The sequence below is a fragment of the Neovison vison genome, chromosome 4 (genome assembly GCF_020171115.1).
Source record: "Neovison vison isolate M4711 chromosome 4, ASM_NN_V1, whole genome shotgun sequence".
NCBI classification, from domain to species: domain Eukaryota; kingdom Metazoa; phylum Chordata; class Mammalia; order Carnivora; family Mustelidae; genus Neogale; species Neogale vison.
In genome coordinates, this window is record NC_058094.1 from 148,793,429 (window position 1) to 148,865,517 (window position 72,089).

Consider the following 72,089-nt stretch of genomic DNA (forward strand, 5'->3'; position numbering starts at 1 on the left):
TCTCATGTTTTTATTTTTATTTTTTTAAAGAGATTTTCTTTATTTTCTTTGCCAGGGAGAGACAAAGTAAGAAAGGGAATACAAGCAAGGGGAGTGGGAGAGGGAGAAGCAGGCTTCCTAATGAGCAGGGAGCTGGGCTTGATCCCAGGACCCCAGGATAATGACCAGAGACAAAGGCAGCAGCCTAACCAACTAAGCCACCCAGGTGCCCCAGGTGACCTCTAGTTTTAATTTGATCATTTAACATAGTTTAATTTCCCAGAGAACAGTATTTTATAAATATTGATACTTGTCAATTTTCTGCACATATTAAAATGAGTTACGTATTTTTAAAAGACAAATCAAACCATTTCTGACCCCACCATTTACACCAAAAAGAGGGTAGGGCAAAGTCAAAATCCAAATAATAATAGTAATACTTCACAAACTATTTTACTTCTTTATGGAAAATTCTCTTCACACTGTTAGAGAAAAGCAGGTTAAAGTAGAATGGGAAAAAATGAAAAGGCAAAGCAAAAGATGAAATGATAGTGTTTGTGATCTTAATTTAGTATCTCTTAGCATTGAATATCTCCTACCAAAATGTTGGGGGTTTGTCATATAGATAATTGATTCTTAGCCAGAAAATTTTATTGAATTCTTGAACTCAATGTTTTCCCTTTTTTGGTCCTTGCTATCTTAGGCTCCTTAATGATTTATATTCTGCAAAGAAATTTCCAATTAATTTTTCTTACTATGACATTTTTATTGGATTGTATTTGTCGATAACTCCTTTGTGTTTTTGAAAGTAAAGCCAGAAAAGCTCCAGTCAAGGCTATTTATTGAATAGTGATCATTCCTAAGTGTTTAGAAAGGAAATGTTACAGAAACAGAAAGAAGTGACCCTGAGACAGAACTACCGAAATCCATCTGAGCTACAGATTGGCAAATTGCTTAATTTCGGTTTTCCTAATTTACCTGGTAAAACACCAATTAGCTCTCTTTTCAGGGTAGTTGTAAGTCTCATGTACTGACCTACTATTCTGATCTATGTATCCCCTTCTACCAGGATAGAGAGTGAACAATATTGAGACCTGCTTGAAAAGGATAAATTGTTAAGTGGTACATATATTTTAAAAAAGAAAGGTCATTTTTTCTGCTTGCAAATGACATGATTTGGTTTGTAAGACACCAAATTAACTTTTAAAAAGTAGGCTTGCCCATCAGCATGCAGTCAGACATTTAGAATGGACCATACAGTACTAACATAGAAGCTCAATGTTTCTTTCCTACAAAATCTCCTAATTACTCTTAACTTCCTACTTCTTATTCACAAAACCAAAACGTACTAAATGCCAAGAAACCGAGTTATTTTTCTCTCTTGCAGTCTAAAGTAGTTGTCCCTCAACCATCAGTTGTAGTAATGTTCCATGTCACTGTGGAGTAAGATGTGGGATTGTTGTTCGCACACGGTCCCATTTTCCACTAGGCTGGTATATAAAAAGGTAGATTGTTAAGATCTCCAATTCTAAGGGTAAATTCAGCATGAATGACTTTTTCTCTCAGAAAAATGTAGCAAATAAAATTGCATGTGTTTCTTTTGCATATGGAATTTCCCATCAACAAGTACATGTGTAGTGAACGTTTCATTAGCAACTTACTTATTAGGAGGAATTGACCAATAATGAATAGTCTTTATAGTACAGGCACAGTTACATATCAGTGAAAATAAATGCCTCTCAAAATGTGGCCAATGAAATAATACAGAATACCTTGCATTTGTCATTGTGCTATGATTAGAAATGGATTGCAGTATAAAAATTTTCACCAAGAAACTCACTGTCATTGATATGTACTGCTACAGCATTACCAAAGTGTACATTTTCAGATCCGAGGACATGAAAATCAGTGTCCCAGAGAAACTGAAACCTACCCAGATATAGCTGAGAATATGTAATTTTTTTGTATGAAAGGTTTTTGCTTTAGAACACTAATCTGTTAAAACTAAACACATCACACAGCACCTTTCCTTTTGTATCTTGAAAAGTGTACATGAGCAAGAGTGGAAGAAAAAAACAGATTGATTAGAAAAGCCCACAGTCTTTTAGATTCTCTTTGATTATTATATCTGTAACTGCATCAAACACGAACTTGACATTTTGGGTATCTGTAGCACAGGTCATGTGAGAATAAATTTCCTTATCTTCTTTCTTTAAATTCAGGTCTAGAAACTGGTTTTTGATGTAGTTCCCTGCATCTTCAAATGTATTTGGTCCTTATTAAAAAAAAAAGAAAAGAAAGAAATGTTAATTGCATTTTAAAAGCAATAAAATTAGAAATGTCATTAAGTTTTAGGATTTTACTTTGTGTGCTGCTTTTGATATACTCAGTGTTAAAAAAAAGTCAAGAAAGCAATGATCAGTTATCCAGGATTTATGCGACATTAAATTTGTGCTGGGAACTATGCTTGTCTCAGTGGGGGCTTTACTTGATTAAAATACAATAAAAATACTAACATATATACATAAATGAGCAATGAAGTCTATATATATGACAAAGGCCGTGCATGTATCTGTGTGCATGGGGGTGTGTGAGTTTTCATATGAACTAAAAGAATAGAAATTGTAGATGGATGGAACGAGGTGGTGTTTGAGCTGGATCTTGAGGGGTAGCTAGAAGAGAGAAGGAAGTAGTTTGACTGAATGCCAAAAAGTGGGAGTGAGAATGGTCTGTGTCACTAGACTTGAGGGTAAGGTTCAGGATCAAATGTGGACCTTGGAGTGTCGAGTTGGATGGAAAGGACAGATTTTTGCAGAAGAATTACAGCAGATCAAGTAGAATGGATGGTATAGGTCAGATTATGGACTATGTTGCTGACTGAACAGAGGAGTTGAGATGGCATGTGTAGAACTAGAGAGAGCTGCTCCTGACTGATGCTTTAGTAGAGCTAGATGGAGAGTTGATGGGAAAGGGGTGGGGGAGGGGGACAGTTGGGAATGGTTACCATTATAGCCAGACTCACAATGGATCAACTGGGAAAGGAAGAAATAAAATACAAATGCTAAGAAACACAAGGCAGCTAAAAATGACTTGTGTTGATGGTTTTATAACAGAATATACTTTGAGGGAACCTAACATAGGAGAGGGCAGCAGCTTGAAGATTTTCCATGGAGATAAGATTATTGTTCCTCACTTCATTGTAACTAGGAGAAAAATTCCATGAGGGACCGTCTTTAAAACCATGTAGAGTGGCTAAAATCCAAAACATTAACAGAACACCAAATGCTGCCAAAGATGTGGAGCCACAGGAACTCCAAATGGTACAGCCACTTTGGAAGGTAGTTGGGCAGTTTCTTACAAAGCCAAACAGAGTCTTACCATACACTCTAGCACATGTGCTTCTAGATATCTACACAAAAACATACAGGCACATGGAATCTTGAACATGAATATTTATAGCAGCTTTATTCATAATTGTCAAAAATTGGAAGTAACTGAGCTGTCTTTCAATAGATGAAAGAGTGAAAAAACTGGTTTATGGAATGAAATATTATTCAATAGTAAATAGAAATGGACTATCAACCCATGAAAAGACATGGAGGAAATTTAAATGCATATAGCATTTTATAATGAAAAGAGTCTGTCAGAAAATGCCATATATTGTACGATTATATCTCTATGACATTCTGGAAAGAGTACAACTATAGATGGAATAAAATGATCAGAGGTTGCCACAATTTGGAGGGGAGGGGTAAAGCACTGATTTGTAGTGGAACACAGTTGATTTTTATGGCAGTGAGGCTATATGTTACTGTAATGATGGGGACATGACATGAATTTGCAAAGCACACAGGATTGCATGACACAGAGTGCCCTTAATAAACTATGGACTTTAGTTATAATGTATCAATAACTGTTAGTCAATTGTAAGAAATACACCACCTCAATGTAAAATGTTAATGATAAGAGAAATGGGAAGCTGACTAGAGAGGGAATAGAACTCTCATTTTCCATTCATTTGTCCTGAAAACCAAAAACTGCTCTAAGAAATAAGCCTATTAGTTAAAAGAAAACATACAGAGCTTTACTGAGTCTATATGTAGCTTGTATTATTCAAAATGGAATCATGATTATATTAATCACATGATAAATGTGTTAGCATATAATTAATATTTACAAAGCTAGAAGGAAGATAGAAGCACTAGTTTTAGATTAGCATAAATAGCTACTATGACAGACTGCCATGCTTCTAGAAACATCTGGGCTACCCATAAAGCAAAGTAGTAGAATTAGCTTCTATTTGTGTTTTTTAAAATTTATTTTTATTTTTTTAGAAGATTTTATTTATTTGAGAGAGTGAGCATGCACATGAGTGGGGGGAGGGGCAGTGGGAGAGGGAGAAGCAGGCTCCCCACTGAGCTAGGAGCTGACGTGGGGCTCCATTCCAGGACCCAGAGATCATAACCTGAGCCAAAGGCAGACACTTAACCAAATGAGCCACCCAGGCACCCTATTTGTCATTTAAACATAAGTATTTCCATCTTACACATAATTTCATTAACAGAGATGTAACTATATACCAAAAAAAACAAAAAAACAAAAAAAATCGATCTCTGAAGGAAAAAAAAAAAAACAAACTACTGACAGAACCTGATATTTATAGTCATTAACAGGATTAGCACTAAAATTCTAGGTCCTAGGAAAACTGGCAAATGAAAACTGGAAAGAGAAAATGTCACTATTCTTCTGAGATCAGACGAGATCGGGCGCGTTCAGGGTGGTATGGCCGTAGACAAATGTCACTATTCTTAAAAATCATTGAGACCGTCCCTCAGGAAACTTAATTCAGACTTTGAAAAACAACTGCATTTTTAAAGTTTCATTAGGAAGTACGTAAAAAAATGCCAGTTTGGTGGGGGCATCTGGGGACACAGTCAGCTGGGTGTCTGACTCTTGGTTTCAGCTCAGGTCATGATCTCAGAGTCTTGAGACGATGCCTCGTGTCAGGCTTTCCACTCAGTGCAGAGTCCGCTTAAGACTCCGCCTCTCCAGCACTGTACTCTTTCTCTCTCTCTCGAATAAAATAAATCTTAAAAAAAAAATGCCAGTTTGAAATATATTATTTATGATGTTTAAGTTAATATAGTTTGCAGTGTTTAATACATAGAGCAGCAGCGCTGGCTCACCTAATCTCCCATTTATTCCTTAGAGCTTTGCTTTAATGCCAACAGTGTTGAGAGGGTTTCCTATTTCACTGTAAGATTTCTTCCAGTTTGGATCATACACGTGACTCAAGCAATTATCATAAGCCTCAACTTGATAAATGTTACCTTTCAAGATGAAGATAGGAAAATATAGGTGTATATAAGAATTTATATGGAATTAAAGTATCTTACCAGTGTATTCTGGAAAGCAGATACTAAGATGCACTTTGGTTACTTTTTCCTGAAAGAGATCTTTTTTATTGAGAAACAGGACAATGGAGGTGGTTGCAAAGTACTTGTGATTACAGATACTGTTGAACAGGTGAAGGCTTTCATGCATTCTGTTCTGTTAGGTATAAAGGTGAGAATGTGTAGCATTATTATTTGCAAAATATTAACATCGGGCATTAAAAAACAAGACTTGAGGAGTAACATCTATGTTTGGAAGATCTTCCCCTGGTTGGGCAATATGGTAGTAATGTTGAGAAGCACATATGCTTGGGGTTTGTTTGTTTGTTTGTTTGTTTTACCCTGGCTTTATTTTCCTTTGGGACTCACCACTTCCCCGTCTTCCACTAGGACCATGTCGTAGGCACTGAGCGCAGCACAAAATATAATACATGTAACGCCTTCAAAGCAGTGAATCCATTTCTTTCTCTCAGATCTCTGTCCTCCTACATCAAACATTCTTTAAAAAAAATGAAAACAGGATAACAAGTCTTAGAAATACCCACCAAAAGTTACATTAATGTTAACTTTTAGAACTATAAATGAACACTCTTAAATCTTCAAAAGATAATCTTCTGATTTTTATTTATTATAAAATATTTTATTTGGCCAATTTACAGCTCAAGGACTACAGAAAAAGAGTTCGTCTTTTTTTTTTTTTCTTTTTTCTTTTTTGGTATTCATGCAAGCTAGAGAAAAATCACATACTGACTTTGAGGGACTGGGCAATTTTTAGCAATTGATAGTTTTAGTAAGAAATTTACTAGACTCGAGAGATTTTTGGCCAAAGTCTATTAATAGTGTGGACGTGTTGTGTCACTATGTTTTACACCTAAAACTAATAGAACACTGCATATTAATTGTACCAGAACTAAAATTAAAAAAAAGTCTATGAATAGTCTTAAATGAACAGAACCTACAAAAAGATTGGAAGCTAACATAGTTCTGATACTCTGATTCTTGCTTCTTCTCTTAGTTCTTCCTACATTCATTCATTCATTCAATTATGTTTTCATTTTCTGTGTGGGGCTCTGTGTTAGCCCTATCAACAGAAAGATGAAAAGATATGGTCACTACCTTCAAAGAGCCTGCTGTCTTGGAGAGAGAAATCCAATATGTTATAGGATTATATGATAAATAATCTTTTATCTTAAAAGATTATATTTATTTGAGAGAGAGAAACTGAGGGGAGGGGCAGAGGGAGAGGCAATCTCAAGCAGACTCCTTGCCAAGCATAGAGCCCAACAGGGGTTTGATCCCATGACCCTGAGTTCATAACCCCAGCTGAAATCATCTGTCGGACACTTCACTGACTGACCCACCCAGATGTTTGGTACTATATAATAAATAGAGTAATCCACAAGGTAAAATGTGAGCTCAGAGGAATACATAAGTCAGCCTGAGTCATCTTAGAACTGACTCAGAAGAGGTTTTGAAAATGTGTTAGTATATTGTAAAAGTGTTAGTATTTTGATTAAAGTCACCCTCATGGACCTAGGAACTCAGTAAAGAAACTAGGAGTATTCTTAACACCTTCCTTTCCCTTCCCTCACTTTCCTTACCCTCCACATAATACCCATGCAAAATGCAGTTCCCAATTCATGCACTTCTCTCTAAGGCCCCTTCTCTTGTACAAGCCACCGACATTTCTCAGCACAGCCACGGCCCGAGTTCTGTGACTTTCCTTGGGCTTGTCAGCCATCAAATGACCCTTGAGGCTCTGGCAATTTTGGTTCCTGCTTCTTTTCCCACTTTAGTTCATACTACTTTCCTCTTTCATATAATCTGATCATAAGGCTACTCTTCAAGCTCTTAATCCTAACTTTTTGCAGCTTCAGGACTTTGGCACAACGTGTCTCCTTCCCAGGTGACACGACTCCTTTCTTCATGACATGACCCTGCCTCATTCTCACCTCGCAGGTCTTACAGTCAGCGTCTGTCACAGTGTCCACAAGGAAGGTGCCTTGAACCTATGTGAATTGTGTCTCTCCCCATCTCCATTTACTTTCTCTCACATCACTTTCTTTCTGAGAAAGGATTGCTTTATAGGACGGTGTTAATAGGATGGGGTTGGGACGGTGGGGGGGGCAGAAGGTATCAAGTTCATGAGCCAGTCATCAAGAAATGAAGAACATGGCATGTCTGGGGTAAGCACATAATGTATATTTTCAGGAATATGAAAACTTAAGTAAAACCATTGCGATAAATGGCCTAATTATTCATTTATTCAAAGAATATTTGTTGATCATGCCAAGCATTAGAGATTCAACCTCAAGAAGCTTCTAGTCTACGTGGTGGCAGTGTTGGTGATGGGGCTTGTTGTGTGGTGTTTGTGAACAGACTTAGGATAGAGACATGCAAGGAGTGTAGGGATGGGTCATAATTTGAACTAAACTAACTGGAAGCTGCTAATTAAAAGCTTAAGGAGTTGAGGGACTGAGCCAAGTGAATGTCTAGGAAAACGTTTCAGGGAGAGACAGCAGAAGAAACAGCAAGAGCAAAGGATTTGAGTAGGTGGGAGGAAACCTGGCATGTTAGCTCTGAAATAGATTAACTAAATCTTTTGTATTACACGAGAAGATGACATTTATATAGCCATCAGTGGGGGAATTATGGGAGATTTGGGGGCAGAGAATTAACATTGTTTATTTGCTTGTTGTTATGTTAGGTCACTTTGATCAGAGTCCAGAGATAGATTTGATAAGAGACTAGAAGCAGAAAAAGAAATTATGGGGCTTTCATAATAGTTTAACCACAACATGTTAATTACCGAGAAACATCCAGGCTGTACAGAGATTTCAAAGGCATTAACTGTACCTGGGATAATAAATTCCAATTAGTTGACTTGGTGAAGATAATCAAAAGTAGAATACATCGTAGAGTCCATTCTACTACTTTCTATTTGATGTGTGAACCACGTAGAGAACAGACATATAGAACTGAATTCCTCAAATTTGTATGTGTATACACATACATACACACACACACACACACACACACACACACATGCACCCCGATGCAAAATTGAAAAAGGAAATGCTAACAATACTCAAGATAATGTTGAAGAGTTCAGTAGTTAGGTGCTTTGGAAATTTAAATCCAGTATCAACAAACACTATTATAGGTACTGCTAATGCCAAATCCTTTGCAGTTTCAGACTTCTAATATAAATGAAGGAAGAAGACAGAATTTTGCATTTAAGGTTATATTATGTATAATTTTGAACTTAAGGTTATATTATATATAAACCATTTAATTTTTGAAAATGAGTTAAGACTCTTATGGAAACAAAGATAATTAATATGCAGTCAAACCTTTAAATTTTAGTCAAATATTTCGTTGCTCTATAAAAGTAATCTTAGTATTTTATAGTATTTTATTTTTAGTATTTTTTTCAGACTTTGAAAAATCATTTTATCTATAGCTTGGTTGAAATTATAAAATGTAGTCCAAATGGAAATAGTTTAGATTATGACTTTTATTAACTCCATGAGTTCCCACCAATTATAATGTCTTAATCTTAATTTAACACACCCAGTGAAAGTTTATTTGCCAAGCATGTGAGTAAGCTACAACAATCGACTCAAATTTTAAACTATAAACTCATAAGGCAAGTACAATTGTGATTTTTGTTTTTAATAAAGCCACTTGCCCAAGGTGTATTAATTCAAGTAATAATTGTGGAGGCTGTTATGTACCAAGAGGCATGATAGGTGCTGTGGGTATGATCATGAAGCTTTGTTATGAGCTCATCAAGTATAACTTCATTTACTTGGGCCAGAGGTCCTCAGTTAATACCTAGTGTCCACAGTTAGCTTGAAAACTCTTAAACTCTCATCAGTGGGCTGGAATTACCTTTGCTGTAGAGTCTGTCCTTCTTCTAGTTCAGACAGTAGTTCTATGTGTTGTCAAACTGGGCAAAAATGTAAAACTCCCCTTCCCAGGTATTCCATGATTTTAATGGTGATAGTATAGACTGTCAGAATTCTAGGTGTTGTGTATATTCCCCATTTGGTCATAGACAGATATATGATGGATCATTTGTTGGCAAAGGAATGTGATACTGTGATCAAACAAAGATATATTAACTTGTAGATTTTGGTGTGTTGAAGATTGAATATGCATCCTTTGGTTTAAACTCCTGGTAAGCTTTTGAACTAAAACCACCCATTGTATCTCCACCCACTAGATTTGAACATGTAAGTATCTCCTTAATTCTTGTTTCCTCTTTCATCCTAGTCCTCTCTTCAAGGTCTGCTTCCATCGTGGGCATCCCACAATGGAGAACTAACTAATCACAAATGAGGACACAAGTTGCTGGATGAATAGAATGAGTGCTAAGAGAACTCAAAATTCAATTTCCACAGTAGAAATGCTATTGCTATAGGAACCAAACTCCAGGACACCTTGGTTAAGTTTTCTCCATGGGATAGATAGGACTTGGGCTTGTCTAACTAGCTTTTCTTTTTGAGCCTCTTTTCCTCTGCTCTTATGGCTTACTAAGTAAGCTATTTCCATCCATCTGATGATTTCTTTTTTTAATTACTTTTATATTTTCAATTAGATTATATTCAAAATTTATAAATCTGAAGATGTTCTATTAGGAGAATATTCCTTTCTCATATTCCTGGCACAGTGATCAAATTTTTATCTCAAAGAAGATAATCTTATTGTGCTCATGTCAATAGTTTTAAATCAGAAAAAAAAATTGCAGGGAGTCCCTTGCAATGAAAACAATAATAATTATCAAGATATGGGTATTACCAATTTATGAACTCTGAGGGGAATTTAAACTCACCAGGAAAAGGGAAAAACAGAAACTTCATGTGGTTTCCATGTTTTTCTTTTCTACAATGTAATCTCAAACGGCTTTCCCAAGAAAGAGAATGTTTGGAAAATCTTTGAGATGAAATTCAGAGCAAGCCTAGCAATCTCGCTGGCTCTCTCCTGGCTTTCTCTGATCATTCAGCTTCTTCACAGCCTACTGTTGACATTAACATCCTTGCGTAAGGGTATCTATTCTCCTCTTCAGATAAATATATACATTAAGTGAGGGGCACAATGTGTAATATAACCCTTAGCCCACTGTTCTTTTAATTTATCATGCAGCCTTCAGTAAACATGTTTCAATAGGCATAGCTTTCTCCTGAGGAAGGAAAGACAAAGATTTGTTCTCTGAGGGTCTTGTCATATTGATAAAATGGCTTTTCAAAGTCTTAGATAGCATGTTAGTTACCTTCTCATTTTATGACTCACTTAATAAACAGTGATGTGTATCTATGTGCGTGTGCTCAGGTTGAAGTTAGAGACAAAGGCCCAGGGAGCATAGAACATTGCTCTAATGCTATTCGCCATAACAGAATTGAAATGTCCATTAGCAAATCAGACCAACACCTTATTGTATAAGTTCTGCTCTTATACTCAGTCTACTGGATATTATGTTAGCTCTAAGAAGTTACGTGTTGTTTTGCTGCTATTGTAGTAATTTCTTTTCACACATCCCTCTTCACTTTGACCTCTTCCTCTAAATTTTAATTTTGGGTTTATTTTAGAGGTATAAAGTATTAAAACCTAGAAACATTTTAGAGATTTCCAAAGTAGAAGTCTTTTCTAACATATTTCATTGAATCGATGTTCTCTGATCTAAAAAATATATGTAAGAATGTATATGAATATACATGAAAATGAATACATGTATATTCCATCATGACCAATTTGTGAAAAACAAATGGAGAAATCAGAGAAAAACATGCTTTTTCACTAAGTGACATTTGGATTGGTCAGATCTACAGGGACAATTAATGAAGTAAACATATGCGTGATATAGATTGAATACCCTTGATTCCTTGAGTAGTAAAAGTAACCAGCGCATTAATGATATTGAATGAAATGTGCAATTCTCGTTTGGGTGAAGAAGTTTTATTTTACTTATTTGTTTGGTTATATATATTTCCTTATTAAGTCTGATAGTTCAGTTAGAATTGTTTGAAAAAAAAAAAAGTTTTTAAATGCCCAAGTTGTACCAGACAGCTAAAAATCCACAGGCAAGGCTTCAAGTGACAGCTGAACATTGATTATTTGTTAAACTATCCATGGCATTAATAGAGGGCAAGGTATCAGGGTTTTATGGCTTTATAGTCAGCATTTGAGTTATGTAGTCAATTTTAAACAATTGGGAAAGTTGTTGAGTTTTATGGTCTTATGTCAAACAGTCTAGCAGCTGGGTAGACAATCAGACTTACTCCTAAGCTGACTTATACCCCCACAATAAAGGAAACCAATGCACATGATCAATTTAAAATTCAAGAAAATTATAATTTATGTTATATTAGATCTACTCGAACATTGTTGGAAATAGTTATGTTGAATTTACAAAACCTAAAGCTTCACATTACAATAGTTGCTGACTTCTCTTTGACTTCCTCATAGCTTTATGTCTTTATAATTCTCTTGTTTAATTGTGGAACAATTAGGAAGTGACTTTTCTATAATTGTTTGATAAAGCCTTATAAATCTTTAAGTTCTTTGTCCTAAGGAATTATTTTATAACAAATAAAAGAGCTCACACTTGTATTTTCCATTTACTAGTACTTTAACATGTAAGAAGATAATTTCTTTTATGTTTGGCAGTTGGAGTTCTGGTTTGATAAGAACACTAAGGTAATTTCCATTAAATTAGGTGATACAGGAAGATGATATAGTATATTGGCAGAGAGAATTTTTCATTTTGATGTTCCTATTTAAAATTCTAGAGTTCTCTAATTTAATATGCAAATTAAATCTTTAGTTTTAAATAATCATAGGATGATGTATGCTATGTGAATACAAATCAATGCTAATGCAATATATTTTAATATCTTAGGCACTTACTGAAATGAAGTTGGAAGGTATCTTATTTTTGTACTTTCTATTTTGAAATACTACCAAATTTTATACTACAAAATCCTGTGCACTTATAGATAATCCTATTTAGCCCTTCAAAAAAAAAAGTGATTTAACTGTGGGAATTTATTAAGGGATTAATAAATCTCAGTTGCTGTGACTGAACTTAAAAATGTAAGTAAGTGGTTTTAAATAGTTCCTTAAGAAAGAAGAGTTGCCTTTTTTATATTTTGTAGCAAAATTTAAATATTTTCCAAATTCCATTGTTTAAATACTTGTGTTTAGAGAAAATCTCTGCATTTGAGTGAGTAATTAATATTCTCCATTCCTTATAGAAGATGCCTTTTAAATAACAAATCCTCTTGAGCAGGAGGAAAAACAATACCTATTCAAACAAAAGAGCTAAAAACCTATCTTTTTTTTTTTTTTTTAAGATTTTATTCATTTATATGAGAGAGAGAGCACAAGTGGAATATGGGGCAAAGGGAGGGGCAGGCTCCCCACTGAGCAGGGAGCCTGATGTGGGGCTAGATCCTGAGATCCAGGATCATGACCTGAGCCAAAGGCAGATGCTTAACCAACTCAGCCACCCAGGTGCCCCAAGAGTTAAAAACCTGTCTTAAGAATGGCAAAGAGGTCACCGTTGGGTAGCATAGAAAATGTTATGGCAAAAGAAGTCCTAACTTGACTTTACAATCCAGTTCCCAAATACCTTCCATTTCAGCCTTGATGCTGTCAATAGTGAATTAGAAGACCTTTCCTATTCCTTCGTAAGGGCCAGTGAGATATGAAAGTAGCATAGGCAATCCCCTGCCTGTAGGACTCAGTGCCTCACAAACCACAGAAGGACAGAAAAATGATGATGGACCAATGGGGGTTTAGAAGTATAATCTGATGAGACATATTATGAGGTTACATATCTTTAAAATAAGGTTTTATTTTTTTAAAAACTAATGCAAATGCTGTTACGCTCAGAATATAATTTTTTTAAATTTTATTAATATTATTTGGTACTGAGAGAAATAGATGTTCCAGAAAATGAACGCGACTATCTGAGGTTTGGGATGCTCACTGGCAGTCATCATGTCCCTTGGTTTCAGAAGCACAGATACCCAAAGGTACCAGAGCCTGCCAACTCCTAGACAGCTCCCCAACAGACTGTTTTATTCCCTGTTCCCTCTTCTCTCTCAAGGGAATTACGAAGGACCAAAAACATTGGAAGGAACACTTATTCTATGGAAGAAAGAATGGTTTCTGCCAGTTTACCTCGTGGCCCACAGAGATACTCAGTGTAAGAAGTGTGGTCTTGGAAGTTAGAAAGATGTGTTCTAACCTACATAGTGCCTCTATGTATGATCTTGGGGAAATCTTTCACCTCATTTGAGCCTCCATTTTGGGGCTCTTTGTCCAACATAAGAGCAGCAATGCTCGGTTCAATGTGTTTCAAAGAATGTGTACAACTAGGGCCCATACAGTATTTGGCCTAGCATGTTTATTCATCTGGCAAAAATCAACTGTAAGCCTACTCTGTGCTAGCCACCATGATAATCACAGGAGATGGTACTGTAGAGACATGGCTCCTACCCTCCGGGAGCTCGGAGCATTTAAGACAGAAACAGAAACAAACAAAGAAGTCAATTTCATACATTAGTAAGGGTTTTGTTTTTGTTTTTGGAACAAAATAGCATGATATTTCAATCTTGTAAAGGCATTGCCTCACATTGGTATGAGAAGTGAGAGCTCTTTGTGTTTCTTCCCAGTATTACATTTAGTGACTTCTCATTGCTAGGTTGCAGTTAGCCATTGTGTTACAGTATTTTTATACCAAGGGGATCTTCAGGGACTGCATGTTAGGCCTTCCTTCTCCCCCTGTCCCAGAGAGCCGACTGATAGGCTTACCAGGACACTATTAGGCATAATAGTGACAAGTATACACAGGGATGGTAGACAGAATGATCAAGGTTCCATGAGGAGATGGCAACTCATTTTGGAACTTAATGATAAGAAGGAGACAGTCTTTGCAGAGATCTAGTATCAGAGAGAGCATTTTAGGCAAAAAGAACAGCAAGTGCAAAGGCCCTAAGGTTTAGAACGTTCAAGGAAGAGATATATACAGCAGATAATTTATGATAGTGACTATTTCTGAGAAGATACCAAATTGGTGTTGCATAGGCTGACTGGAGTTGTCAACTTCTAGGTATTCAGTACATGATATTAATTTTCATAACTGGTCCATGATCCTGTTTAAACTCCAGAAAATTCTATTAGTTTGTGTAATGCTTTGGCAGGCTTAGGAGGGGCAGAGGAGCTAAGCAATTGGACTTGGATTCCTATAGGAAAACCTTAGAAACTGGATCAAAAACCAGGAGTGTGGAGAAGGTTGTTGCCAAAGAGGAATTGCACGATGGCCATGACAGGACCGAAGACAAACTGCTTACATTTGCCAGGAGTAGATGTTGATCCAAATCTTAGCAGTTCCTTTATCCTGGTTTGATCTTTGCCTCATCTGTCAGAAAATTAACTATTTGTGGACTTGAAATTCAGGTGTAAATTTTGAAGAGCTTTCTGTGATATTAACTTGAAAATACCCTGGCTATCTATGTAACATCTAGTCTAAGCAGATAGTCTGATTCGGCAATGTTAATAATTTAAAAAAAATTTTTTTTTAAAGCTTTTATCCCACTGAAGTAAGTTTTGCTTCACAAATGGATGCAGATAATCCATGTCACTTTTGTTTCATTTTTCCACTTTAAAAAAATATTCCCCATTTGCATACATGAATGAGTTTATTGCATTTTTAATTATTTTTTTCATTTTATTAAGTGGTACATCTGGAGCCAGGTTTTAATGTTTAATAGTCCATCTTATCCACAATCCACAGGGAGAGGTACTTAAGTCTCATGACATTTTATAATAATACAGTTTGGATTTCCATTTCTTGGTATAGTAAATGAGTGGTTTTGCATTTCTAGAAAGGTCTTGGTAATGTGACAGCAATAAAATTAGTGGACTCATTTTCATACCCAAACCATACTTATAAAATATGTCTAGTTACTTCAGTAAATAGCATCACATTCAAATACTTCTCTCAGTCATTTGCATTTTTTAAATTAAGGATATGAATAAGAATATTTCAGGCAAATGGGAGATTGGAGGGCAAAGGACATCATATCTGTGGCACCTGTTCCTTAAATTTTATTAAAATATAATTTCTTTCTCTCCTTCTCTCTCTCTCTCTCTCTCATTTTCAAAGCAGGATATCAGTTTCAAGAGGAAAATGAAATCGAGCTCCCACCTAGTCAAGACAAGGCATTTTTCTTTGAGGAGGATATGGGGCTTAGGATGGGGGATAGGGTGTAAGGCCATAGGAGAGCAGTAAGAGAAAATGGTACTGAGAGTGAACAAAGCTTGGGAAGAATGCCCAAGCATTCTTCCTAAGCCCAAGCTCAGAAACAGGTTAGACCTTTCTCTGTGAAAAAATATTGACTACTTTTGTAGATGGTTAGAAAAGACATAGTGCATACCTGAAATGCAAATCTTTAAAGGAGAATTGAGTTTCAATGATTCCAGTTGTTTTGACTCGAGAATGTAGCACATCTTGCTCATTCGGGACATATCCAGGAGCTGTGATTCTGTCGACGTCATTAAGATAGCTAATAAAACAACAAAAATAGCATATATTTTTTAAATTTATGTTTGAAGAGACCAGGATTCGGTACCAATAAAATTTTACTACAGGGTCCATTAAAATTATGAAGCTCCAGGCTGGTGCTTTTAAAATTGTGCTCATCAGAGCTTGGTGGCCGGATGCGGCAGGGCTAAGAGTGGTGCACAGCTGACCCATGGAGGTCTCTATAATTATAAAGTCTGCTAGACCAGTACTGCCTTAGCCTGTGTTTTATGAGGTATTAGTAACAGAACTGGCGATGTATGGATATATTTCAGAGAAAAGTTCTATTTTCAGGTTTTTATCAGCCTCCCCCAAAATGCTATCTTGTCACGCTAGGCACTAGATTATCTTAAAAATGCTATAGTTTGAATTTAGGTACTTTGAATTTTAAGACAGGAATTGGTTGCAATAATGTTGTTCTCCACAGATTGTCTAGCTTAGGACTCTGGACCATTTGTTTTAAGTGCCATGATTATATGCAGTTAGTGCAATTAAAAAAACCAAAAAAACAAAACAAAACAAAAACACCTTTGATTTTCTTGCTGGTTCATAGTGGAACTGACTCATGACATCGGTGACCCACCCAAGGGACAGAAGGCTGAGCTTAGACATTGCATTCACTCCTTCTTCCACCGGTGTGTCAGTGGCTTTACTCTTTCCTGGAGGACATATTTAAAAATCCTACCACTCCCAAGCCTAATACTGTCCTTTTTTGGGCCACAGAATCTAGGCGCACTGAAAAGGAGGAACAGGTCTGAGTACATCCTGTGCTTTCTTAGAGTCTGTTAGATGAGAGGGGAGGAATTGCTCTTTGGCTCTGTTTTTGAAACCAGATCATGTCTTTAAAAGCATTTAATTGCTTTCAAAACAGTTGACAACCACTATTCTAGACTTTCAATACCAGGGCTTTAGTAGCTTAGCAATATGGCTATTTCTGTGAATATGCTAAATAGAGACAGTCAAAGTCTGGTAAGGTTTTTATGACGAAACTGGCCATTCTATTAAACGAAGTTTACATATGCAGCTTAACAGGAAGGTCATGATGGGCGAACATCCATCCAGACAGAATTCGAGGGGTAGAATCTAGCTAAATATTACTCATTATTCAGAAGTTGAATTTTTCAGGGACTCAGTTGAAGAGTTGGTATGCATTAGCACCTCACACAATGCCTTAAACAGCACAACTATGTTATCATTTTTTAAAAAAGTAAATTCAACAGCAATGTGGATAATTTATTCTCTGAGGATCTTTCTGCTTTTGAGCAGAAACAAACGGACTGAATGCCCCAAAGGGGTTTTGGCCGGATGACAAAGGGGCAATCACAGTTCAGAAACATATGTATGTGTGATGTGAAAATTTCTCACCATGCTTTATTCCAAAAAAGCTGAATTTTTCTTAAAAGCAAGAGACATATCAAGATACAGATATATCAGAAGAAAGTATTGGAAGATTTTTCCAGTTTATCTCTTTTTTATTTTGTGAAGCCCCATCCTTTGTGAATTCCGTATTAACTAAGTCTGCACGTAGTTAATACAAAGTGTTAGTCGCTTCAAAGCAAACATGTCAACATAGCAGTTAAACTCATTTTAATGATAGCTAAATGAATACTTTGGTAAAGACACATTTAATGTACTTTTATTTGCATGTACAAATGATTTCAAGCAAAGCAGAAGCATTAGCAGAGGGACAAATTTGCATTTAAGATGACTGCTTTTAATAAATAAAAGATTTGAGTGCTCAGGCCTGTGGTCTAGAATTGAAACCAGAAGAGCAACATACATATGGCTCAAATCACCTTAAAAAAAAAATCTTTTTCTAATCATGCAAAAACAGTATTTTTTTTTTCTGGTAAAATCTTTGCTAAATCTTAACACTGACAGAATTTAAATAGCACACTAGATGGCCTCAATCAGTAAACCATGAAGTATTAATAAGAATCTTTCCCCTGTTTGTCACTGTCCTTCCCTCTTCCTTTCAGTTTGCTAGAACTGATAGGGGCAGGTTGGTGGGGTTTTGTCAAGGGCATCGCATTCCCTGCTCTGATTAGGACTCACCTCTTTGTGAGCTTAAATTTGAAGGGAGATAAGTTCTTTGTTTGTTTTAAATATTTATTTAATTGAGAGAGAGAGAGAAAGAGCGAGCAAGAGAGCAGTGCAGGCACACACGTGAGTGGGGTAGGGGTAGGGTAAGGGATGGGGAGTGGCGGGGGGAGGGGGAGAGGCAGAGGGAGAGAGAGTCTTAAGCAGTCTTCTGAGCACAGAGCCTGACTGACCTGGGCTGGTCTCCCAACCCTGAGATCTTGACCTGACTCTGAGATCCCGACCTGAGTCGAGACAGAGAATCAGAAGCTCAACGGACTGCACCACTCAGGCGCCCTGAAGGAGCTCTAGGTTTGAAAAAATAACATCCTATTTTGACTGAAAACAGAAAAAAATGGAAATGAGGGAAAGGGAAAGAGAGGGAAAAGAGAAAGAGAAAGAGAGGAAGGGAGAGAGGGAAGGAGGCCATTGCCCTGTACAGTACATGCAAAATAGAAATGGGTTTGGTACCTATCTGATAATATATTTAGTTGTAAAATGTAAATATAAGGCAGTATTGGAAAAAAAATGTTAATTTTTGGAAGAAAGCAATGGCCATTCAACTATTTTTCTTGGTGTTTTACATAATCCTTTAAGGACTTCTAAGGGCAGAAAATGTTAATATTTAAATTTGGAGGTTTTTTAATAAAAATTTTCTTAGACGCGGAGGTGGGAGTGAAGGTGGAGGGGTGGATCAGATTTCTTGTTCTACTGCTCTGTACATCAGTCAGGGTATTTAAAACCATTATAATATGGGCAACATTCACAAAATTGGTACAAATGTGTAATTGCCTTTAACTTGAACAGATAATTGCTTTTAATACGATTCTATAATGTGATAGTTTCATGGTAAATTATGTATTTTGTATGTCAGAAAAACTGAAACTAAAGGTTAGAAATACTAGAATATACTAGAAAAGGTCATTTCATCTGCCCACTTTAATAATAAAATGCGTAATTTTTTTTTTTAAAGATTTTATTTATTTATTTGTCAGAGAGAAATCACAAGTAGATGGAGAGGCAGGCAGAAAGAGAGAGAGAGGGAAGCAGGCTCCCTGCTGAGCAGAGAGCCCGATGTGGGACTCGATCCCAGGACCCTGAGATCATGACCTGAGCCGAAGGCAGCGGCTTAACCCACTGAGCCACCCAGGCGCCCCTAAAATGTGTAAATTTTTTGCGGTTAAAGAGCAAAGTGTTTGGTAAGCATAATGATAATATATAATCGCAAACACATGTCTTAGACTATCTGAATGAAAAAATAATGCTTAATTGCTGATGAATATCCAAAATTAAATTTATTAAGTACAGCTATTGAAGTGGTTCAGGACATCACCCTCTCCCTGCCCCGGTGAACCCCAGAAGGTACCCCTTTGGCATGCAGATTATTTTGAGCTGAAGGTGCCATGAGACCTGCAAGCCTAAGAGAACTTTTGCCCCTCCCTCAACTACGTAGAAGAATCTAAATTGAGAGTCTTTGCCCTTGATTTGGCAGAGTTACATTTTATCTGAGTGACCCATTTGTATGGCAGGGCAAACATCTGATTACGGAACATCTGCTCTTATCGCTCTGTGAAACACATTCCTTTCCTCTCAAGTCCCTGACCACTACCCCCTTCTCTTTAGTTCAGAATAACATATATATCTCAATTCGCCTGACTTTGAAATTTCCATGGTCATGTAGATTCCCTGTATGTATGCCTATTACATTTGATTTTCTCCTGTTAATCTGTTTCATGTCAATATGATTCTTGGGCCAGCTAGAAGGATCTTGGAGGGGACAGGAATTTGTGGTCCCCAACACTGTCTTGTGCTCACTTTGGCAGCACTTACACCAACACCCTTAATCTCTCCCTTCTTCCCTAGAATTTTGTTATGCAACATTTTAGGAAAATATTCCACAATTCAGTTTCTTAATTGTGACTGCCCTAATCAATGATTTATATAGAAAAGCCAGGCTCTCTATACTATAGAGAGTTCTGTTAGTATTAAAATGTGGCTAGGTACCTGGACATAGAAAACAGTTTTTTGAGTTTATGTAAACATATGATGATAGACATTCTCTCCTCCACCAAAGAGATAAGAACAGGGCTTTCCTCCAAGGGCTTTGAACTTGATACTACTAACATGTTCTATTGGGAGTTCATCAAAAGGACTTTATTTATACCTTTTTAGACATGGTATGCATGGACAGAATTATAGAATAAGTAAATTATATTTGTATACATGTGCACACACGCAGGCATATAGCCACAGCATAGCTTAAAATTTACTTACTAAAGTAGAAATTTAAAATAATTTTGGTAATGAAATTATACATGTTGTCATAACCTCCAAATTTCCTTGTGGCTTGTAATTGCCAGCTGGGTGATACTAGCTGTGAAAATTGAATAATCTTTCTTGAGATTCAAACAAAATCCCACAATACACAAATGTGTTGGAAATCATTATTTTCTTCTATAATTCTGTATGCTAATCATCGAACCAAAGGAGCCAAAGAATGTGTCATTAATAAATTTATTTTAGAAGATGATTTCAGTATTAGGACCAGAAAATAAATGAATAGCCAGAAACTTTAGTATGCATGTCCTCGGACTGTGTTGATGTTGAGCACAGTGCACAGTGATTAATTCTTTCATTTGGGAGAAAATGTTTGCAAAACAGGGGTCTTGGGCAAATAGTTTCAAAATCAGTTATTTTAAATGCTCCTTTGCTTAGATTTTTAAATCTCATGATGTCACTTTGATCTTTATTTCTCTTCAATTACTCTTTCAGTCTAAAAAATATAAAGCTCTTTGCATTCCTCAATGGTGATTACAAACAGTTTATAATCTTTGATGTTGAGAATTCTTAGCATAAAATGTTTCAACTGTAATTGCTGTCAATCGCATTCACTTACTAAGCTGCTGAGTCATTGAGGTGATACTCAGATGCCCTTTCAAAGCAGGCCTGAACTCCGGGGTCCCTCCAGAGTCGCTTTATTACCTCAGCCAGTTCAGGTGTCATGCCGCCATCTTGCAGAGTGTTGGCCATCTCACACAGTTGTTGCTGGTCTTCCTAGAGCAATGTTTTTGTGACAATGATAAAAATGTATTGTTATTTGGAATCACATATCTTTTTTTTTTTTAAATAGAGCATTTCAGTTTTATTATTTTTATCTTATTCTTTTAGGTAATAATTTTGTTGACCATTTATTGAATGTATCTTAAGGTCAGTTTCCTTCTAATGGCTGGGTGAAAGAGTTGTCCATTGCAGAAGCTATGTAACATTATATGGTGAAATGAGGATATTTTGGTATATATCATTAACTTCTGAATATGATGTCAAAGGGATTAATAATACTTCAAATCCATTGAGATCTCAATCAAAATGCAAGGAGAAAATGCAGTGTCTTTTACAAATGAATCCAAAAGTAGGAGGTTAAGTTGTCAAACCAAGAAAGACAATGAGCATCAGAAGAAGAATCCAGCTCAAACTATTTTGTGCAGTGTCAGGTGGCTCCCAGTGAAGAACAGCCAATGAGAACTTGCTGCTTTTCTGATACAATTCAATTTATTATTTTAAAGAAGTAATAATGGTTATTTCACCATCTTACTAAAAATCTGTTCTTTGCACTAAAAATGGAAAGGTGGTCTCATTGTCAAAGAGAGGCTCTGTTAAGACTAAAGATCTTATTACATCTGTCTTCACATTCAGATTTTATTGCTAACCCAAATTGATTGATGACTATTAAGCCAAAAATTATAAGTGGCTCAAATCTGAGGATTGACAGCATTTTCATATACTGGCACAGTACATTTTTAAGTCCTTTTTCCCAATAAGTTGGTTGTGAGAGAGGGCTGCAAATCCAGCCAAGAATGACCCAGCCAGCTTAGCTGGGATTATCCCATTTGCCCCCTCTCACTGTTAGGGTGCCATTTAGGATAAAGGATGCAATGAAACAGCTGCTTGAACTAGGTTGTCCATGTTAGCATACCTTTACAGACCAGCTAATTTCTAATATACACTTTATATTAAATTTTTTTTTCCAATTTCAGTTTATACTTTATTTGAATAGATACTATGAAAACATTCTCATCTTGAACATGTAAGTGTCAAAGCATTCTTCTACCACCACTTCAGTCCTAGTACTTCCCCCAAAGGGCCAGTCATCCTATCAGCTTGGTTTTTGTCTTTTAGGACCTTTTATTTTTTAGCTTACTGCTTGCATAGGTAAAGTCAATGGTGAGGGTTTTCAAACCAGGCTGTGGCTTACAAGCATGTGGGGCACTTTTTAAAAAAATACTGATACCAGGACCTCAGCCGAAACAAAATGAGGCAGAACCTCTGGGGTTCAGATTCTGCAAAGGTATTTTTGAAAATCTTCCGGTGACTCAAATGTGAAGCCTGAGCTGAGAATCCTGGCAATACAGGGTTTCTTTAACCATAAATAATATCTTACTGGACATACTGTATGTTAATTCATAAAGTTCTTCTATAGTTATTAAAGGACTGACATGGTAATTTAAAGAATCAAAATTCATGTATTTTAAGAAATTGGGCTCCCCAATCACATTTGAATTTTTAAAGTATATAATACCAAAATTAACCAGTATTACAAAAAGTTGTCTTCTATATAAACAGCCAAATGATGGAAAACTGACTCCTACTGATAATCTTACTCATATTTTAAAAGCTCCAGTAATTTCCCATCCCACTCAAAACTCAAAATCCCATGCCATGGCTCACAAGGTTCTACATGTTTTAACCCATGTATTCCTTTTCAGCTTTCTTTCTCAGTCTCTGTCTCAGTCTCTCCCTTTCCATCTTTTCCTCCCCCCACAATTTGTCTCTCTTTCCTCAAGGTGCATTAGACTTCTTGCTGTTCCTTCAAGTCACAAAGCCCCCATTTGAGAACATTCAAATGGCTGTTCCTCCATGTCTTCCCTGTGGCCCATTTCCAACATCATTAGGTTTCTCCCAAAATATCACCCACTCAAGAATTCCTTCCAGGGCCACCCTTACTTCCATTTTTTCCTTACTCTCCAGCCCCCTGCCTTCCTTGATTTTTCTTCATGACACTTACTACTACCTATGTAGTGCATATGTCTTTATTTTGTATCTTTTAAATTCGATTATAAGCACATGAAGGCAGTGATTTTTTTTTGTTCTGTTTATTTCTACATCCTTAAGACTGAGAGCAGAACCTAACACATTGTATGTCTCAGAGATATTGTAGAAGAAATGAGTCAACAAAGTGAACACACTGATTAGCTCAGACCTCAGTTTCTAAAGAAACTTAAAAGGTTCTCCAGTAACTTCTCACATTTTTCAAATAGCTCCAAAGAAGTTTGAGTGGCACTGTGAAGAGATTTTTGTTCCTTGTGATATATTTAGGAAAGCCTGGGAATTATGGTGGCTCTGGAATAGTTCATGCTCTCAAGGTTGTGTAGATCTGGAACAGTGTTGTATAGAAAGCAAAATACATGTTCTCTACAAGTTATCCAGGATTTCCTCATCAATATTAGGTGGTGGGGATCCTAGAACCCTGTGGAACTCATTTTAAACCTTTAAGTCCTATTTCCAAAAACTGCAGAAATAATACATCAAGGAAGGAAAAGGATATCACAACCTTTAATCTTGGGAAATGTCAGGTTAAGAAATGCGCGGTTTTGTTACTACAGGACTTTCTCAGGGACTTTGAGTCCTGCAATTTGCCAATTTCCAAGAAGTTGTTATAATATATGCTTTCAAACTTACTTGATCACAGACCTTTTATTCTAGAACATCTTGTGAAATCAGTGTTCATTGGTTCATATTATAGGGTTCACTTTGTAGAACACTGTCTCAAGGATGGTCACAACAACACTCAAATCATGTGATAAAGTGTTAAAACTTTCAACGTTTTTTAAAGTTGGTAGTGGATGTTTTAGATGCTCTAAGATAGAATAATATCCAGAGAGGATAAGTTGAAATTTACTAAATGCCTATATTATGTCCGCCTCTAGTTTCTTTAACTTTCCCCTTTACAAGTTGTGTATTTATGAAATTAGTCTGTCAAGTATTAAACTAAAACAAGAACATGTTCTGTTAGCTTCATTCTTCTTTCAGCTATAAGTTTGCTTTCTCTCTCTCCTACTCCTCAGCTATAGCTGCTAAAAATGTCTTTATACTCTGTTCCCATAGTTTCTTCTCATTTCTCAACATACTTTATTGGATTCTGCATCCACAACTCTTCTAAAACCCATCTCATGATACCCCAGTGATCTCTGTATTATTAAATCCAGTCGACTTTAAATATACTTCATTCCTGACCTCTTCCAACTTTTCATCTTAGATAAGTTCCCTCTGGAACCCTTGCATTGAATTCTGTGATTCAATAAAAACTTGGTTTTCCTCTTACTTTCCCATCATCTCCTCCAAACTTCCCTGTTCCTCCCAAATGACCAGAAAATGTTACTTTCTTTTGTGAAGCTTTTATTTATTTATTTGAGAGTGAGCAAGAGAGAAAAGGGGCAGGGGAAGGGGAGAGGGAGAGGTAGATTCCCCACTGAGCAGGGAGCCTGAAGGGGACTTGATGCCCATGACTGAGCCACGCAGGTGTCCCGAAAATATTACTTTTTCAGCACAGGCACCTAACTTGCCACTCTCCTTCATACCTGTATTTCTCTTTGTAAATATTTGACCTCCTTGTTCCCATCCATATCCTAATACACATTATACACCATAGTGTAATGCTAATACTACTGAGATTTCGATCTCTTATCAAATTATCTCGTTTGGACTTGAAATGTACATTTTCAACCACTTACACATGTGGACATGTTACAGAGCTTACAGACACATTTCTTAAATGTACTAGTTGTGTCCCCTCCCCAGTGACAGACTTTCTTTTTAAGTAATTCTTTTCATAAATGAGAATTTGGCTCTCCATCAAACTGTGCTGCTCTTTTGAAATAGATGATGCTTTGTAATTACTTGTTCAGTGACAGATTTCCTTCTCTTGAGGGAAGATACTTCTTCTGTTTTATTCATTGCTGATTCCTCAGTACATCCCGTGTCAAGTGTCTGCCATATAAATCATAGTTTAATGAAATATAATTTTTTCAGGGGCACCTGGGTGGCTCAGTGGGTTAAGCATCTGCCTTCAGGTCAGGTCATGATCCTGGAGCCCAGGATCCAGAGCTGCATTAGGCTTCTGGTCAGTGGGGAGTCTGCTTCTCCCTCTGCCCCTTACCTCCCTGGTATTCTCCCTCTCTTTCTCTCTCTCATTCTGTCTCTCTCTCAAATAAATCAAATCTTAAAAAAATATATAATTTTTTCAAATGATGTTTGATGTGTAGACTTTAATATATAAATTTTAATGAGCTTACACTTAGAGTGATTACTGGAAAATAAATACTCAGTATTTACTAGGATCTTAAAGTATTTTGTTTTTAAGTGGATTTCCTATATTTCTGTTTGCTTCTGTAATAGTCCTTGAACCTCAGTGAAAAAAGCGCTAACGTTTTGTGGATAAAGAGACCCAAATGTAGAGAGATTAAGTAATTCTTCCAAATTTACAGAACCAGTAACCAATAAAGCTTATGGACATTCTCCTTTAGGACTGTAATATAAAAATACATAAATTGTATAAATAGCTAAATTGAAAGCTATAGACTAGAACTCTGAAAGCCACACACTACACATAGATGTTTAGCAGGGTTATAGTTCAAGCCAGGGTTAAGAGTGTATTAACCTTAAAATCAAATACTAAAGAAGGTCACTGAAACTACTATAATTTACAACAACTGGAATCAAAATTGGGAGGTATGTAGTACCTGACAGCTGATGTTTGACCCTTGAGGGTATAGGTCCTTCTGAGAAGTTGTATCAGTCTTTCCGTGCTGCATAAATTGCTCTGTTTTTCCCATTTAACGTACAGTTTAATAAATTGCATTTACTTAAAGTTTCATTCAGCATAGTGGCAGCAATCTACAGAGTCTGTATTATTATCACTCTGCCTGCGTGCCAGATCATTAAGATGTTAACCAGTGGAGGATTAGCAAACATTTTGGATTGTTAAAAGTATTTTTTCAAACATCCTTGCATCAGGAGAATCACTCTAATGGAAGCCAGAAGAGGTGGGTTTTGCCCAAAACACTTGCTGTGCAACGCAGGCTACCTTGCTAATAGTCTTTGGCCTTTATTTTTCACATCTTTAAATATGGGGCTTATACCAGGTTGCTTCTGAAGGGCCAATTTAAAGTCTCAGATCCTTGGGAACAGCCAAAGTCAGAGGGATAACCAAACTACGCTTAAATAAAAAAGGAGATCACCAAGTCTAGGAATGGTAAAGAATACAAGGATATTGGAGTTGGGTTCTGGCAAATTCCCCTCTTACATGTGAGAGGGGAACTGTAACCTAAAGAAGGCAGTGACTTACTGGAGCCAGGTTTGGGGAAAACTAAAAATGGAAGAGAAACCTAACCCAATTCCTGACTGTGCTTTACAAAACATCTGCCCTAAAGACATACTTAGAATTGCTGTGCTCTTTGTTGGAAAATGGCAGAACAAGATGAGGGTTGACCATTAAAATTTTTTTTTTAATTAACAGCATGGAAAAGGTATTTTTCTTTTCATCCTAATGGCACCCAGTGGTAATTTACATAGTCAAACCCTAAACTTCTGGAAGGGTAGGTAGAGTAAAGTACAAAGGTCATATTCTTCTCTATAATTAACGTGTTCTTCCTCTCTTTCTTACTGTTAGCGGACAGGGTATCTAAGTTTACACTGGGAGCAGCTCAGTGGATACCATCTGGAAGCAACCAGCTGCTCCAGGACAGAACAAATGGAAATGAGTGTTTTCCTGTTGATCATGCACTCTTATTCCTTTTTTGCATGTGGTTAACTATTGTTCTTTGGAGAATGCTCTGTGTTCCATTTGTCAACTAAAATAGTTCTGTATATTTGCACATAAACGGTTTGAAACGAAGTGGGTTTTTAATGTATTTTAACATAGAATTACTATTACAAAATATAAAATAGAATGAAATGAAACTGTTTAGAAGCTACCTTATAAACATGACTCTGACTACTTGAGTGTATTATGCAGACATCTTAATCACACAATTTTGAATTCTTTTTAAAAAAATTAGCACTCTAAAATAGTCATTTCCCTGCCCAGCATTGTCTTTATAGTTATTGTTGAACAGTAGTAATTATGTTATTACTATCACTATAATGTTATAATGTTCACTCCATGAAATGACTCACAATTAAACTAAGAAAATAAAAATGGAGTTATTGCAGTTTGATTTTATAGAATAAACTCTTTTGTATTTAGTAAATATCATTATTTTTCTTTAATACAGTATATTATTTGATATTATTTGATATTAGGTTTGATTCCTAGGAAAATAGTTAATGCCAAATAAGATTACGGCACACAGAAAGTTTCATTTAAAGAAAAAAATCTTACACCAATCAGAATTAAAGTTTCCAAAATTCATATTTTATGTTCTTAAATTTTTGGTGTAGATTAGTACTACAAATTTAGGTCTACTGTTTTATGGCTCAAACTCCATTGTAGGACTACAACTGTCATTATTTGTATACTTACTGCACTTGTGGGATTTACATAATCAATCCCAAGGGTAGTCATGGCTTTCACAATAGCTAGGATGGATTGCAGTGTATTACTGTAAATTACTGCTTTGAACTCCATGCATTCTTCCTCACTGTAACCATTCTTATGGATGATCCTGTAATTTAAACATGAAAAGCTTTTGTGAGTTGAGCAATTGGTTTTTTTAATAATATTAAAACACATCAACAATAATTTGCTTGAATAAAATTACAGTATATATTTGCTACAAAAAAAATATTACCCATATGTATATGTTAAATCTGAACAATTTTATGGCGTTGGATTTTATTATTATCCTTGAGATTTAAAACAATATTTTTTTTCTGGGCTCCTCATGCTAAATATAAAAAGGACTTAGAAATTGCCCTGGTAAACCAGTATTTAAAATGAGTAAATCATGAGGAATTTTACTTAGAAAGCTTATTTATTTCAAAAGGAAAATTTCCAGATTCGCAGGGCAAAGAAATATACAGAGTTCTGAAACTAGTCTTTGTAACATGATGTTGATGTCTAGAGGAAGCACAGTAATTTACTAGAACATTCATTTCTTTTCCTATCACTAAGACACACTGGAAAATAGAATTGCCTGCTTTCTATTTATACCATTAACAAAGGCATCTCTCTCTCTGTCTTTTTTTTTTAATGTAGGTAGTTACCTGCTGTTAAATCCCTTGTTACTTTTCCATCTGTGTACATGCCACTAGTTCTCAAAGTTGAAAGGCTTATGTTACTTGGTTGAACTCTTTTCCTTCCACTCACTCAATCAGAACTCAGCGTTTTATACTTTTAGAATAATAGATTAAAATAGATTTACCTTCAAAAGCTAAAATCTCTGCATATTCTAGTTTTTTTATTGTGTCTTTATTGTATAATACGTTCTTGTTCCTTTTTGTTGTTGTTTTTGAAGTGCTATCTGTAGGCATCATTTTGGAAGTCATATTCCAAAGTATTTGTGTTTTACAACTATTCACAGAGAGGCTTTAGCATAGGGAAAAGAATACAAATGCCCCCCAAGATATTAAAACTTTTAAATACAAGAATTTTTACAGCCAAAGGAGAGGTAGCCCTTCCATTATTGACTGTTTTTGATATTTGCTTGCCAGTAATTGCTATATTTCTATTTTAAGCATGGCCATGTTTATCTTGTTGGATTAAACATATAACTTTAATGAGTAAATAAAGCAGACAACTAAAGGTTGTAGAAAAATGCAGTTAAAATATCTTTGTGGATAGATCAAGAATAAGTTTATTAAAGAAATCTCAGTTCTGGGGCACCTGGGTGGCTCAGTGGGTTAAAGCCTCTGCCTTCGGCTCAGGTCATGATCCCAGGGTCCTGGGATCAAGCCCTGCATCGGGCTCTCTGCTCCGTGGAGAGCCTGCTTCCTCCTGTCTCTCTGCCTGTCTCTCTGCCTACTTGTCATCTCTGTCTATCAAATAAATAAATAAAAAAAATCTTAAAAAAAAAAGAAATCTCAGTTCTTTTTCAAAAACTGAAATTGGGAAGTTATTTTAGTTACTAAATTAAAACGGTAGTTAACAGTAAACTTGGGGCATTTAGGATTTCTTTCTGGAACAAGTTCTGATTCCTATCCTTTCATCATAGGTTAATGAAACATCACAAGGCAAAATGGTAAAGGCATACTTTAAAAAAAATCCAGCTGTAGTAGGACTTTAAGCAACCTTGTTTTTCTGGGACTGCATAAATACATTTCTGTGAGATAGAGCTTTGTACTTGCAGTTGATTCCTAAATCTGTGCCAATTAATGAGCTTTTAATGGGCATTTCTGCAACATGGGGTATTATGTGCTGAAAAGAATGAATGAGTTTTACTTTCTCTCCTCCCCAAAAACCTATAGGCTAGAGCTCTATTGTCCAATATAGTAGCCACCAGCTGTTAATTAAAATTAAATTCCTCATTCACACCAGCCACATTTCAAATGCTTAATGGCCTCATATGACTCGGAGCTGCCATATTGGAGAGCACAGAAAGAGAATCTCCCTGTCACCATAGAATGTTCTATTGGACAGTAGTAGATTTCGGAAGGGTAGAGCATAAAATCCATTTCTGTGCAGTGTGATAGTATTTAGCAACAATGTCTGCATGTGGTCCAATAAACTAGAAAAGAAAAAGCGATAAACTTTGGGAGTAGGTATAAGGGATCACGAGAGACTGCCTGGGAGCAACGATGATCAGTTGAGTTTTCAAGGAGAAGTTGTTATTTCCAGATAGTTAAAAGGAAGAACATTCTAGGCAGATGGATCCGTTGTGACCAAATAGATGGTTACAGTGATCAAGCTTTCAGTGTGTGCCAAGAACTGTGTTAAGTGCTTATATGTCTTCTCATTTCTTGCAGTAAGTCCTTTAAAGAAGGTAAAATTATTACCTACATTTTACCGGGAAGAAATGGAGGCACAGATAAATGAAGGAACTACCCCTAACTTATTCAGTATGTGGTACATATTCAGTATGTGGTACGCACTCTGATTTGGGAGCCTGTGATTTTAGACGCTAAGCTGTCCTGTCTTCTGTAGTCGGCAGAACTATGTGAGTTCAGGATTTCTGGGTGTAGAAAGCAGGAAGGGGGAAGTCAGGGGACCTGAGAATGAAGAGAGAGATAAGAGCTGGATTCTAAAGTGCCTTGTGCTTCCTTCAAGGAGTCTGTTCTTGACAGTTCATGAAGAGTACAGTTCAGGAAAGAGATAAGTTTTCTTTTTAAAGAAATCCGTTGGTGTTGGTGTGGATACTGCAGTGGAAGAAAGAAGAGGGAGGGAAAAAGTGTTTTGCAGGATATTGTATTAATCCAGTTCAGAAATTCGAGGTTTTTAAGCTAAGGCAGTGACAATAGGGATAAGTGACACCCTCGAAGACGAAAGTTATTTAGATGTGGCAAAACTGAGAAAGTGAATGTCAGCATATCTACACCCGGATTAATTGCTTTAGAGGCTGCAGCTGCTGTAATTCAATGTAGGGGCATGGAGGCCAGCTGGGGAGATAACTTAGCATTGTTTATTCTGATTTGGACCTATCCATAGAATATGGAGGTAGATATTCCTGCTTCCCTAATTTATACAGAGTGAATGTGAAAGAAATAATCTGGGAAGTCTGCTTGAAGATGAGAGGGAAAATCATTGTATCTTAGCAGTTTTCATTTGAACCTATAGAGTAAGCGAAGGGGGCCAAGTGCATTAGAGACACCAGCAGTTAGGTGGAATCTGAGAATCAAGCAGGCAATTAGGACATAAACTAGGAGTTATTCCAAAAGTCAGGGTGACGTTTTAGAAGAGAAAAGTCCAGTGGAGTCGAATGGAATTAAAATAGGAACTCATGAGCATTTCAGACAAAATGGCAATTGGAGATAATATTAATGCTATTAAGGGCAATTGATGTGGCAAGCCAAAGGCAGCAGTGATGAGAATCGTTTAAGGGTAAATGGAAGGTGGAAGAGTGAAGAGAGTTAAGGCAGACTAGTCTTCACAGAGTCAACTGAAGAAAGGAAGGAAGGAGGAGGTAACGAGGAGACTCCCTTAATAACAGAAGCAGTGCTTGCTCCTTGCAGAAAATGTGAAAAGCCCAGCAGTATTCAAAATGAAGGTGCAGTGTAACTTTAAATCCCAATATTGAGAAATAACTATCATTGAATATTGGCCTATATTATTCCTTTTAAAAAACTGTATTTTGTCATAGTTGAGGTAAAATGTGCATGCAGTTTTGGGTCTTAGTTTTCTTAGTTTTTCAGTTAATTTAAGTATTTTCTATTACAACTTTCTCATGTACATGAAACTTGTAATGGATGCAAAATATTGCAATTGAAAACTGATCCTACACTTTTGCAAACTGTTTCCTTGTGTTTTATTTTAATTTAGGGTACTTTAATCTCTCTCTTATTTCTCTATTTTAAATAAGACTAATTTAAACCTCTTGGTGTATAACGTTCGTATTTTCATGTTTATGTCATTTTACTTTTGTGATTTTTCAAATTTAAATTATTTTACTAGAATTCTCAGAGACCTATTTATATCAGAAGTTATTATTTTCCTAGGTTTCTAGTTTGATTGAAAAATTATTTCTACAGATTTGCTATAACAAATAATTTTATTAGTAGTAATGAGAAATATTAAGTTCTCAAAGCCTCACCCTTATTGGGTAATATTATTTAAAATTGTTTGCTAATATGGTTTCACTTATTTGTGTAGCATAACAAATAACATGGAGGACATAGGGAGATGGAGAGGAGAAGGGAGTTGAGGGAAATTGGAAGGGGAGGTGAACCATGAGAAACTATGGACTCTGAAAAACAACCTGAGGGTTTTGAAGGGGCAGGGGGGTGGTGGGAGGTTGGGGGAGCCAGGTGGTGGGTATTAAGGAGGACACATATTGCATGGAGCACTGGGTGTGGTGCAAAAACAATGAATTCTGTTATGCCGAGAAGAAATTAAAAAAAATTAAAATTAAAAAAAATTGTTTGCTAATTTACCAAGATGAAGAATAGCTCATTATTGCTTTATTTATTTGTTTATTTGACAGAAAGAGAGAGAGAGAGAATACATGTAGGCAGAGAGGCAGGCAGAGAGAGAGGGAGAAGCAGGCTCCCCACTGAGCAGAGAGCCCGATGTGGGGCCCGATCCCAGGACCCTGAGATCGTGACCAGAGCCTAAGGCAGAAGCTTAACCACTGAGCCACCCAGGTGCCCCTCATTATATTGCTTTAAATAGATATTTGAATTTTGTCTTGTGTGAACTGTCTGTTCATAATCTCTTCCCATCTATATGTATTGGGCAGCTTATTTTTCTTAGCAGTCTATATGACTCTTTTTATATTATGACAGTCACTTATCATATTTATTATAGTTTTTTTTCCTAGTTCTCTTTTTAAATTTTATTATGGTTTGATATATTTAAAGTGTTCAATTTTTAGATAGTCAAATAACTGTTTATTTTTTGCTTTACTGCATTTAACTTCATAGAGAATGGAGAGGTAAATAGGATAGGAGGAACTCCAGCATGATTAGAACTGAAAGAAAAGAACAGGTGAACACAGTGGGAGTGTGATGGGGGTATGAGATGATTTGCATGAATGGATGGAGCAGTCTGAACAATGATCAGGAGAGACCAGGGTCCTGTTCTTTTTTTTTTTAAAGATTTTATTTATTTATTTGACAGAGAGAGATCACAAGTAGACGGAGAGAGAGGCAGTCAGAGAGAGAGAGAGGGAAGCAGGCTCCCTGCTGAGCAGAGAGCCCGATGTGGGACTCGATCCCAGGACCCTGATATCATGACCCGAGCCAAAGGCAGCGGCTTAACCCACTGAGCCACCCAGGTGCCCCCGTCCTGTTCTTTAAAGACAGAAGAAAAGGTAAAAAATTTGGTTGCAAGTACATGTGTCAGAAAATTCCAAAAGTGAGACTTAAATAATTGTTGGTATGGAACTTACATGACCTTATTACCTGAAAGGAAAGAAAAAAAAAACTAGTGATTTAGATTCTAAATAGACAATCATATCATTGACTGGGATGGAACCCTCGTGTGACATATTCCAAAGGACAAGATCCTCCAACATGGAACGACAAATAAGCCAAAAAAAAGGACTATCTTCTTCTCCTATGGCAAGAGTTGTCCTTCAAAATTCTCCAGCAGTGATGGAGCCATCACTTAAAAGGCTTTACATCACTTAAAGGGCTTTACATAATCCCTTCCCCTTACCAATGTAAATTTTATTCATTTAGACATTATATTCTTGAATTTTAGAGTTTTTTGTTTGTTGTCTCATTAAGAAATCCATGTCTATTTATTTCATTATACAAAGAAAAAAATAGAGAAAAGAAGTACAAAGATAAATTGAAATCCATGTTAGTAATAACTTTGAATAAGCACTTTATTCCCAGGCAGGCAAAAATGTCAATTTAGGTTTAAAATACCATTTCCTCCTAAATTCAAATGGGTCATTGATGGACATATTTTGAAATGTTGATGGCTTATCCCCACAATACCGAAGTTCTAGATTATGCCCAGATGAATATATTTAAAACATGACTTCTTTGAGTGTGCATCTTGTTGAGAGGCAAAATTTAAAAGAAAAATGGAAATTACAATATCACACATCAGTTACGCTCCCTGCGAAAGGATAGGAGAGAGGCTCACCCGGCAAATGAGACAGCTCTGCCAGTAACTACATGTACAGACCATCTGTCAGAGTTTCCCAAAGTATTTCTTTTCAGACTGATCAAGTACACAGACAGCCTTCAAATATCAAACATATAAAGTAGTGTATACCTACTTCATTTGTTTAACGATTGTACTTTTTCCAGATTCTCCCGCACCTGAAACGAAAAGAGAGGAGTGTTATCAATTGCTACACTAAATTCATATAGATACTAAAACCTGGGGTTGTCATTTTCTCATGGGTAAATCTTGACCGGATAGCTCTCCTATATAAAGAAGGAAAATAATCTCCATCAAATCTTGAAAGGAATTAGCTGCCTACTTTTCAGGACGGCAGAAGAAAATAAAACCCTTCTATATTGATGTTAAATCCAGCTATAGGTCTGGCTTCAAGGTAAAGGGTATCTTCTAAAACAAGAAATGTATATTCTCAGGGAAATGAAATTATTGCATTGAACATAATTTGGAAAGCTCTATCCCCTGGGTTTGCACCCCAAGGAAAGTGGTCCCAACTTTGCAGTCTCTAGAAAATGTCTCCCAGGATGTCTCCTCATATATCGTGTTTGATTAAATAGCAGTAAAGAAAGAACACCAGATGATTGTCTTTTATTTCCAGAACTGTTTGAAGCCTATCCTAATTGAAGAATGGACTCTTGTCTTTATTATTGTGTTTATCTTCATACATAGGTATATTCTGCTTAAAGGAAAGTTAATAACACAACACTAAGCAAACCTAAAGAGTCTGCAGATAACAATGATGCAGGAGTATCTGAAAATCCATTACACACTCCATGGGAAGGAACAGGGGTGGCAGTGATAACATAGAGTACCAGTCGCATTTACCTGGAACATTTATTTTAGTTGATGATATACAATATACAACTTTATTTTGGTATGTTTGGCAAACATTGTATAAAGAGATGGGAAAGTCACGTGATTTCTAAAAAAGATTTTATTTATTAGAGAATGAGCAGGGGGAAGGGGCAGAGGGGGAAGGAGAAGCAAACTTCCTGCTGAGCAGGGAGCCTGATGCAGGGGTAGATCCCAGGAACCCAGAATCATGACCTGAACAAAAGGCAGCTGCTTAACCAAATGAACTACCCTGGTACCCCAAAATTCACATGATTTTTAAAATATAAAGGGAAACTTTGATGAAAAAATTCGATTATTTCCAGCTATGTCTCAAGGCCTTTTGAGCATATTTCTGGAGTGTCCTTTGCCATTAATATGAGTGTTGACTTGGGAAACGGAACCCAAGAAGTACTGGAATGAAGTGACCTAAGTTTGAGGGTTTGGCTCTGTCCCCATGTGTGCACACATGTGTGTTTGTGTGTAGCTGCGCTATCTTTGGTAAATTCCTTAGCCCCTTAATTTCCTTACCTATAAGCTAAGAAATTTACCTCACAAGATTATTAGAAGACTGTAATGATACAATAAGCATGAACTTATCTGCCAACTACCCTGCAAAATAAAACAGAGCAATGTACTTAAGAAACCAAGAATGAAAGAAATTCTGTGGTGTTTTGTAAAGAGAAGAGTGTCAAGATGCCCTACATGTACCAGAGGAATGATGCTGGAGCAACTGTGTGTCCATGTGGCAAAACAACACTGACTTATATGACAATAGGCCAAAATTAATTGAATTGATTCATAAACATGCATGTGTTTTTGTATATAATGAAACTCTTAAAAGTTCTAGAGCAATATGTAGATGAAAAAATCTTTTCAAACTTGAAGTAGTCAAAATGTCCTTAGATAAGACATTAAAAAAAACCCAGAACAGCAAAAAGTTGAAAATTGATAAATTGGACTTGATCATTGTTAAAAATATTTGCTCTCCAAAAGACAGTATCAAGAAAATGAGATGACAAACCACTAACTAGGAGGAAACATTCACAGCATGTATGTCAGGTGAAGAACAGGTGCCTAGTTTTATAAAAATTATTGTCAATTCATAATGAGAAGACCTAAAAATCCAATAAAAATTGGGAAAAAACCTGAACTGACATTTCTCAAAAAAAGATATGTGACGAATAATCTTATGAAAAGATGCCCAACATTGCTAGTAATCAAGGAAGTACAAATGGCACCATAAAGAGATGGCATTACATATCCAGTAAATTGGGCTAAATTTAAAAGATTCACAATACCAAGTACTAACAAGGATGTGGAGCAACTGGAAGGCTCTTAACACTGCTGATAGAAAACCACATAGTATAGCCACTTTGGAATACGGCTGGCAACTCCTAAGATCTTAACACATAAACCTGTCATATGATCCAGTCATTGCACTCGGGCATTTACTCCAAATAAATGAAAATATACATCCTCACAGGGATTTGGACATGAATGTCCATTAACAGCTTTGTTTCATAACCCTAGAGCAGTAATACCCAAATGTCCATTAATGGGGATGATGAACAAAATGTAGCCCATCTTTAGAATGAAATGCTACAAGCAGTAAAAAGGAACACACTATTGGCTCATGCAACAACATAAATAAACTTAAAATATTTATGCTGAGGGACAGAAGACAAAAAGTTTATTTATCCCATATAGTCCCTAGTATATTTGTTTCACTTATATAAAACTCTAGAAAGTAAAACCAAAGCATAGTGAGAATGCAGACTAGTTGTTCCTGCTCATGGGAGAGGAGAAAGGCAAGGATTGTAAAGGCATGTGAGGAAAATTTGGGGGTGATGAAAATGTTCGGCATCTTTAATTATGGTAACAATGATGTCATGGGTGTGTATGTCTATAAAAACTCTACAAGTTGTACCCTTTCCGTATTTGTAATTTATTATATGTAGATTTTATCTCAATAATCTTGTTTAAAAAACAAACACCATCACCAACTTAGAACATTAACATTGTAGGTCATTATCCATTTCACCAATTTTTAAGGTCTAATAGTACCATAATATCACTAATATATGTGTGCTTTATAAAGTAGGATATTGTGTTTTTATAGCTATATTTTAAACAGTAGGGTGAATGCAGGCAGTGGGACTCAAGACTGTTTATATAAGAGTGTTGATTAAAATGATGACTAATGTGAGGATGGCTGCCATATGAAGAGTCTAAAAATGGATATGACTCCTGAGAGAAAATGATGGGAGAATTTAGTTAAAATTACTGCAATATGTAGGGCATATTGTATGGAGCATAAATGGGATATAAAGACATGCTTTTTAGTGCACTTATATGATAAATATCTATTTATCTTTAGTGCATTTATCTATGGGATAAATATCTATGTATTTATCTTTCTGTGAAGGAGGAGGTAGGGAAGGAGCAACCAGTTGAACTTTGAATGTTCTGATTTTATAGATAGGAGGATTTTATAGATAGGAGAAAACCAGAGTCACCATGAGTTGGCAAAGCCTGATAATACAGATTTGTTCATAAAATTAAGATACAATCACCTATAAATCTGGAAAGTATTGGGGGAAATTCAGTATTTTGTAATTGATATGAAATTGTATTTTTTTACAATGTATCCTTGGGTTACAACTAACCCTTATCCATGCAAATATGATGTTAAAATATGGTATTGACCAAAGACCTGAACTAAAATACCAAAGAGTCAAATATTTTGGTCTTCTTATCCTAACTGCTGTATCTTTAAGAGAAGCAAGGGGCGTGATAGGTTACTGGCAGCTCCAAAAACTGGGTCATGGGACATCTTCGAAGTCTCAACGTGCCTGTTAATTTTGGACAGATTTCAAAGTAGCACAGCTAAGGCAGTTTTAAAATTTCCCAGGAAAAATCAAAATGCAGGAAAACTAATAAACGTATATCCCTTACCAGCATGGCAGTCAATTGCCTTGTTTTACCTCTGTTTTTATGTAAGCAAAAGTAGTATGACTTTTTGTAACCCTCAATCTCAGAATTTTATTTAAATTTATATCAAGATATGTATTAAATTGGAGGATCCTGACTACCCTGTTTCACTTTTTAACTTCCACTATCACCCACTTTATTCTGTTTTCCCTACTCTGCTTTTTCCTATCACTTACCTTATTCTACAAATTTACAAATTACTCACATGCTGTTTTTAATTTTTCTTATCTGTCTTCCAATGCTGTGAGGTCAACTGCACTAGGGCAGGGGTCTTTGTTTTGTTCCCTGATGGATCTAAAGCACGTAGAAGAGTGCCTAATCGTAGAATTTCAATGGAATAAATGAATTCTGTAAATTCATACTTCGGAAATAAAATTTTGCCCTCTGTCTTGTATATTTTTCACATTGCAAAATTTCTGCCTGATTGGCACTATTTTCTTAAGCTGTAGTGACACCTAAATTTAATTCTACTTCACAGCGAATTTGTATTGTCTCAGCCTAACTGTATCTAGTTTTATCTGAAACAGCTGCTCACCTTATATAGTAAGGGTATCAGTGGCAAAGTTATGGGAAATGAAATTTTATTGCCTGGTGGGGATAAGTGAGTACCCCTTGGGTAAGCCTCCAGCATACTTTTCCTTATGGCTTTATATTGGTGTGGTCCACACCACACAGTGTAAAATTTGATAAATGCAAAATCAGCAACATGAATTTGCTGATATTTCTTTGTAGACTTTCTAAGATGTAATCAAACATGAACTGACAGATGGGGCAAAACCATCTCATTTACTAGAAACTGCTATGTCCAAGGGTAGAATTTTTGTGGAGCAAATTAAAATCACATTAAAATATCACCTCTTGGGGGCACCTGGGTGGCTTAGTGGGTTAAAACCTCTGCCTTCAGCTCAGGTCATGATCCCAGGGTCCTGGGATCCAGCCTCACATCGGGCTCTCTGCTCAGCAGGAAGCCTGCTGCCCCCCTCTCTCTCTCTGCCTGCCTCTCTGTCTACTTGTGATCTCTGTCAAATAAATAAATAAAATCCTAGAAAAAAAAAAATCACCTCTTGGGGGTGCCTGGGTGATTTAGTAGGTTAAAGCCTCTGCCTTCAGCTCAGGTCATGATCCCAGGGTCCTGGGATCGAGCCCCACATCAGGCTCTCTGTTCAGCAGGGAGCCTGCTTCTCTTCCTCTCACTCTACCTGCCTCTCTGCCTACTTGGATTTCTGTCTGTCAAATAAATAAATAAATTAATTAATCTTAAAAAAATATATAATCTCTTGGGGTGTCTGGGTGGCTCAGTGGGTTAAGCCTCTGCCTTCAGCTCAGGTAATGATCTCAGGGTCCTAGAATCAAGCCCTGCATCCTGCTCTCTGCTCGGCGGGGAGCCTGCTCCCCCACCCCCCACCCTGCCTGCCTCTCTGCCTACTTGTGATCCCTCTCTCTCTGTCACATAAATAAAATCTTTTAAAAAAATTTAAAAATACCACCTCACCTATCTTCAGAAGACAACTGGCTGTATTATTTTGCATGGCTGAGCATTGTTTGTTTGCAACAGTGGTAAGAGAAAATCAATGAGCTTTGTACACTATCTTGGTTTGCCAACTTTAGAAAATTTGTTATTTTGCTTCAGGCTGTGCATCACTTTGGAAAAATTAAAAAATTATCTGGCAAGATTATAAAACTGTTCTTGGTAGTTTTGTTTTATGTTCTCTAATGGTAGATGTAGACATAAGAAATTATAGCATCATCCTCTGTAGGTGATGGATTTGGAGAATATCTCTCCATATTTATATTTATATTTATATTTATAAATAATTTTCTATATAGTCTTTTGCTATATGGAAAACTACAGGGTCATAGGGATGTGGGCAGAAAGCCAATGGGCCCAATAGAGACTCTCTTGCTTATTCATGCCATGTGTATTTAGTGTTACATTTTGTTCAATCAGAATGGAAATACTGGGAAAAAAAAAACTTTGGAGAAAATATGAGACTGAGAAAAGGAACTCATTTCTGACTATTATATTTAATTGGTAATCATACAGCACTAAGATCTGGCATGTTTCCAAAATTATTTCTGAGTCTATAGGGTATCTTATAATAAAATGATCATTGATGACCTTTCTTGGGTAAACAGAATAATCAGTCATGTTTAAAAAACAGTATGTGGGGTTTTTTTATGAACCTATATATGAAATATGAGTATTGTCTTTGGAAGACTTTACAAAGGATATCTGGACTGTTGTTTGCTCAATGTAGTGACCCTACTCTTCTATATGAACATCCACTACAGTCAGCTATAGCATTAACAGGAAAATTCCTGAAGAAAAGTCAATCTCTCTAAAATCTCATTTATTATCTGAAACTCTATAAAGTGACCTCCGAAATAAATGATCAAGTCCCATTCTCACAATCGTTCTGGGTCCTAGTTCACAATAACCATTCCATTCTTGTACGATGAGATCATGTTACAGAGTCAAATATAGACCTCAAAACAGCATGTTCACATAGGCTGAGGGTGTCCCGAAATAATCTCTGCCTTCCAAACTGGTAATTACTAAAATTATTTTCTGGGTCAAGGGGTACTAAGGGAATTTTATTTCTTGGAAGTGGATGATGTTTCAAATAATTAAATATTTAGGTTTATGCCTCATGCTTTAATACTCATTATTCCTAAGAATTAGAGATTTTATTCCATATTTTTATTGAAAATATTAAAAATAATGTTAAAACTACATGGTATCTATCCTTGTAACTGAACTTCAGCTGAACATACTCTAGGCTTGATTGTTCATTTGCTAAAAGAGGCAAAATAAGAATAAACACTTCAGCTTGTTATCCTGCATAAGATTTCTTGTAGGTGGTTTTAAAAATCACACAATTGTGCAGTAGCATAAAACCTCAGAAATCAACCAACTATGCTATCTCTTCATTCTGTGCATGAGAAAAATGGGTCTAGTAGAAATTGTGATTCTCACCCAAAGTCCCACACCTACCTTAAAACAGAGAAACTATATCTTCTGACTCCTATGTTAATGCTATAATGTTGTTGCTTTTTCAAATAAATTCTGGTAATGTCAATATCAATATGATTTGAACACGTAAATTATTTTAAATTCCTTCATTTTGAATTAAGATGAAAGCAGTGTTCTTGTCATAGATACTGGGTTGAAGTCTATGCTTTTCATCCATTTATAGCCTGCAGGCATGGAAGGTTTTTAGGGTCCCCCTTTGGAACCAACTTAATTTTGTTGCACTGACTCTTCCTCTTTCTTACGGAGCAACAACAAAATTATCTGTCTCTTCCACATGACAGCCCTTCAAATCGTCTAGACTGAGGGTAGGAAAATGTGATCAGCACTTTGGAATTAAATACAGGCTCACAGTTATTTCTGACTTCGGGTATCTTGATCAAAATTTAATCGAGAGTCAGTTTTTTTTCTTTTACAAAATGGGGCTATTAATGTCTACCTCTTAAGGTCTAGGCAGGTTAACTTAGAGACAGGAAATACGCAGGACATATTTAAACTTACGGTGAGTTCTCAACACTTTCTTTTAATTAAAGCATGCTCTCTCTCTTTCCTGAGACTTCCAGTTTAATATGTCCTGTTCCTTTAATCCTTTCTTGTAGAACATATATTTCAACCCCTTCCACTCGGAGCTGGGTGAAAAACAGTGTTTGAAATACTGGTACTGAAAATTGTGCTGTAAATATCAGGAGGTTTATCAACAGCACTGATAACTCTGATGTAGCAGGATAGGAATGCAACCTAGGCTGCCCTTGCCCTTGGTGCTTGTTTTTAAATAGAACACTTAATTCGGACCATGATTCATTTGCCGCCTCTTTTTTTTTTTTTTCCTTCTGTAACTGTATCACATTCCTTACCTATATTAAGTTTGGAGTAAGTTAAGATTTTCCTACTTTTACTCCACACCACCCTTTTCACATACTACACACACATCATCTATTTTAAACCTCAGTTGGAGATCTCGGTTAAATTCCATTTTTTTTTTTGGACCAGTCATTTCTGGTAGTTGAATTCTGGTAGCTAGAATTTTGACTTTGTTTGTCACTCTATGTTGCCAAACTCTGAATCTTATTTGAGTGTGAAATGCTGAAAATCCTCCTTCACCCAAATCCGTGGTAAGAGCATTGAATAGGAAAGGGTGAGGGGCAGGAAACGGCGTCAAGTCCCTGAATCATCATCAGTGCAGCTAACAATGCTAGCCGAGTAGTACACAGAGCTGACGGTAGTTACCTGTGGCAACCATTGAAGGTTTTTGTACATACTGCTGGTCTGGTTAAGGGATTGCCTTTATAGCTTATTTGATAAGCGTTTTTATCAGGAATAGATGAAAGAAGTTTATTGTGTTTAGTTCAGCTTCTATCATAACTATAATGATTTTTTCTCTTTTAATGTGGTAAGTTAGTGAATGATATTTATGTGCTAATACTATTTCAACCATGCAGGCTTGGGATAACAAACCCCCCATACACACTTTTTTTTTTTTTTAACACTTTATGCACTGTTAGAGTTAGCTTGCTAGTATTGGCTTTGGTCTTTGTATTTATGTTTCTGAAGAGGGAGATTGGCCTGTAACTGTCGGTTAAATTTTGTTGTTAAGTTGTCAAAGAATGCATTAACAAGTACTTCTTTCTTTATGTAATTTTAAGTGATTTGTTCATGAGGTAATTGGTAGGATTTACTTACAAAGCCATACTGGATTTTTAGATAAAAGATAAATTTGTACATTTTCTTTTGCCAGATAATAAACAATATCTCAGTGTACACTTATTTTTCCATTTTATTCTAATAATCTTAAAACCTGCAGAAGTTTGAGAAAACAGTTCATTGAAAACCTCTATTTTATTTTTTTTAATTGAAGTATAATGTTATATTAGTTTCAGGTATACAACATATTGATTCAACAATTCTGTACATTACTCAATTGTATATATTGAGTTTATAATAAATGCTCACCAAAATAGGTATAATCATCATCTGTCACCATACAATGATATTGCAGTAGTATTGACTATATTCCCTATGCTGTACTTTTCATCTCTGTGACTTACTTAGTTTATAACTGGAAGTTTGTAATTCTCTTTATCTCTTTTGCCCATCCACTGGCAACCACCACTTCTTTGTATTTAAGAGTCTGTTTGGTTTTTGTTTGTTCATTTGTTTCGTTTTTTTAGGTTCCACGTATGAGTGAAATCATATGGTATGCATCTTTCTCTGACTTGTTTCACTTAGCATAATATCTCTAGGTCCACTCATGTTGCAGATGGCAAGATTTCATTCTTTTTTATGGCTGAGTGAGAGTGCATTGTATTTACCACATCTTCTTTATCCATTTATCTATTAGACACTTGTGTCTATTAGACACTATATATTGCTTCTTGTAAATGATGTTGCAGTAAATAGACAGATGCATATGTCTTTTCAAATTAGTGTTTTCATTTTCTTTGGATAAATATCCAGCAGTGAAATTACTGGATCATACAACATTGCTACTTTTAATTTTGGGGGAAAACTCCAAGCTGTCTTCCATAGTGGCTACACCAATTTCCATTCTACCAGTAGGACATGAGGGTTCCCTTTTCCACATCCTTGCCAACAATGGTTATTTCTTATCTTTTTTTTTTTTTTTAAGATTTTATTTATCCATTTGACAGAGATCAGAAGTAGACAGAGAGGCAGGGAGAGAGAGAGAGAGGAGGAATTAGGCTTCCTGCTGAGCAGAGAGCCTGATGTGGGGCTCAATCCCAGAACCCTGGGATCATGACCCGAGCCAAAGGCAGAGGCTTTAGCCCACCAAGCCACCCAGGCACCCCTTATCATTTTTTGATACTAATGTTTCTGACAGGCCTGAGGTGATAGGTCACCATGGTTTTTGGTTTGCATTTCCCTACATTTTATGGTTTTGATTTGCTTCGTGAATGATGATTACTGATGTTGAGCATCTTTTAACATGTCTGTTAGCCATCTGTAGGTCTTTGGAAAAATGTTCAGGTTCTCTGTGCATTTTTTTAAGATTTTATTTATTTATTTGAGAGAGAGACAGTGAGAGAGAGCATGAGCAAGGAGAAGGTCAGAGAGAGAAGCAGACTCCCCATGGAGCTGGGAGCCCGATGCGGGACTCGATCCCAGGACTCCGGGATCCTGACCTGAGCCGAAGGCAGTCGTCCAACCAATTGAGCCACGCAGGCGTCCCTCTCTGTGCATTTTTTTAATTGGATGCTGATTTGGTGTTGTTGTATAAGATCTTTATACATTTGGGATATTAATTTTCATATAGGTGTGCATTTATTTCTTGGCTCTCTATCCTGTACCATTGACCTATTTGTCCATTTTTATGCCAGTGCCATACTGTTTGAATACTAAAGCTCAATAGCATATCATGAAATCTGTGATTGTGATGCCTCCAGCTTTGTTCTTTCTTAAAATTACTTTCGCTATTCAGGGTCTTTGCAGTTTCATACAAATTTTAGGATAATTTATTCTAGTTCTGTGAAAAATACTATTGGTGTTCTGCTAGAAATTCATTTGACTCTGTAGATTGCTTTGGGCAGTATGGGCGTTTTAATGGCATTCATTCTTTCAGTGCATTAGCATGGTACAGCTTTCTATAGCTTTGTGTTGTCTTCAAATTTTTCATCAATATTGTATAGTTTTCAGAGTATAGGTCTTTCACCTCCTTGGTAAAATTTATTCCTAGGTATTTTATTCTTTTTAGTGCATTTGTAAATGGTATTTTTTTAAAAAAGTCTCTCTTTCTGCTACTTCATTGTTAGTGTATAGAAATGAAACTGATTATGCATATTAATCTTCTATCCTACAAATTTACTGAATTCATTTATCAGTTCTGGTAATATTTTTGGTGGAACCTTTGGGGGTTTATACACAGAGTAACATGTCATCTGCAAATAGTGAGTCTTACTTCTTCCTTACCAGTTGAATGCCTTTTATTTCTTTTTCTTGTCTGATTACTGTACCTAGAACTTCTAGTATTGTGTTGAATAAAAGTAGTGAAGTGGATATCTTTATCTTGTTCATGATCTTAGAGGAAAAGTTTTTAGTTATTCACCACTGAGTATATTCCCTGTTTGTTGAAAGTTCTTATCATGGATGGATATTATTTTGTCAAAAGCTTTTTCAGATGATCATGTTTTTTATCCTTTCTCTTATTAATGTGATGTATCACATTGATTTTGTGAATATTGAACCACCCTTGCATCCCTGAAATAAATTCCACTTGATCCTGGTGAATGACTCTTTTAATGGATTGTTGAATTTAACTTAATATTTTTTTTAGGACTTTTGCTTGTAAAGTTCATTAGAGGTATGGGCCTGTAGTTCTTTTTCTTTTTTCTTTTTCTTCCCCCTCCCCTTTTGTTTTTTGTGTGGTGTCTTTGGTTTTGATATTAGAGTATACTGGTCTCATAGAAGGCATTTGGAAGTTTTCCTTCCTCTTGTATTTTTTGGATGATGTTCAGAAGAATAAATATTAACTCTAAATGTTTGGTAGAATTTACCTTTGAAGGCATCTGGTCCCAGACTTTTGTTGTTTTTTAATTCTCTTTGGTCACCCATATCTTTTGATTAGAACATTTAGTCCATTTATATTTAAAGTAGTTATTGTTAGGTATGTACTTATTGCCATTTTGTTCATCGTTTTCCTGTTGTTTTTATAGTTCTTCTTGGTTCCTTTCTTGTCTTGTCCTCATCCCTTGTGATTTGATGGCTTTCTTTAAATGTTATCCCTCAGTTCTTTTTTTTTTTTTTTATTTTCTGTGTATCTGTTACAGGCTTTTGATTTGTGATTCCCTTTAGGTTCATATATAGCATCTTACGTGTAGAGCAATCTATATTAAGTTAATAATCATTAAGTTCAACCACATTCTAAAAACGTGCAATTTTCTCTCCCCCTTTGATGTTTTATGTATATAAAGTCTTACTTAATATCTTTTATTTCTGTATCCTTTGACTTTTTTATAGATATAATTGATTTTACTGCTTTTGTGTTTTAACCTTAACACAGGATTTATATGTTATTAATCCGTTACCTCTCCTCTATGTTTACTTTTACCTGTGAAATCTTTTCCTTCCTTTCATAATTTTCATCGAGTTATGACCTTTCATTTCCACTCAAAAATTTCCTTTAGCATTACTTGTAAGGCTGATTTAGTGGCAATGAACTCCTCTGACTTTGTTCCTCTGGGAAGCTCTGTATCTCTCCTCCTATCCCAAATGATAACTTTGCTGGGTATAGTGTTCTTGGTTGCAGGTTTTTGCCTTTCAGTACTTTGAGTATATCATACCACTCTCTTCTGGTCTCCAGTGTTTTGGCTGAAAAACAGCAAATAGCCTAATGGGGTTGCCCTTGTATGTAACAGTTTTCTTTTTTCCTAACTGCTTTTAAAATGCTCTCTTTATCATTATTTTTTGCTATTTTAATTACTAAATGTCTTGTCGTGGACCTCCTTGGGTTAATCTTGTTAGGGACTTTCTGTGATTTTTGGTCCCAAATGTCTGTTTCTTCCCCTAGAGTTTGTCACTCTTAATGATGTCACTGAGTTCCCTTAACTGATTTCCATTTTTTACTCTTTGCTATTCAGCTTCCTTGCTTTCCATTACTCTTTTCCACATTGCTGATTTGTTCTTCTGCAACTTCTAATCTGCTATTGATTCCCTCTGGAGTATTTTTTTTTTTTTTCATTTTAGTTACTGAATGGTTCATCTCTGACTGGTTCATTTTTATATTTTGTATCTTTGTGAAAGACCTCACTGAATTTATCCAGTCATCTGAGTATCTTCATGACAATTACTTTGAATTGTCTACCAGACATATTGTTTATCTTTGTTTCATTTAGCTTTTTTTTTTTTTTTTTTTTTGCTGTGATTTTTGTCTTATTCTTTCATTTTGTCTAACTCTGTGTTTGCTTCTATGCAATAGGGTGATCAACAATATTTCCTGGTCTTCAAAAATAGTGGCCTTGTGTGAAAGAGTTCCTCTGGTGCCCTGTATCACAGTGTCCCCCTGGTCACCAGAACCAGATGATCCAGAGGTTTGTGGCTCTTGTGTCGCTGCATGTACCCGACTATTGTCACTCAGTTGCACCTGTTTTCTTCCCAGCCATCTGCAATGCATTGGGTGCAGACACACCAGTGGCAGTGCTTGCTCCCTGTGCAGCCATCAATGAAGCTTGGATGCTGTAATTGTGGATATGCTGGTGTAGGGGCTTATCTTCCCTTTTCTCCAAGACAGGAATCATTTTGGAATGCTGCCAGTTCCTGCTGGGGCTGCTTGCACTGTGTGGTAGGTAGGCTCTTTAAGGGCAGGGACTCAGTTTCCTATTGTTTTTGGACTCTCCTGGAGTTAAGCCCACTTATTTTTAAAGTAGTCAGGGTTAAACCCCATGAATTGTAAAACCTCTCAAATTTAAGCCCCACTAGTTTTGAAAGCCAGACCTTATGGAAACTTGTCCTCCCAGTGTGAGTTCCCAGTTCCCGGGGTGCCAGGGTGGAATTTAAGCCTCTTGCTTTGCTGCACTTGTGGTGTCCCTCCTGTTTATGGTAGTCTCACTGGGCGTGGTTGGTTCACAGATGTGTCTCCACCTTTTCCAGTGTGGACTTCTCTCTACAATTAACTATGGAAGGTCTGTTTGGCACGTCTACAGATCATTGCCAGAGTTAGTTGCATATGTATACATGTTATCTTAGTGTGTCCAAGGTAGGAGATGAGCTGAGCATCCTCCTACTCTACCATCTTCCCATCCTTCCTTAAGAATCAATATTTTACACCATTCACCAGTTTTTGTTTTGTCATGTTTCCTTTCTTTCGTACATCTATGAAATAGTTATGTATGTATTTATATATACATATATATATATAAAATATACTTTGTTTTGCTGAACCTCTGACAGTAGACACTTGACCCATAAACACTTCAGAATGCATAAGAATAAGGTAATTTTTTCCTGTAAAATCATGATACAAGATTTCATGCTTGAGAAAATTGATATTAATCCAAAATGTGAGCTAATATATATTCTATATTTAAGTTTGTCTGATTGTTCCAAAAAATCTTTTTCATACCTTTTATATTTCTTGGATCCAAAATCCAGTTAATGTTTATATATTCCCTCTGGTTATTATGCTATTTAAATTTGTTTAATTTCAGAATATTTCCATTGTCATATTGTTTTTAATTTGTTTTCATGACATTTGCATTTTTGTAAAGTGTAGGGTAACTTCTTATATAATATCCAGTATTCTGTACTTATCTGGTTAGATTCAACATAAATATTTAAGCATAAATATGATATAATACTGTGTTTTGTTGGTGCATCACATCAGTATGCTTATAGTGTCAGATACATTTCTGTGACTAATAGTATGCTAAGTTCCTATTTCTGTGATAGAATACTATAAACATCACAAATCTGTAAAACACCTTATCAGGCAAACTAAGCATGTTTCATTTGTGGGAAGTATTATGGTTATATACTATCTTTTCTAATGAAATTTAAATACTTCCAATTTTATACTTGTTTTAAAAATATAATATTTAAAAGATTATATGAGCCTTTTTGGATTTTGACAAGTATTTTAAAAATATGTCTTCTTTCTTATCTTATTATTATACATTGTAGGCTGAAAAGGGAAACTGTGGTTTTCCCCCAAAGAGGCCTATTTTAACTGAAACATAGATGATAGATTTGTCTAAGTCTTCATTAATTGTGGAACAGGCACACACACACCTTTTTGTATACTAAAGTTTAAAAAAAAAAAAGGCCTTGGGGGCACCTGGGTGGCTCAGTGGGTTAAGCCGCTGCCTTCGGCTCAGGTCATGATCTCAGGGTCCTGGGATCGAGTCCCGCATCAGGCTCTCTGCTTAGCAGGGGGCCTGCTTCCCTCTCTCTCTCTCTCTCTGCCTGCCTCTCCACCTACTTGTGATTTCTCTCTGTCAAATGAATAAATAAAATCTTTAAAAAAAGAAAAGAAAAGAAAAAGGCCTTGGTTAATTACATGGTTATTTTATACACATTTGAGAATTAGGTAAGAGAAAAGAGAGGATTGAATGTATCAAATCTCTAGTGCTCACTGGAGTTGTCCCTCCTAATTTCCAGACCCAAATTTTCCTCTGTTTAATAGATATCTCCACTTCATTATGCTATAAACATCACCCATTTGAATGTCCTAAATCATTTCTCCTTTCATATCTCCCCCAACCTAAATTTTGTTTTGCCTTTCACATATCAATGAGTAAAATGATCACCATTTTCAATTCTACCTTTAATCATTCTTCTCATTTAAAACCCATATGAAGTCAGCTACCAAGTTTTGTTGACCTTGTCTCTGGATGTCCTTCAAATCTTAACTTTGAAACTTGTAATTTCCATTTTAATTTATAATCTTAGCAAGTATTTGTGAAATAGTGACAGTTTCCTAGTTGACCCACCTACCTCAATCATTCTCATAAAATCTTTGTCTCGTAGCATAGCGGGGATGGTTTTGGACCTCTCCCCCGCCCCCGCCCAAAAAAAAGAGTATAATCATTTTCACTTACATTCTGAAAACCTATCAATATATCCCAGTTGAATTAAATAAACTCTTTATGGGATGCCATAATGGCTTTTCTCTAGCTCTCTTTCCACATTCCAAACATATGTCCATGTGTTAGACACTATGAACAGCTTACAGGAATATTTTAGATTCTGATTCTGTCATTCTTCCATACGTACATCATGCATGCATTCTTGTGCTAAGTCATAGGAATAAAATGAAGAACAAAACCTGACATGTTTTCATAGACCCTAGAATGTGAATAAAAATTTGATACTAATAGGGATTTAAAAAAAAAAGGCTTTGTTTTCTGGTCAACTATGTTGTAATCTTAGAAACTGAATTATTTTAATTTCTTAAGCTTCTCCTCTGTAAAATGAAGATAATATCTATTTCGTAGGGGTGTTTTCATAGATAGAAAACAATAGCAAGTGGTGGAGAAATATGAGATCCATTCTATCAGAGATAGAAGTAAAACTCAACTTTGCCACAAGATTGCCCTCTGGCAGTGGGCAGAGAATGATCACAAAAGAGATAAGGAAGATTGAAATACAGAGTTAATATAATGGGAAAGAATATAATGGGGAGCCTCATAAAATACAAAGCTTAAGGATAAGTAGGCAGCGAGATAAACCTGAACAGTAATTTTGAGGTCTCCTAAGGTACAGTCAGTTCACAGTTCACAGAAATTTGCAAATATGGATCAAGACATGGGCAAAAGGAAGGATATTAGTGTCATTCTTCCAGAAGAGATTGTTAAATTTGATCTGCCAGAGACAGGACAGATTGCAAAACCAAGATCCAAGGACAAACCTTGATAGGCGAAACCATTTAAGACTGGGGAGAAGAACCAAGCTTCAATAAAGGGAGCCATGAGGGGATAAAACACTAGAGGCTATTGCAGCATTATAGGATGACTAAAGAAGAGAGACACAGTTACTAAAGTCTGAATTTTGTGAATTGGGGGTTATCAGGAATCTGTGAGAGAGAACATTTTAGTAGAGAGGAAGATACACAGGTGGATTGCAGTTAACTAAAGAGAATGTAGAGGGTAAGAAAACAGAAGCAGTGAGCAAACACTAGAAGTATTTCAGTATAAAAGTGTGTTTAAAAAGGTACCTATGTAAGGTCAATTCAAGAAGATTATGGAGTCAAAGAATGTTTTTTAGGCTAATGGAGAGAAATATATCTGTGTTCCAAAAGGAAGGAGCCATTAGAGAATTCTGAAAATTCACTTAATAAACTTCTATCACTTGGAAAAAAAAAAAAGAGAGAGAGAGAGAGAGAGAGAAAAGAGAGAATAATTCATAAAGTAAAATTCTTAAGATATGGAAGACGGTGAAATTTATAATACAATGGTTGAAATTAGCTTTAAACTGAAAGTAGAATAGTTCAGTGAGATTTGGAGATGATGACTGATCCCTATCTGGTACACAGGTGTTCATCTTGGGTGAGGCGGAGGGGAGGAGTTCTAGATGAAAATAATATTGGGAATACAGAAACAGTTGCCCCAAAGGGGTAAAATAATTATTGGCCCAGCTAAAGTTAAAAAAAAGTTAGTCAGCCAGGAAACAGAAAATGATGCCATTTTATTCTACAACATCTGGGAATGAAAGAAATTAGGAGAATGCGCGGGGGTCAGGGTTGGATCAGCACTCAGGGCTGAAAAGATGTTGAATAGCATCGCTTTGGTGGAGATTGGTTGGTTTCAATGTATCAGAACAATGGTGGATGGGGAATTTTGAGGAATTATCTAGGGTGCAGAGTATGAATCTCAATTAAGGCAGCAGATTAAAGGGACAGGATGGTTCGGACCTGTCAGACGAATACAGCTAAAATTAGGCTGATTCCAACTGAAGGGGTCGGGAAGGTATATGAAATTGAAGAACTCACTCACATGTGTCAAAGGAATGAGAGAATATAAAATGTCGGTCAGAGATTGAAACTTGAAGATACCTTAAAAAAGGAAGTTCTAAGTAGCACATTTATTCTATTTGAATATAAAATAGTGAGGCAGGAATGACAGCTGTGACTTCTGCTTTAAAGCATCAGGATCTAATCAACAGAATGGTGGTTTTTCCAATCTTGATTGGTTTTATCCTCAGTTTCACCTTGAATCAATCCTACTTCTATAGGTTCAAGGCTACACTGATTTATTTATACATCAATACTTGGAGAAAACTTAGATAAGCAGATGGATTCTGGGTTTGAGTCTAAAAATCTTAACTGGAAGTATATTTGATGTGCAATCTATCATGGAGTCATTATGCTCTCAAATGTTCACTACCCTCCTATCTCTCTAACAGTTTGGAGGAGTGAATAACTTTTTGTTGGCTGCTCATCATGCTTCTATAAATGTTTTTAAAGGTATGGTATCGCTTGCTCTCGAATCAATAATTCAGAGTCTGAATGAAAAAAGTGAATACAGAAAAGTTCTGTAGTATTACTAGAGAGGTTCTGTTATAAATCAGCGTTAACAAAAGTCTTTTCCAGAGGATTTAATCTCATTAGCAAATATCCTCGTTTGACTAAATATGGAATACCTTAATACACGGTTTGCATGTTTTATGTGAGAGACTTGAGTCTATGTATAAGATTAACTGCTTATTTAAGATAAATTAACTTAAAACAAACAACCAAATATATGCAAAACATTTGTCTAAGCACTTTTTGCATGCTGGAAAAGAGACATTATAGAGAGCTATTTGATACTGCCATCTGCCATTCTTGGTAAATAAATACAATATTATAAATATTTGGCTTTGCTTTTGGAACTTTCATACTGTTATAATGCAAACAGTTCATTGCATTTTTGATAAAATTTGAAGCTTTCCAAGTAGACTTTTCTGCCTGTTTTCTCTCTCCTGAAAATCAATTGTGAACATTTGCATTAAATATATTTGTGCATCCACAAGATTGGTTATCTTTAGAAACATAAAATTATTTTATAATATTTTAAAACAAAAATACATTATTAGAGCAAGGAAAGGGTAGCTTTAATTTGAATAAATAAAACAAAAAAATTGAAAACATATAGGAATATGTCTTACATGCTGTTCACTTATCACTAGTGATCAGAAAGAAATTGATTGCTTAATCCTGAAGTAATTATTCCAGGGGAATCTCATTGTCTGATCACATCCATTGTCAGGCATTGATTCTTGGTATAATGGAAATGCAAAATAAAATTTCTTACATTTGATGAATTCATAATCTAGCCAATGACAGAAACACATCCAGTTTCCTGCATACTTTCCCACTCATATTTAAAGATATTTTTAAAAAATAAAAATAAAGACCTACTTTTAAAAAAAGAATAAAAGTAAGAACTTTGATTTAATCTGAGTTTCTGTCTTCTTTTCTCTTAGGTATACATAACAGGAAAACAAAGGAAGAAAAATTGTATATGTTTATTGACATTTAATTTATTTCAGTTTTGCAAATCTACTACACAACAAAAATATATCATATTTGTCTGGATTTTTGCAGTTTATAAAATACTTTGACATCCACCATTTCTCTGATGTTATGTGGCTAGTCTAAGGTAACTCAGAGATGTGAAAAAAGCATATGATAATGAAAGCATTAAATCAATTATTTTTATCTCAAATGGCTTAAAAATACATTGTATTCTACATGTGTTGAATTATAGTCTCTACTCTTCCAGGTGGATAAACCTATTTAGTCAATTCTGCTGTGCAGATTTTGTTTCACCATTTTGTAATAAACTTTTAAACAGGGACGCCTGGGTGGCGCAGTTGGTTAAATGACTGCCTCTGGCTCAGGGCGTGATCCTGGAGTCCCGGGATCGAGTCCCACATCAGGCTCCCAGCTCCATGGGGAGTCTGCTTCTCCCTCTGACCTTCTCTTCGCTCATGCTCTCTCTCACTGTCTCTCTCTCTCAAATAAATAAAATAAAATCTTAAAAAAAAAAATAAACTTTTAAACAGTGTCAAAATTATCATAATTCTCCCACTGTCATACTGGAAAAATTATATACTTTCCAAAATATCCATTTGTTGAATAATTGGGACCATTTGAAAAAATTGAAAATGTTGATTACCTAAGTAAATACAAACACCTTTAAAGTAGATATTCTTTTATATTTGGATGTTCAAGTTTACATTCCTAAGAGTCAGATGATTGCAATAATATTTTAAAACAGAGCTCAAATGGCACCATTAAGTTTTGTGATATTAAATAAATAAAGAAGGGTTTAGATCTAAAAGAAAATTAATGATGAACAGTACAGGATAGTGCTGGAAATCACTGGCTAAAAGCTAATTATAATATCATAACTGAAAATTATAGAGTAAATGTGTCAGTGTTCCAAATACAAAAACAAGGTTAATTTTTCCTTATACTTCCCATTAAGCTCTGAATCTATAAAAGTACAAAAGTAATTAATGTAAAATATGAAGAGAAGGGACATGGAAAGAATGGAGATGATCCACTCTGATTCTGCAATTTAATGACAGGTGTTTCTTTTGGATAGTAATAAATTTAATCAAACATTTATAAGTTAAGTCTTCAAGAAATAACTTACTTAAGAATTCTCCAAAAGGAAAAAAAAAAAAAAATGAATTCTCCAAAAGAGAACATGTTATTCATTAGAATTTGTTCTTCTTATTAAAATGTACTCTTTCTGGGTAATCTTTACAGGCTTTTTTTTTTTTTTTAAAGCACATGGCATTATTATTCTTACAGCAATTTTCAAATGTGTTAGGAATGTCTGAGTCATCTCCAGTGTTTCCTAGAAGCCTGCTTTTTGCAAAGGAGAAAGATTTGGCATCTCTTCTGTAATTTTACTAAATGTCTAAAAGGCGTAATAAAGAGGGAACCTGTCTGCAAGGTATTCCTATATTTGTAAAATAACAATTAGATAGCTCTTTAATTTCAGTGAAGCCTTATGTTCCTTAATAATACAAAATGGTACATCTGCTTTACAGCACATGTTAAATTTGTAACTTGTGTTAATGTGTTTAAGCACCTACAGTTGATTAGATAAGAGGATCAGCATAAAGAATGAATTCTGTCAAAAATATTTTTCAATCTGAATCTTTTAGAAATTGAATTAGAATCAGAATCTGATCACTACCAAGGCCTAACTAGTCCGTCCCACGTGACCTACACACATTAGTAATCACTGTTTCAATGATAGGAGAGGTTAAGTAGATTTCATTTGTGAGGGGATTTGAGAATTGGAGGATGGGAAGGTTTAGGTTAGTTCCATTGAAAGCTTGTCTGTCTTTTTTTTTTTTTAAGATTTTTATTTATTTATTTATTTGACAGACAGAGATCACAAGTAGGCAGAGAGGTAGGCAGAGAGGGAGGAGGAGAGCCTGCTCAGCGGAGAGCCTGATATTGGGCTCAATCCCAGGACCCCGGGATCATAGACCTGAGCTGAAGGCAGAGGCTTTAACCCACTGAGCCACCCAGGGGCCCCAAAAGCTTGTATGTCTTAATGAGGCCATATTGCAAATAAAAAGATACTGTTTAGAGAATTTGAATTAAAGTAAAAAAAGGAGGATTGAAGCAGAGTTTTTACAAGACTTTATTGTTTTGAACTTGACAATTGAAAGATCATGCACAGAACTCAGAGTCCAGAAGGGAAAACTTAGACAAACATTTGGAATAAACTGGGAGAGGAAGACTTGAGAATTTGATTCACTTGTGTAAATAAGTTCAGTACACATATTTTCAGAACGAAAAATCCAAGCATATTGTGTGGTATCTTTGGAACTGAATTTATGAAATTGTCTGGGGAAAGTAAGAGATAAAATAATGCTACTAATGATCCTTTTTTTAATCTCTGGTACTAGAAGTTACCCTCATTTCTTGATCTAACCCAACCACTTTAATCTAAAAAGAACTGGCATATTGAGAATAGGTCTAGTCTTTTGAAACTTTATTCAAAAATAGGGATTTTGAGGGAACCTGGCTGGCTCAGTGGATTAGAGCCTTTGCCTTCGGCTCAGGTCATGATCCCAGGGTCCTGGAATTGAGCCCCGCATCGGGCTCTCTGCTCAGCGGGGAGCCTGCTTTCCCTTCTCTCTCTCTCTCTGCCTGCCTCTCTGCCTACTTGTGATCTCTGTCTGTCAAATAAATAAAATCTTTAAAAAAATGATAAAAATAGGGATTTTAAAATCTGTTTTATCATTACTCTTATTCCACTGTTCTTAGTACAAGGGGGACACTGAATGCACTTGTAGGAATGTTTGGCTTTCCTTCTCATCTTTTATTTGCTTTTTCTATGTCCACATTACTTCTACTCTTGATCAAAGAAAGCCTCAGAGAATGCTCTGGAGTAAGAGGGAAAATATTTCCAATTGCAAGAGTTGGCTCCAACATCTAAGTTCCTCACCCCTAGGTGGTTCCTTGCAAGTGCTGTGGGCAGGTGTGAGCCACAGAACTTGTGCATAAAGGGAGAGAGAACGTTTTCTTTTCTTTGCGGAGCACGTGCCGGGAATCCCAGAGTTGATCTCTGAGACACTTTTGCCACTGAGAGCAAACTAGACGCAGGAAGGGAGGTACTTAAAAAATGAGGGTATTTTGTGTGAACAATACACAATTCTGAAATAAAATGAAGTATTTTTGTGGGTGCCTGGGTGGCTCAGTCGGTTAAGCATCTGCCTTTGGCTCAGGCCATGATACCAGGGTTCTGGGATTGAACCCCATGTCCCGATCCTTGCAGGGAGCCTGCTTCTCCCTTTCCCCCTGCAGCGCCCCCTGCTTGTGCTCTCGCTCTCTAACTCTCTCTCCGTGTCAAATAAAAAAAATCTTTAAAAAATAAAATAAAATAAAATGAAGTCCTTTTGTGTGTAACTAAGCAGGAGGAACATAGTACCAATTAAAGCTCTTGTTTTGATCTCTTTTTAAAGGTCTTGATTTTTATTTCAAAAACATAATTGATCTTGCCATGACCACTACATGTTAGATTTTTTTATGTTTAGAAAAAATGTGCAGCATATAGCTTTCCTTCAATTTATTAATCATTAATTTAGCATTGTGGTAAAACATTGTGCTGAGTTTTAAAAGGGTGAAAAGAGGGGTGCTTAGGTGGCTCAATGGGTTAAGCCTCTGCCTTTAGCTCAGGTCAAGATCCCAGGGTCCTGGGATTGAGTCCTGCATCGGGCTCTGCTCAGCAGGGAGCCTGCTTCTCCCTCTCTCTCTGCCTGCCTCTCTGCCTACTTGTGATCTCTCTCTCTGTCAAATAAATAAGTAAAATCTTTTAAAAAAAATAAAAGAGTAAAAAGATAGAAGGAACATAATCCTGACCTGAATCAATATAGAAATATCCTAAAAAAGTTTCAGTGGAGTATTTTATAAGTGTACAAATGGTGGCACAGGCAATATTCAAAATCCTGAACAATGTTATTAATCTAAGGTAACTTATTCATTACTCTCTAAATAACTTGATACTAATTGGCTTTGACAGCACAAGTAATTAAATAACATGTTAAATTTGATATCAAACAACTCAACGGTTATTTCTGTTCAAACAAAATAATGTAACTCTATATAACTTGTAATTAAAGGATTGTTTTCACTACTAAATAACTGATGTTCAGAAAATGATTAGCGTAGGAGAAAATAATGAATGGATATGAGTTTTCCTTTAATTGTAGTAAATTGTATTATTGACAAAGAGGAATTGAATCATCTCATAAATATTTGTCTCTCTGCTTAAGCAAAATAAAATAAAATACTAAATAAGAAAAGTAAACACTTATAGAGGGCATATAAAATCTTTCTAAGTTTCCAAGCACATATTCATAATAAATTCCCCATATGGTAATTTACCTGAAATTAAAATTTGAGAAAAGAAGTATATCCTAATTGCAAAGAAAAATGGGGGTTTTGAAAGCAAGAGGGAAAAAAATATTACCTAATAACAGCAACTTGACAGTTCTTGCATCTCGTTCAGCATCTTCCTGAAGCTTTTTCTCCAGTTCTTTGGATCTTTTGGCTGACTCCTTGCTCTCCGAGCTAATTCCGCTCCCCATCTCGTGGTGGTAGATACTTGTTAGTTTCTGTGCCTGAGCTTTCTCCAATGTGGAGCACAGCTCCGGCTTGGAGGGAAGATGCAGAAGCAGTGCTCTGCGGAGCTTCCTAACTGCCCATTCCCACACTCTCTGAGACCCTGCTTTGCCTAAAGAGATGCTTCAGAGCTGTCACCTGATCACAGGGCAAAACCACACAACCCCATGGTTATATGGCTAGAGGCAAAAGAGGAAATTCATTATGCTTTCAAATTAATGACCATTTATGGCACATCTTCAAAAACTTGCCCATCTTTCTTAAAGAACAGTGTATAATAATGTAGAACGTGGTGTAAATCTATACACTAAAGATAATCTGCAAGGAACAGTTCAATTGGAACATACCGTTGTTACTGTGATTTAAAGTTATTACTAATCAACAAGCTTGTATCTTCAGATATTTGAGTCTTCAAATTCTTCATAATCATTTTAATATCACTATCAGAATATTTATATTGAATCATCCAAATTTATAGTCTTGTATATTCAGATTATCACTCAAAATTATTGGAAATATCTTAGTATTAATTAGAAAACCGTTTTTTTTAAAAAATGGAAACAAATGCAGTTCTTATATTTATACATATTTTTGTATTGCCACAAACCTAGAATTCAACACACATTGCTTTTAATTTTTTTAAGATTTTATTTATTTATTTGACAGATCACAAGTAGAGAGGCAGGTGGAGAGAGATGAGGAAGCAGGTTCCCTGCTGAGCAGAGAGCCCGATAGGGGCTCGATCCCAGGCCCCTGAGACCATGACCTGAGCCGAAGGCAGAAGCCAAACACACCGAGGCACCCAGACGCCCCCATACTGCTTTTAAATTATTGATTTTAGTCTCCTAGAATCAGTCTTTAAAATTTGAGCTTTTACTGCTTGTGAGAAAACCAGTCTATCAACATTACTTTAGGGCCCACTTGGTGTAGACACTGAACAGTGTTCAATTTAGGCTGTGCATTCACTCTTTGGGGCCATTAAGCAACAGCTGCTGAGCTGGAAGGACTTTCATTGATTTGGTACCAAAGAAATAAAAAACAGTGTTCTTTGAAATGGTCGGTAATTTGGCTCTTCCTGAAAAGTAAGAACAGAAAATATGCCTGAATATGTTCCCTGCCTTTCACCTATCCCAATAGATACCATGCATTTGAAGATCTGCAAGGTTGGGGGCCAAAATTACATTATACAACTTTTTGTTTATCTGAGGCTTAGAAAAACACTCGTAAGGTAGTTGAGATATATTTATATATTCTATTTAATAATTACATAATTGACATATATCTCTCAGTTGAGATATATAATTAATAATTGAAATATATAATCATATAGAATTGATATATAATATAATCTTAAGAGATACATATATATTATATATATGGATATATATAACTACATGACAATTGAAATATGTAGAATTACATATAATTGATACATAATCTCAACTGAGATATATCTCAATTATGTAATTAATATATAGGCTGTATATTATATGTAGATATATAATACATAATTTTATAAACAGGGTTGGCTACCTGTGGCAGCAGGCAGATCTTTCAATGAATATTTTGGGATGTGTGAATGTGCCCTAGCCAGGAAATGATAGAATACAGTCAGCCCATCAACGTATCAGTGCTGTTCTTCTTTTGAGAACTTATGTAAAGTTTGAACAGGTGGGGTTTTGCATATTCACAAAAGAAGGAAATTTTAGGCTTCCAAATTAAATACATATTCCTGATTTGTTTACTTTTTCACACACAATATTAGGCTGCACTTATATAAGCATAGTCAAAACTCCTGGATTTCACCTCTCCACAGCCATGTTGTGATAGCACAGAGATGCGGAGAGGTGGGTACGCAAGGCTTCGTGCAAATAGTGTGGTATTGTTTTTACAATGCAAAAGGCCTGCCCCAAAGGAACAAGATGTGCACTGCTTCGTTTATTTATCCCCATCCCTGAACACAGAGTTCACTCTGACAGCAATGCAAAATAACAAAAATTAAAATATATTTGTTTTTGTCTACTGTTTCATGTCAAAATCAAATATACCTAGTACCTTGACTATACAAGATTCTTGTATGTTTCATAACAATTATAAACTAAGACACTTCATCTAATTTGCATTCAAGTAAATATGTCCCATAGCTTTTTGGTGGAGACATAACCTGGCCTTTGAAAAAGTATGCATCTTACTCAGCCTTCCTAAGTAGGTTATTAACTTTTTTTTTCATTTTGTTTTATTTTATTTCTTCTCAGTGTTCCAAAATTCATTGTTTATGTACCTTACCCAGTGCTCCATGCAACACGTACTCTCCGTAATACCCACTACCAGGCTCACCCAACATCCCACCCTCCTCCTGTCCAAAATCCTCAGTTGCTTCTCAGACCAACCATGAGAGACTGTGGACTCTGAGTAGGTTATTAAACTGACCAACATTTTCAGGGCTATTTATGATTTTCTGCATTGTGTAAAACTATAAACTTCTACTTTGCTGTGCAACCCAGAAGGTTTAGTCATCAATTTGGAGTTGATTATGTGATTTTTTTTCATCAGCGATTAAAATAAGCTTGATATAAAATTCAAGACGTTTCTATATTTAGAGGAGGCAGGCTGGGGAGAGCCAGGGAGAAAAGAATGGGTTCCTTTTTTCAGCTGTCTCCCCTGGGTACCTGGGCCACAGCTTTACTAATGAGCTAAGGTTGTTAATACAACTCTTAGCCTTGTGGCTGCACTTAGGATTATAGTTTTCTGGACTTAAGAAAATGATGAAAATTAAATAGTAAACTCCGATAGAGTAGGGACAGTATCTTCCTAGCTTGGATGTGGTCTACAGTATATGGCAGCGTTAGCCATAGAAAATGTTCAAAAATTATTTCTTGCTAATAAATGAGGTCTGGAGTCTTTTTTATTTCTTCTCCTCTGCCAAGGTGACAGTTTGGCTAGGGTTCCTTTCCAAGGTTCATTGTCATAGTGGGTCTATCTCAATAACCTAGAAATTTTAGGGTGTCTCCAAAAATCAATGGAAAAGCCCAGTTTTGGTCTGAAACAATGTCAGTATATACAATTACAACTGCTAGCCCAACATTTACCTTTTTTTATTTCCTTCAGCCTTAAAAATAACATTATCATACTCCCTTTATATGGTTAAACCTCCTTTCATAGTGAGAAAAAATGTTGACAATGGGGAAAGGTAACTAAATTAGATGCTTTTTATTCAGGGGACAAATATGGCCATAAATTTTGTTCTTGAAAATAAACATAAAACTATCCAAGACACTTTAAAAATAGAATTCTATGTCTTACCCAGCTGAAGGGATAGATTGCTCTGTGTATACACACACACACACACACACACACACACACACACACACCTTGAAGGCAAGAGAGATTGTAATGATTGTAATGGTGTGAATAATTTTTCCTCTTGGTATTTTTGGTCAGGGTCTCAGTGTAATCTTCAGAAGGGGACATTAGCCTTTAAAAAAAAAAGTCTGAGTAACCACTCTTTTAAAATCATAATTCCACATCTAGCTTGAGATGACATGCAATTATTCCATGCATTTCATAATGAGATTTCAAACCATATTTTTGTAGATGTCTCTTGCCAGTATTACCTGGGCTTCAAACTGGATTTCTCCGAGGATGTGTTATGTGGCTGACTTTAATAAGTGGCTTCAGTGGCTCAGCATCTTCTGAAAATTGTAAATGCAGGCTACCATCTGTATTATCCTTTATTTTGTTTCCATATTTTATTGGAGGTGTTGACTTCAGACATTGGGTCCCTGGGTGGATTGAGTCCTGGCTGCCTTAGCAATGACCTTTATTCTTATATATTCCCATGAAACTTGAGGCAAACCATCCCTCCTTTGCTAATGGTACTCAAATGTGCACTTCTGGGAGCTCTGTGCATGGTATTTCCACCAGAGAGTTCACATCTTTGGGGACTTCTTGAGAGCAGTCTTTTGATCTGGAGGGAATAGGACAAAACTTGCTGCTTCAAGTTAGTACATTCATGTGGTGCAATAAATTTACAATACAGGCATTAAGCAGCTCTTATGTCTTAAGAGGTAATACAAATAGGTATTTTCATTCATTGGAATGGATTTCTACATTTACTTATTCTGCATATTCTTTTTAGATTAGAATATGCTTATACAGAATGATTATTTGAAATTAAGAAAATGCTTTAATGCTTAATGGACAAGAGGGAGAATCTGAATTATCTCCCAAGGGGCCACTTTCTGTCCCAAATTCTGATCTTATTTAAGAGGTTTCTTACCGCATCTCTTTAATGCAGTGTTTCTACCACTTACCCCCTTAATCTTATTCCTCAGTCACTTCAGTTCTGTAATTGCAACCACCTCTTAGGTTTACAGATTTAGTCTCTGCTCTGTTGCACTCTAACCTGTCTGATTGTTTCAGGTTAAAATCCCTCAAACCCAAGTTTCATGATTATATTTTCCTTGTAGAAAAATCAAAGAACTCCTTCACCATGACTGCTTCCTGCCACCATATTCTCAGAATCTAGTTGGCACTCTCCAACTATCCCAATACATTTCCCATTACTTCCCATAACACATTCTGTATCATAGCTGGGTTTTTGTCTTTTTCCTAACTAGATGTCCCAACTTAGCTTTCACATATGCTTTCTTCCCTCAGTAGGAATATCCTGCCTTTCCATAGCTCAGTTTTTCCATAGTACCCATTCTTTAAGAACCTAATATGTATATTCTCCCTTACCCCCACAACTGCTACCATCCGTTGGGTGATCCTTTACTTTCCAAATTCCTAAGAGGAATCTGTTACTGGCTAGGTTGTTCTTCCTCATTAATGAGGCAGAATACTTTCCAGTGACCATGCCCTCTTCTGCTTCTCTTCTGCTTGCAAGCTCCAAACTAAGAATACATAGAAGAAAACCTTCCTTATTGAAATAATTGGTGAATAGTAAGTAGCTAAAGGAAATATGGCATTTGACACCTCTTTGCTCTGTCTTGAAAATATGTGATTCTCCTTTCTACATGATTGCAAGTATGAAATATTACTTCTAGAATGCCAGGAATTTATTAAACAGTTGATATATTTAACAACTGTTATGTACCAAGTATGGCAGATTCAGCAGAAAAGAAATTAAATAACACCTCTTATAGAGCTTATATTCTAGGGTGTGAGTATGAATGGGGGCTCACATTATTGTCTAATAAACATTGTCTGAAAAACATAATAAATATTAAAAGGATATAGAATTATAGATGGTGGCAAGTGTTAAAACAGAATTTTTTAAAAAAAAGAAGAAAAGGGGTACCTGGGTGGCTCAGTCAGTTAAGCATCAGCCTTCAGCTCAGGTCATGATCTCGAGGTCCTGGGATTGAGCCCTATACCAGGCTCTGTACTCAGCAGGGGGTCTGCTTTTCCCTCTCCCTCTCTGGGCTCTCCTCTTTTTTCTCTCTCAAATAAAATAAATAAATAAATGACAAAAACCCAGAATGAAATAAGAAGTATGAAGGTTGTGGTGAGGATGAGAGATTAGAATTTTATATAACTTGTCCAGGAAGACCTAACTGAAAAAGTAATTATTTTAGATCAAGTTTTCTAAAATCTGACTTTAATACAAAAAATGCATTCAGACAGGACATCTGGGTGGCTCAGTTGGTTAAGCAGCTGTCTTCACCTCTGGTCATGATCCCAGCGTCCTGGGATTGAGTTGCACATTGGGCTCCTTGCTCCGCAGGCTCCCTTCTACCACTCTGCTTCTCCCTCTACCACTCTGTCTGCCTGTGCTCGCTCTCTCTCTCTCTCTCTCTCTCTGACAAATAAATAAATAAAATCTTAAAAAAAAAAAGCATTCAGAAAATTTACCGGAAAGTGTTTTTTGGAACAATCCACATAAATGAGTAAAGCAAGCAATATTGTCAGGAGGAGGAATTAGATTGCAATGGAGTTGCAACAGAGAACTCAGCCATTCCTATGGGGAGCTCAAAATCTGAGATGGTCCTTTGGATTTATATTGAAATGAAGCACAAAGACTGGACCAATACACCTCCTTTAAGGACCATAACAGCCAGGACTTGGTGGGGCAGTATTTAAGGCATCCATTTGATATTCACTGTATTAAGTCTTAACCATATAAACCAAAAAAAGTGATAATGAGGATTTTGTCAACTACCATGTATATTTATTCCAATTATGCATTTAGGGACTTGAGAAGTGAGTACTGGCCAAGTCTATGAATCCAGTGGATCCACCGTAACCTCGATACAGTCCTGGATACCATTTATTACCCGCTTCCCATATGTCTCCGTTCTAGCATGAGGGCCATGATGCTATTGCTGGTCTCCAAGTATCAAAGTTAACACAGACCCATAAGGTATCTTTTATAAATCTTCACCCTATACATAAATCATGGTGTTGAAGTTCTGTCATTCATGAGGATCTTTTCAGTCATTGGATCGTGGCTTTGAGAAATAGCTCAGGTTAGAAATAGAACAAAAGTTCATAACACTTTTTTGATAGTGACCGTTCTTATCCTCCTAATGATTACCCTTCACTTTTCTGGTTGTTTAAATTAAGCAATACTCATATTGCCTACTCATTTATTTGGGCTTTAAGAACATTCTGTTCTGTGAACTTTTTTTGTAGATCTCTGCATATAAGGGTCTCCTGGCTGCCACTCTGACTTTGACTCTCATTCCAATAGTACACTTATTTTGTTCTCATAATTAAGTGCTGAAACCTGGTCTTTCTTATTTTGGGATCTTATTCTTATTGATTTGAGGAAGCCTAGGTCTGTAATTGAATTTTTTATTAACCGTTGCCTATAAAGAACTATCTCAGTGATGCTGAAATTTTCTTCACTGGTATATTTCTTATTATTTTAATACATAGAAAACTATTTGTTCATTTCCTAAAGTCTGATTGGTTTTCCAATCTAGGATACCAACTTCTTTAAGCCTCTTGTTGCCCTTCTCTACTATTTTCCATAGGAAAATCCTATATCCAGTCTTCTAAGAGCCATCCTTTAAAACGTGTTAATACCATCTCCCAGGGTGTTGGCACCCTGAATCATAGGGATAAGCTTCTGCAAGTTACCTCTCCTTGATCTAACGTTATGTCCCACCTTCCTTTGATCTAGCAACCTTAGAATTCAGTCATATATGTATATGATATATATGTATATGAATCTATTCTAGCCTCTGTACATGTTGGTTAATTTCTGTAGCTCTTTTGGTATGTGGCTCTTTCTTCTGGAGGCAGGTCCAGAGCTTCCCTGGCCAGGTTATGTCATAAGTAGATTATAGTTATTTACCTGATCTCTAAGAGCAGTGGGATTAGATCTTCACCAGGTTAAATGTTATGAGACAAAGGCCTCTGTGTTGTCTTCATGCAAGTGGATGTGTTAGCCTTAAAAAAGGAAGAGTATCCTACTTTTGTTAGTCGAGATGGTCCAAATCTAAGTATTCAAGATTTTTTGATGCATCAGACCAGGGATTCCTTTCCAGTGAGGACTTTGATTTTGGTGTGGTGGTCTTGTCAAGGTTGAAAATTCAATTTCTTTGGAACTCTCCTGCCCTTAAAGTTACATTCTACAGCTGATCATCAGTTTTTCTACCCTTACTTATACTACAAAAGATGAGAGTCTCTTTTTATGCAGCACAAGAGATCTGTTGGCTTTTGTATTTTGCATTTAATTGTTGATTAATCACTTTTGGCCCTTCATTGTCTTTATCTAGTGAATCCATAGTTCATCACTATAGTCCTTATAATTTCTGTTTTTCTTAACACAAACACTAATATTTTGCTCACCTATGCATCGACTGTCACTGGTATGCCATTTCAGGTGAAAAGCTTTCAAAACTAAACTGCTACTGAAGACAGGAGGTGTCAGTGATACACCTACCATCAATAAAGGGGGTCTAATTGTTCAGCTGGCTAGAAGTTGAGGGTAAGGGGTGGATAATCTCTTTCCAGTGTCCATTTTAGAGTCTGCTTGTTAAGTACACCCTTGTACCAGCTCTCTCAGATTAGGTTTCCTGAAACAGAATCTGAGACAGATTTACATGACACAGTGGGGTGGGGAATGCCCTTGGCAGATACGCCTTTACAGAATTAAGAGTCAAAACAAGGCCTGAGCAAAGGCTGGACTACAATGCATTTACAAGGAGTCTTTAGAATGAGTCGTCAAAGTCTGAGAAGGGAGAGGAAGCCTTATACCCCATCCCTCAGGTAGGATTTAAAACCTTGGGAAAGACAGCTCCTTTTGGTCAAGCACAGTTCCTCAAGAGAGACTCAGCAGCCAGCCAGCATTCCTGTCAGCTGAATGAACAAGAATCACAGTCATGAAAGGAGTTCTGAGTGGTGTAGCAGAATGCTCACTTCAGCAGTATTTAGGCAAGGACATCAAAGAGATGAGGAATAAAAACAAAATTGTCTGGAAAAAGACGAATCTGAGCAAAAGGAATGGTACCACGAAAGCCGTGAGGCAGACATTTTGCCTAGTGTGACTGAAGAATTGTGAGAGAACAAGAGTCGCTGGAGTAGAATGAGTGCAGGGATGTAGAAGAGTAAAGCAGGGTTAGTAAGTGTGGGAGTGGGTGGTCCAGACTGGTGAGAGACTCTTAGGTTATCTCATGACTTTGACTTTTTCTCTGAGATATTGGAAAACATGGCAGGGTTAGCAGAATTCTGAATAGCGTACTGAAAATTCATTAGGAAGATTTCACAATAATGAAAGTGAAAGGCAACATGGTTTAGGCTAGATTATCACCATGTAGCAAATGGCCAGATTTTTGGATGCAGGTTACAGGTAGAACTGACATAGTATGAGAGGTTCAGCATTTCAGAGAAGCCTGAATAATTAAGAGTGTAGTTGCTATATATTGAGTTGGGAAAGACTGTGAGATAAATTTGGTGGAGAAAGATCAGAAGCTCAATTTTGAATATCATATATTTGGAATAATTATTAGCCAAACTAAGTGTTTAAGCAGGCCATTTGTACATGAGTCTATGAGTAAAAGAGTGGCTCAGAAAATTCTAGCTAGAATATTATTTGGGAGTGATCAGCAAATGATGGAATTCAGAGCATTCAAAAGTAGACGATATAATCAAGGGACTATGTAAAGATAGAAACAAAGTTCAGAGGTTAGGTACAAGACTTGAAAGAAGGCTGAGAAGTTGTTGCTAATATGAAAGGAGATGAGTCAGGAAAACATACTGTCCTCCTAGAAGCCAAGGAAAGGGAGAGTTCTTAAGTGAAGGCAATGATTCACTCTGTCAAATGTTACTGATAAGAAAATATATTGAGAATTAATCTGATTCTAATCAGATCTACCACTAGCATTTTCAAGGAAGAATATCATTCAAAATTCATATACTAAACATCTAAATATTTATTATAAATCAAGCTAACAATTAGGGGGAAAATGTATTCTTTACTCTTAAAAAAAAAAAAAAGGAACTTCATAGTGCTGTGAAAAGACGTTCAAATTTAGCTTACTGAGGGCTTTTCAATACCAAAATATGAAAGAATGAGGATCCTGTCCCTCTTCTTTTCCACCATCAACTCTATGCTCTGCCATGACATAATTCTTCCATAGGCAAGCTCAGGCCAAACTTCTTAACACCATACAAGCAGGTGCTTATTGGCAATTTCTCTGGACTAAGGATGATTATACAGTTGGTGTGATCAACTCTTGAGGGTCAGACTCAAGAAAGAGGCCCATGAAGATCCTGAAGTGGACTTAAGTGATTTTAGCAGGAAATTAGGAGGTTGTGGTTTCCTGAAATATTTTCTAGAGGAAGAGCATAGGCTCTAAGCAGTCATGTCCTGGCCTCATGAACTCCTTGCTCTATGAAAAAATCCCTGAAGGGCCAGAGCAGGGATTTCTAAGTTGTGGGGCTCAGAAAAGGGTCCCCTCTTAATTGAATATAGAGGTGGTACAGAATTTAGAAGAATTGACCTTGATAACAGTGGTTTTAAAGAAGTATTAAGAGTGAAAAAATGGGGAAATTAGAGACTGCAAAAACTAAACTCTTATTGGACCTGACATCAAAGGGACAGAAGATTTATCTTCCCAAGGAACGAATGACAATGTCCCTTATACATGTCCATTGTTTAAATTAAAAACTGTTAGAAGGCCTAAAGAACAGAAACTAGTTTTGGGTTTTTTTTCTAGTTTTTAAGTTTTTGGTAATGTAAACAGTAAGATTTGAGAAACCATTATCCTAAAAACTTGAAATGCTCAATAATTTCTGTTTATGGAAATTACATAACATCCACCCCCACTTCTGACCATACATTCCCAGAAGAATCATTGAATTACGAGTTCAAATAAAACCTACCCTCCACCCTACACCAAAACATACCACTAAGACTAAAGAACTATAAGCCTACTGATGTTATCCATTATAGAAGACTTTCCATTTCCAAATATCTCTGGAAATATTTAACTTTGTGTTTCCATCTTGAAGGAAGACATCATAAAATAAAATGCCTTGTAAAAACAACAACAAAAACAACTTTTAAGCCTCTACTAGTTGATCTCAATCCACCTTTCTCCTGAATTTTACATTTCTCTCCTACATTTATTCTAAATTCTAGCCAAAATTAATCACTATTTTTCATACCTTTTTTTTTTGTTAGCCTTTCATGCCTTTCTTCATTAACCATGTGCTATTCTTGTTGCCTCAATGCCCTTTCTCATCTAAAAAATCTTAAATGCCCAGTTCAGTGTCACTGCATCTATTACTCTCAACTCTACCCAAATTTGAGCAGTTCATATATTGTCTGAAAATACAAAATGTTTCTGGGACCACTTTTACAGTAGTTGCTGAACTTACTGCAGCTCATTTAACATATTGATATATTTGGTTTATTATTTCTTGTTGGTTTGCAAGTAGCTTGGGGGCTTTCCTGGTATAATCTGAAACTGGCCCCCCAGTATAGAGGGCAGAGAAAGACTGAAGAAAGAGGTCACTCCACATTGGTAGGTGGCATTTTTAAGAAGGAAAGGAACTTATATACGAGGCTTGTCCTGGGTGATGGTAAGATGAGTAATTTTCTGCACCTGCCCATGAAGTCATAAAAGTTTATATAGAGGACTTACTAAGTTCAGTCACATATTCCACGTGGATGGTCTCAATTGCACATCACTATCTCAAGGCTATGCCCTTGGAGCAGCATCTGGGATCAGATAAGGCAAGTGGACCCCAGAATCCAAGGTCAGGGAAGAGGATGAGGAATCGCCAGTTGCTGGGTCCATCTCACGGGCCAACCAGCAGTCCCATCTTCTTGATAACCTCCCCCAACAATTATTCATACTAATTGATGAGCTGTTGGGATCAGATAAGGCAAGTGGACCCCAGAATCCAAGGTCAGGGAAGAAGGTAAGGAATTGCCAGTTGCTGGGTCCATCTCACGGGCCAAACAGCAGTCCCATCTTCTTGATAACCTCCCCCAACAATTATTCATACTAATTGATGAGCTGTAGGTTTTGGAGACAGAGAAATCTGAAAAGAATACCGCATGTTACTTGTACTTTGTAGAAGATTCTGTTGCAGAGTTCTGACTGAAGGTGGGAATATTCTGTATTTGCACAGTCCAATATACTAGCCACTAGCTGCCTGTGACTACTGAGCACTTGAAGTGAGTGCAAATAAAAACTAAATTTAAAATTGGATTCAATTTTTTTTTTAAATTTTGGGTTTAAATTTAAATAGGTACAAGTAGCTAAAAGCTTTCAGTTACTATGTACTTGGCCTACATGTGTACAGTGAGATTTCCTGTGTAACTGTCATCACAATCCATTCATCTCACCACATGCAAACTCTTGAGGTAATGCTGCTCTCATTCATATCTCACCCAGTCATTGCAACACTGCACTGCACATGCCACCTTTGGCCTCCTTTCTATGACTCATGCTAACTAACCCTAATGTGAGGGTTTTGCCCTTCCCCCACACTACTCAAAACATGTGAAAGCCTAAAAACAGTCACAGAGCCATTACTCACCAGACACTAGCTCCTGATCCAGTATTTTCTTTCCTATTCCTTGTGGTTCCTATTTTCTTTGTGCCAAGGGGTCAGAGAGACATTATTGGGTGCTTGATGGTAGCAGGAAGAAAAGGTCATCTGTTTCAGCAACTACACATATTTCTCTACCTTTGTTGTGCTAGCAAAAGAATGATTTCATGTTTCCATTGAATTATTTTTCCCTAGAAAATCCTCAAATGATTTCTGTACCTTTTTAACAATTTTTATATCTCTACTGAAGTTTTGAACTGTGGTCATACCGCAGAAGGATATTCCTAAAGAATATAAAAAAAATGGATCGGTCAATAATAAAATACACAAGAAAAGAGAACTGTGGTACAAGAGTTTTATGGTTAATGTCCCAAGAATTGTAAGGGACACCTTGGTGGTTCAGTCAGTTAAGTGTCTGACTCTTGGTTTCAGCTCAAGTCATGATCTCAGGTTGTAAGACTGAGCCCGGTGTTGGGCTCCATGCTTAGTGGGGAGTCTGTTCAAGATTATCTTCCTCTCCCTTTGCCCTTTCCCCAGCTCCTCTGTCTCTTTCTCTCTAAAACAAAACAAAACAAAACAAAACCTTAAAAAAAATACCCGTACACACATATATGCATAAAGATTCAAGGAATTCAGAGGAGAGACCTATTACTTTTGTATCGTTTACATATAAGGAATCTTGTATGAAGTTACGCTTTTAGCTATGCTTTGAATTATAGGTAAAATTTCAAATAGATAAAATAAAATGCATATAGAGCACAGTATAGACGACCACAAAGACATGGAATTTGTAAGCATATGATTCTCTTGGTAGTTGTATCACGCTTTGCAGATTTCTTAGTAAAAACTGATTTTTCTTCCCTTGTAAAGTGAGAGACTTACACCATTCTTTCTGTTATTTGAAGATTAGATAATAATGTCTGCAAAACTCCCCCCATGGTGCTCGGAGGATTGCAGGATTTCAGTACAGAGTAGCATTATGACTTTTCCAGATGCAGGAAGCTGTTTGTCCTGAGAACCAGAGGCAGGAATTCCCACAGACTCAAGAGAGTTTAAGAGACACCGAGGTGAGTTACCAAGAACAGATCAGTTTGGCTCAAAAATTCTGTGTATTTGGGAGCAATGTGAGACAATTTAGAAAAATAGATTGAAACAAGATTGTGAAAGGCATTTTATTCCAAGTTAAAAAGTTTATCATCTAGATGGGAAAGAGCTGATGAATGTTCTTCAGTAATACCGTAACCAAGTAGAAGTGGTGTTTTGAGAGTAGAAACTCATGTACCATACTTGGAAAAAAGAGAGATAGGAATAAAGCATCAAGTCAGGAGTCCAGCACGGTAGTTGAAACATTAGAAAATATGGATTAGAATTAGGATATCAAATGTGGAAAAGTGATATTTGTATCACTTAAAGGTAATACAAATAGAAGAAATCATATCTTCAAAAATGTAGATGATGCTTTATGAAAAGGAGAACATGGAATGAAAATTTGGTGTAATGAAAGGAATTTTTTGGAGTCAATGAATCTTGGGCTCAAAATCCAGCCTTCACTTTTTGCATGAATTTAATCACATACCCAGTCTCCCGGAGCCTCGGTTATCTCCTCCGTAAGATAAAACTAACGTTACCAGTGAGTTTGCTGGGTAACTGTAATATGATGGGATGGTAATGCATTTTGTATTTTGAATTGGAATGGTGGTAGTGTAAATAAACAGGATTTGGAAAAAAAAAACAACATATTTGAAATAGGAAATAAGACTAACATTTATTTAATTTGACATAATGGAAGGATCTCCTTGAGGCAACATATAATAGGCACTTGAAAATTCATGACTCGTACTCAAGAGAGACATCATTATTTTATTTTGAAAATGGAGGTTATTTTGGAAGAATGGGGTAGAAATCTTGGCCTGGAATGTCAGAATTGTGAGGTTGATGAACATCGCTCCATCCCTGCGCACAGCTCATGATGATTCTGCTGTAGACAATAGACGTCTTAGCCTGTCTCTCTTACCTTTCCCATTCAGTCTCCACACTATGATTAAATATGTTTTTGTAAACCTCATTTGAAAATCTCCATTGATTTTTGGAGATGTGGCATTCTCTCTTTGCAAAATACCTCCAGTATCCCCATTTAGTCTCATACTTGACCATAGTTCCGTAAGTTCTTTGCTGTTCAAGGCAAAATCTCCCAGGACTTTTCAGTCTTCGAAAACAAACTCTTCACTTTCTCTCTGTTCCCTGAGGTTATTTCTGTGTGAAATGTCATTATGAATTCCAAACATGTCCATGATACCAGGGTTATGCAACATTCATTTAAGAGTTGAAAATGTGGAGTATGTAAATTAGAAAATCTATTTTAGGGAAGTGCAGATCTAGCAGTCAGGGTAGCAGATTTGTATTACGTTCTATGTTGATTCAAACAATTTCGGTCAGATGCAAAAAAGTAAGAGTTAGATATTCCTTTCTCTTTCTTAGCTTTAAAAAATTAGGTAAACCCAAACATTTTCCACTCAGGGTGATAATGGATCATGGGCAGGATGCAGAAGAGACTTTATTATCCATCAGATGTTTACCTGGAATGAAGAGTGGACATGACTACATAATCATTCCCTTAATTTGACCCAAGACCAACCCCTTTAAAGAGAGCTACCCTGATAGCAAATGAGTGACATCATTATTTCTACCACCCTACCTCCTTTTGAGAGTTTCTTTTCCTATCTCTTGGTACATTCTGCATTAAAAGCTCAGAGACCCACAAAACTTCCCATTTTCTAAATGACACACTTTTCAAACCCTCCCACAAAACAGAA

General features: G+C 36.2%; 1 protein-coding gene across 1 annotated transcript; it reads right to left on the reverse strand.

Moving 5' to 3' along the window:
* Window positions 1–2,063: 2,063 nt before the first annotated feature.
* GNAT3 (G protein subunit alpha transducin 3) lies at window positions 2,064–57,227 on the reverse strand. The gene is made up of 8 exons (XM_044245901.1): window positions 57,110–57,227; window positions 33,921–33,963; window positions 27,620–27,761; window positions 20,939–21,096; window positions 15,818–15,946; window positions 5,742–5,871; window positions 5,376–5,529; window positions 2,064–2,254 (listed from the first exon to the last, which is right to left on the reverse strand). The coding sequence occupies exons 1-8, from the start codon at window positions 57,225–57,227 to the stop codon at window positions 2,064–2,066; spliced, it is 1,065 nt and encodes a 354-aa protein (XP_044101836.1).
* Window positions 57,228–72,089: the final 14,862 nt, after the last annotated feature.

Bases quoted from the DNA above. Each gene is read 5' to 3' on its own strand.
- GNAT3 (XM_044245901.1), bottom strand. From the start codon at position 57,227: ATGGGGAGCGGAATTAGCTCGGAGAGCAAGGAGTCAGCCAAAAGATCC. The intron at 27,762-33,920 runs GTAGGTATACAC...TTTAAATTACAG, and splicing joins ACAATCGTTAAACAAATGAA to GATCATCCATAAGAATGGTT. The intron at 5,530-5,741 runs GTGAGTCCCAAA...TATACCTAACAG, and splicing joins TAGTGGAAGACGGGGAAGTG to AACAGAATGCATGAAAGCCT.